The sequence below is a fragment of the Magnolia sinica genome, chromosome 17, assembly GCF_029962835.1.
Source record: "Magnolia sinica isolate HGM2019 chromosome 17, MsV1, whole genome shotgun sequence".
Taxonomy (NCBI): Eukaryota; Viridiplantae; Streptophyta; class Magnoliopsida; order Magnoliales; family Magnoliaceae; genus Magnolia; species Magnolia sinica.
The window spans coordinates 53029373-53101461 of NC_080589.1; the positions used below are offsets into that span (position 1 = coordinate 53029373).

The window sequence follows — 72089 nt, forward strand, 5'->3', positions numbered from 1 at the left end:
CATGGAGGTTTTGGTTGGGGTGTTGACCATGGGGTATACCATCCATGTGGGTATCCGCCTAATTGACTTGGATAAACTTTATAACATTTCTAAATACCACTGTTTACTCGTCCTTGTATCATTCATGCCGTCATTGTTTAAACGCTACGTTTGATGATTTCAACATTTCATACCCAGTCAGCATTGGTGGTGGCCCCCTTATGTTGAATTGATTGACCACATGTCAGCGGGCACTACACGCACCCTAAGACGGTAGCCTCATGGGCCGGGGATGGTGGTAGTGGGACACTATGCCCGAGCCGTCGGCCTACGCTGGGCCTTGCGCTCCCCGTAGTGACCGTGAGCTCATTTTAAAATGGCTGATTGAAAATGGACTAATAATGGGCTGGCAAGACATGCATGCACAGCATACTACGACGGCTTGGATCATTATGCCCATACGATTACGCTGCGTGTTGCGCTAATGACCAGCCGATCGATTTATGATGATGACCAGGATCCTCATGCCCATGCGATTACGCTGAGTGTTGCGCTGACGACCAGTCACATCCATGGGTGACGACCCCATTGCCTGTCTGGATATTTCTCCTGGGGCACCGACCGTCCGGATGATTTACCCGGGTCGATGATTACATTCATGCATTCATGCATTTAACAAGATTGCATATACTGTGTTTTGGATTATCTGTGTGCTCTTATGTTATTCCTCGTTTAGGGCGGCGGTGTGTAATCTTGAGGGGAGATCACACTGAGCTGGCCACTCATTCATCAATATTCAACCGTACAGAGGATGCAGGTACGGGAAACGTTGAGGACGAGGCAGGCCCGGAGGCGGAGGCCGTCGAGGAGGAGCCATATGATGAGATGTAGCAGGAGGCGGCAGCCTACTACGGGCTGAATCAGTAGTTTAGTCATCTATTCTATTTCAGTACATTCGGGTTTTAAGGAAACTTGAGGTTTTGTAAGTGGCCCCCAGCTGGGTGGGCCCAAATATTGTTCCTATTTTGAAGCCATATTTATGACATGATTCTCATTTCCGCTATATCGCACTTTGATTTATTGGTTGATCATCAGCTAACTCCCGGGTTCTTGGAATCCGAGTAGTATACTCGGGTTCTGAAAACCAGGGTGTAGCTGAGGGAATGAATTGCACCATTGTAAAGAGAATCCGATGCATGTTATCCCATGCGAAGTTGCCCAAAACGTTTTGGGGAGAAGCAATGCACACGGCAATGTATTTGATAAACAGGTCTCCATCAGCCCCGTTGAATGGAGAAGTGTCTGAGAAAGTGTAGACTGGACAGGATCCATCGTACAGTCATCTCAGGGTGTTTGGATGCAGGGCATCCGTTCACGTACCAAAGGATGAGAGGTCCAAGCTCGATATGAAGATCAGGCAGTGTGTGTTCTTGGGGTATGGTGATGAAAAGTTTGGTTACAGATTGTGGGATCCGACCGAGAAGAAGCTTGTCAGGAGCAGAGATGTGGTTTTCTTTGAAGATCAGTGTATAGAAGACATTGGTAAGCCAGAGAAGAACCAGCCTAGTTCAGGTGAGCTAGAGGACATGGATCCGATTATTCCTCCCGTGGTGCCTGATGACGGGGGAGTACAGCAAGGTGCAGAGGATGAGGGAGTTCCTACAGAAGATGGACCGGGGGAGCAGCCCCCACCTGATCCACCTGTTGAGCCACAGGTGAGGAGGTCATATAGGGACAGACAGCCGTCCAAGAGGTACTCGCCGCATGAGTACATTATGTTGACTGATGGGGAAGAGCCAGAAGATTATTTTGAGGCCCTAGCTGACGAGCATAAGGGGGAGTGGTTGAAAGCTATGCAAGAGGAGATGAAATCCTTGCATAAGAACCACACTTATGATATGGTGAAGTGGATACTGCGGTATCTAAGAGGCTCATCCAGGTTGAGCCTATGCTATGGTGACGGAAAATCTGTTTTAGAGGGCTACACAGATGCAGATATGGCAGGTGACATAGACTACAGAAAGTCTACATTGGGGTTCATGTTCACATTTGCAAGGGGAGCAGTCTCTTGGCAGAGCAAGCTACAGAAGGTCGTAGCATTGTCGACGACAGAGGCCGAGTACATCGAAGTCAAGGGCAAAGAACATAGTGTGTAAGCTGAGGAAGAGCTTGTATGGGCTGAAACAAGCTTCACAACAATGGTACAAGAAGTTCGACTCGTTTATGTTGAAGCATGGGTATGACAGCACGGAGTCGGACCACTGTGTGTTCATGCGCAAGTTCTTAGATGGTGAATTCCTCCTGAGTCGGAAAGGGGGAGATTTGATGGGGTTTTCCTCCTCAGGTCAGAGGAGATGTGGTGCGGTTCGGATGCCACAAACAGTGGAATCACCGCGCTGCTCGACCAGTCGAGGGTCACTTGACTCAAAGTCCAGCGAGTTCAGTGAATAGTGCTTGACCAGTTGAGGGCCGACTCGACCAGTCGAGTGAACAGTCTCGACCAGTCAAGGACTATACTCAACTAGTCGAGGTTATGCACATCCATTCCGGATTTTATGCGGACTAAGTAAATTTGAGGCGGTTTTCAAAGAAGTGCGAAAGCAAGTTGCCTAAACTATAAATAGAGGTCCCTAGGGCTTTTCTAGGGTATTGAGAAGGGTATTCTAAGGGTTTTTCACGACCAAGGAGAGAGAGAGAGAGAGAGAGAGAGAGAGAGAGAGAGAGAGGAAGCTTGTGGAAGGGAGAATTCGCAGTCGACGTCTCAGCGCTTCTACGTCTTCGTGATTGGTGAGATCTTTCCATTTTTCTTTTATTCTCTTATTATCCATCCGCTCTTGCGTGAGTCAAGAAGGTTTGATCCAAGCGGTGTGTGCTTGTGATCGGTTGTAACGTTCTACTTCATAGCGAATTATTGCTCTGGACAAAGTCCAGTGGTTTTTACTTCTTTGAGGGTTTTCCACGTAAAAATCTCGTGTCGTGTGGTTTGTGCATTGATTTATTTCATTGCTTTATTATCCCATAATTCTGGTGTTTTTGGGAGGTTAGACCCTAAGGTTTTGTGTAACGGCCCCCAACAAAGTGGTCCCAATATACGTATCAAAGAGTGTAGCAAAAATGCCAAAAAAAAAAAAAAAGTTCAAAAGACAAGCTATGTTGCCACAAAATGTATTTAAACGAAGCTAGCAAATATGGCATAAGTGAACTTAAAACAGTGATACATGGCTCAGTGGTGGATGCTCTGTGTTTCAAAACCGAAATACTATGTTCAAGTGCCCATGTGGGGTTTGTGCGTGGGTGGGTGGGTGTGAAAAAAAAAACCTCAGACAAGCTATATTTTCACGAAATGTATCTAAACAACAGTAGCAAGAATTGAATAATTAAACTTAAAATGGTAGAAGAACTCTAAGCAAGGTCTTAAGCACAACTCCTTCAAACAAGCTATGCAGCTATGAAATGTATCTAACAATGGCAGCATGAAAGGCAAAACTGAAGTCACTTTCCTATGTCATGGTCAAATCAATGCATTTGAAAGAACTATAATTGGAAAAAAAAATTCATAACCTTCTGAACACGAACTAGAAGCTGTAAAATCTCAATTGCAGAAAGAGATCCTGCATACCTGCGCCTTTTGCGTCTTTTCCGAAGGGTAGCAAACTGATGAGCAGCCACTGTCACCGCATCCGATCTATCAAAAAGATCACTTCTGCTAGGCAAATCAACATCCGTAGAAGGAATTATCTGGATTTCTGTATCACCGATCTCCACCTTCACTCGGTGATAATATGCTCCCTCCATAAATCACGACATTATCCTCAAATTCATCAAATGAAGAAAATGCTGCCGAATCCTACAATGAGACAATAAGCACAAAATCTGTTACTAACCTTTTAAGAAAATTGCCTTACAATCTCCCAAAGTCTTCAATTAGATCATTAGTGTATGGGCTAAACTAACTGTTTGTGGAAGCCGACTTATGTCTAAATTGCAAATGAGACACACACGTATATCACATGGACCATTCATCAGGTGGTCCCCCACCTTGCAGTATGCATATCTCAAAAATCCCAATGATCAGAATATTCAAACCATAAGAAAATGCATTATCACTTCCAGCTCAGATCCTTATTTTGCCTTCAAGAGTTCTTACAGTTCTTACACAAAAGAGTCACAACAGTTGCCTTCGCCTTTGTTCTCGATGCAGCAATCGTGATCCCAACAATCTTAACAAGCTTAGAGATAGCTGTTATAGAGAAATAAAGAACGATTTGGAACAAACCCAAATGGACATTTGGTCGAGTAGTTTCTGTGCGGACCCCAACAATCAACAACCGATGTGATGGCTCCTGCAAATCATGGTCCGGTAATAAGGCATACAGTGGATTCACTGTGCGGACCCCAACAGTCAACAACCGATGTGATGGCTCATGCAAATCATGGTCTGAATATAAAGCAAACAGTGAATTCATTAAAACAATGTACATGGCCCACAGGATCAGCAACAATGGGTTAGATGAAAAACAAATCTGATATAGTGTTAATGACCACCAGGAACAACAGCAGTGTGATTTGATCAACAACAGAAGATGTGGGCCACAGCTTCAACATGAGCAGTAGATGGCCCACAGATGTAGAGCAGCAGATCAATATGTTAAAAAAAAAAATCGCAATGGCCAATGGCGGAGAAATGGGATTTGGAAATAGGGTTTTTGCAATACAAAACCTTGACACTCAAGCTCGTCCATTTTCACTACGGCTTCTTCTTCGATTTCTTCAAAGATTGGACCTTCGATTTTATAGATTGCACTAGGTTCTCTAGCTGGTTCGCCATCTCTCTCTCAACGGATTTCTGGATTGAGAGTTTTCAAAAGACGCTGGAAATGATGAAGAAAAAAGCCAAAGAATCAAAGAAAAATGAATCCATAGCAAACATCACTTTCAAATTTCAAGCAGGATCTTCCTAAAAATCACACACACAAAACGAATCCATAGCAAAGATTACTTTCAGATTTCAAGTAAGAACAGGATCTTCCCAAAAATCACAGAAATGCAAAAAAAAATAAAATAATAATAATAAATAAATCAACAAAGCCCTAGATCTAATATCTTAAGAAAAAATCCAGAAAAAAAAAAGAAGAAGAACGAATTAAAGAATAAAAGAACATGAAAAACCAGCATTTACATACGCAAATCCTTTTTTAACACACACCATATGGGTAGTCGAACCCATGACGAGAGTGTTGAAATACACTCTGCCTACTGCTAAGACATGGGTTGCAACCCTTCCCTTGCATCTGCATATCCTACTTTAAGATCAAAATCATATCCCTAGACTACATCTTATAGCATCAGATAGCAAAGAAAAGTAGAAAACTCGCCCTGAGTGTTCCAGGAAAAGAAAATCCATGAAGAAAATCTGAAAATGAGAAAATGAAATATCGAAGAGCAGACCGCACCTTTATAGGAGGAAGGAGAAACGGGAAAGATAGCTTCTAGCACAGACACACGGAGAGAGAGAGGAATCGAGAGCGGAGGGGTCTGAGAGAGAGAGAGAGAGAGAGAGAGAGAGAGAGAGAGAGAGAAATGACAGAGGGTGGAGGGGAGATGGATGCATTTTTTTTAGGGCATGCGTTTACGTCCAGTATCTTTTTTCTTCTGAAACGGTTCAAAACCGTTTTAAATTTGACACAACCACCGCCCGCACCTGAACCAAAACATGTAGCCGTTCCAAAATTATGATTTCGGTGTAGTGATATGCAACTTATCACAAATCCAGATATGCTCAGCAAGGTTGTCTCACACAATCCTGCCAAAATGGGATTTCTTCCCAAAGACGATTGGTGCTCTCTTGCGATGATTACGAAGTTTCAAGAATCACGTTTCTCTCAGAGCGGATGAAAACCAAAGACTCCTTAAGGAATTCAAGTCCAGTAAAGTTGATCTTGTAAGATCCATAAATCTCTTTAATCATGCTGGCAAGGAGATTTGAAAACGTTTCTGACCTGCGGAGATTTCTTTGACCATGGGATGATCTAAGAATAATTGTGCACTGTTATTGTCAGGGATCCTAGACTAACAAAGAAATCCATCGAGGGTTTTATCGGCTCCCGAAGCTATATAAGGAGCACACAATGAGGAGCTCTAGGCCACGCCAAATACAATCAACCTACACAGCACAACATTACTTATATTAGTTTCTAGTTCCTCCACTTCTATCCAGCCATACTGCAGAATGTTTGGAGTTTAGGTTCACTTAGATCACTACTGTTCAGTATCATCACTGCATTATGCTTATGAATAGTATAAATATCCACGACCTACCATTGTCATTAGATCATCTATCAATCGAGTCCTTTGAAGACCACACCCTGGTCACATGTTGCTGACCAATCCACCTCAATTGTTCATCCACACTACATATTGCAAGTATTTATCTTCTCTCTTTTTGCTTTTTCTGTTTTTCGTTTTAAAATTCTTTACTTGGTTGTTTATTTGTTCATTATATTAAGCTTCAGACACATCAATTAAATTGACATTTTTGGCCTTTAATTTTAATCTTTTTATATCCATCATTTGTTCTATTGAAAAACATAAAGCCTAGTAAAAGAAAAATCATTTAGCATAGCGGGTTGGTTGGCTAAAGTAGCTTCTCCTACCCTAAAATCATATATGATATGTCGAAAAACTCATTCTACTTTGCGAGATACAGCTGTTTTGAGGTTCTGACGATCTTAATCACGTCCACCTCCGATCAGGCCTTCTCTGGTCCATCTTGACCATGAATGTGTCTACAACCTGCTCTACATCACTTTCCAACCTTAATCTGGCTCAAATCATGGATGGATTGGACATCACAGGCACATCACGGTGGGCCCCATAGCAGTTTTCATTGCATTTGCTCCCTACAAATCCTGATAAATGAGGCCCATTTAGATTTGTTATCTCATTTTCCCTCCTTCAGAAACCAATTTGATTTCTCAGATTGGAAGCTCGTAGCCGTCAGTCTTTAGACCTTCTTTTTGGACCACATCAACCGTCCATTTGTATGTCAGTAATCGAAAAGTCACAATTCTCGTACCAAGGAATTTTCTACAACCAGTCCATCCACAACTGGACAACAAATCATTGATCTGCATTATCGAATAATGGGCTCACTTCACAATTTCTCACATGATGCATGTACTTGGTTGACCAAGAGGATGTCATTGCAACTGGAGGGGGCTGACCTGATTCTGTTCTTTGTTATTGGACACATCTGGACAGATACTTGTGTTTACTAACTGGTTAGTCGGAAAATACTCTCATCCTTTCACTCTTTTCTATTTCTCTTCCAAGTCGGTAATTGTTGGAGTTGCAATTCTCCCATAATACATCGCAATCTATGTTTCCCTATCTTGTTTAATGGAAATAACTTATCTAATAACCTAAATTTATATACTGTTATTTAGTTTCTACAGCCCCACGTTCCCATCTTTGTGATATATAGCAATTATGAATTGTGGTAAGATTTAATCACATCCGTGTTTTATCTCAGACATTTTGATATTGATATACACACACAAAGCTACGCACCAGTTTGCACGTCATTACGTGCGAACCTTGCTATCAACCGTCGAATAAGGCAGACAGTGTGGATGAAGGCACTCTTAGCGCCAGCTTGAAAGAGCAAGGACTCTATTACACTTATGCCGAGTGACCGAATTCAATATGGCCAAGTTGAGTAGCGAGACTTGAAGTGACATCACCAAGTTCTATGGGCCCATCTTGATGTATTTGTTGCATCCACACTGTCCATCCATTTTTATAGATTATTTTAGGACATAAGAAAAAGAATGAGCATATCGAAAGTTGGAGTGGACCCCACCACAAAAAACAATAGGGAGAGAGACACACTGTTAAAACCTTCCTAAGGTCCACTGTGATGTTTATTTAAGATCCAACATGTTTATAAGTTAACATAGACATTAAAGAAGGGAAAATACTAATATCAGCATGATTGAAAGGTGACCGTTACTCTTGATCTCCACTGTTTTGTGTGGTGGGGTCTGCTCAAGCTTTGGATCTAATTCATTCTTTGGCTCATGCCATAAAATGATCTCTACGAATGGATGAGCTACTGTATTTAAAAAATAAAATAAAAAATGAACAGTTGGGAAAAGAAAACTTAACCATTGATTTACTCTGTACCTCATGGCCCATTTGAAAAGTTCAATTATCTGATTTTCCAGCTGTTGATTCCAACGCTATTGAAAGTTCAGATATTGCACAAGGTTTCATATTTTCACATATGTCTGCGTGTGAATGTGTACCTATCTACACGCGTGTGAAAATTAGCAAATCTCAACGCGATAAGTTACAAATAAGCGGGTTTTCTTTGGGGAAGCGAATTGCCCGTGAGCGGGCAAGGAGATATAAGTGTGGCCGGGGCTACGTGGGGCCCACAAAGATTTTCGTGAAATCCACTACATCGATTTGTTTTGAAAGACCACAATAAGATATGATTATAAAAATAAGTCAAATCCAAAATTCAAGTGGGCCACACCAACGTAGCAATGGAAATGGAAATGTTCACCGTTGAAACCTTTCCGGAGCTGACAATCATGTTTATATGCCATCGAAACCGTTCATAGGGTTATTACCAATAAGATAAACTCTAGGCACAAATATCATCTCGATCCAAAACTTCTGTCACACCAGGCGTCCAATCCCTACTGTTTCGCGCCCAGGGTCACATGCAATCCGCTTCCTTTTTTTCTCCTTAACATGCCCTTCTGGAATCCGCTTCCTTTCTTTCTCCTTAACATGCCCTTCTGGATGTACCCGTGAACGTGAGCGGACTACGTGGGACCCGGGATCTACCGAGGTGGGGTGAGACGCGCTACAGAAGTGACGTCACCTAATTATGTGGGCCTCACATGATGTATTGTTGTATCCACACTCTCTGTCCATTTGTAGAGATCATTTTATGGCATGAGCCAAATAATGAATTAGATCCAAAGCTTGAGTGGATCCCACCACAGAAAACAGTGGAGAGAGTAACACTCACCATTAAAAACTTTTAAGGGCCACAAAAGTTTTCGATCAAGCTGATATTATTCTTTTCCCTTCTTTAATTATTGAATTTATAAAATAAGAAAATTAAATAAAAATTAAAAGGAAGTAAATTAAACGTTAGAATTATTTTTTTTTGTTAGCTTGTTGGTACAAGCTACTGTCAGTGCACACTTCACTGTTAGCCACGCCTAGGATAGTAACCGAGACTACAGTGTTGAAATGAGGTATCTTTCACTCTATCTACTACTTCAGCCATGGGTCAAGGTAGGTTTCATATATATATATATATATATATATATATATATATATATATATATATATATATATATATATAATTTTAGGCTTTATTTTAGACTATTTTGGAGCGGGGGCCACCATTTTTATTTAAAAATTTTCAAAAAATAAAAAATAAAATCGTGATCTATCTAACCCATATTCAATCCGATCCGACTCGGTTTTCTCGGATTGGATTAGGCCAACAGTGGCCCGGATCAGATTGGGTTAAATGACCTGGACTCAGTCCCAGATTGAATCGAGTTCGAGTGAGGCCAATAAATTTTGGACCGAGTTGAGTTGGACCCAATCTAATCCTCCTCGACTCGATGGCCAGCTTTATATGTAGCTGGCGTATTGACGTCAACAAGTTCTGTGGATCCTATCATGAGGTATATATTATATCCAAACCATCCATCCATTTTGCGAGCTAGTCATGAGGCTTGAGATGAAAAATAAGCCATATCTAATGATCAAGTGGACCACACAGAAAAAAGCAATGGGGGATTGAATGTCTACCATTGAAACCCTTTTGGGGTTCACAGACATTTTGGATCAATATTAAATTTTTTGTCCCCCTTCATCCATGTATTTTTTTTACCTTATGAGAAGATTGCATGGAAAATAAACGTTGTGGTGGGCCCTATGAAATTTTTAACTGTGAAAATCATCATCTCCGTTGATATTTGTGGTGTGGTCCAGTTGATCTTTGAATATGATTCACTTTTTGGATAATACTCTACAATGATCGCGATGATTATATGAACGGTGTGGATATGATAAATACATCATTGTGGGGCCCATGTAACATTGATCTCCTTCGAACCTTTCTTACAGCTCGGAGCACGAGGAGCGTCAGCGCTCGTCTTCACACCACACGTACCTACACCAGCTGTATAGTTGTGTGTTCTACACCAGCTATATATCTGGTGTATTGATGTCAGCAATTTCTGTATATCCCATCATGAAGTATGTGTTATATCCAAACCGTCCACCTATTTGGCGAGCTAGTCTTAAGGCTTGAGGCTAAAAATAAGACAGATTTAATGATAAAGTGGTCCACACTACAAAAAGCAGTGGGGGATTGAATGTCTACCATTGAAACTCTTTTATGGGTCACGGAGATTTTGGATCAACATGAATTTTATTTTATTTTCCCTCTTCATACAGGTATTTTTGACCTTATGAAGATATTGGATGGAAAATAAATATTATAGTGGGCCATATAAAGTTTTAGCGTTGAAAATCATTATACCGCTGCTATTTCTGTGTGGTTTATTTGAGCTTTAGATATGATTTTTTGTTTTTGTTTTTAATCTAATGCCCTAAAACGATCTCGAAAAATAGATGAATATAATAAATACATCTTTGTGAGGGCTCATGTAACCTTGATCTCCTTTGCACCGTTCGTACAACCCGGATCTCGAAGAGCGTCTGCGCTCGTCTTCGGACGACACGTATCCACACCAGCTATATAGCTGGTGTGTGGTACACCAGCCAATCCGCTTCCGGCGACCAATTCTGACACAATTTAGATGGCATTTCTCTTTTAGTCGTTCTTTTTCGGTGTTTTCTTCTAATTTTTACACACAGCTCCACCTGGCAAAAAATCACCAGGCCCCGTTACCACTCCTTGGAGAGTTGTTCGGACTTGAATGTACGCATATACAATGGTTGCTTTACCTGATTACCATCAACCTTCTCTTATAAATACCCATCCATCGTAAGTTGGTAGCATACCATAGGCAACAGCAACCATGGCCATGCACAAATCTCTCCCCTTTGCTTTTCTACTCATTTTGTGAGCCTTTATTTCTTTCCAAGTAATATCATTTGCAACAGCAGCACCATCATCCACACTCTCAGAAGTAAAGGCTCTCATGAAATGGAAAGCCAGCCTCTCAGCATCACAAGCTCTCCATTCATGGTCTCTTCCTTCTGCTAATTCTACCACCAACATATATAATCTCTCCATGCAACTGGACTGGGATCTCATGCAACATCCTTGGAAGTGTAACAAGGATAAGCCTACCCGGTGTCGGTTTGCAAGGTAAGCTTGATAACTTGAGTTTCCCGTCATTTCCAAACCTCCTTCATCTTGATCTCAGCGATAACACACTCATAGGATCCATTCCAGCCCATCTTGAACCTCTTTACAAACTCACGTCCCTGAATCTGTCTGCAAATGAAATAATTGGATCAATACCTCTGGAAATAGGGAATCTTGTGAATTTGAATGAGCTTGACTTGTCCATTAACCATCTAGATGGTTCCATCCCTTCCACTATAGGAAATCTGACAAAGCTTTCCATCTTGTACTTGGACCGAAATCAAATCTCTGGCTCCATTCCTTCACAAATCGGGAATCTACAAGCTCTGGTTGAATTGTCGTCGTTCCAAAACAATCTGACTGGTCGGATTCCTCTTGCTTTAGGTAATTTGAGCAACCTTGCATTTTTTGTATCTCTACGATACCCAAGTTTCTGGTACAATTCCACCTTAAGTAGGGAATCTGATTAATCTCAGAGAGCTTGACATGCCCACTAACCTTCTAACAGGTTCTATCCCTTCCACTTTAGGAAACTTATCCATGCTCACTGTTCTTTATCTGTTCGAAAATCAATTCTCAGGTTTTATTCCTCTAGAACTTGGGAATTTAAAGAGTCTCATTGAGTTAGCATTGTACAGTAACAATCTGACTGGTCCCATGCCTCCTGCTTTCGGTAATTTGAGCAACCTTACAATTTTGTATCTCTACAAAACCCAAGTTTCTGGTTCAATTCCACCAGAAATAGGGAATCTAGTTAATCTCAAGGAGCTTGACTTGTCCATTAACCATCTAACAGGTTCTATCCCTCCTACTTTTGGAAAGTTGACCAAGCTTACGTTTTTGTCCCTTATTTACTGTGAATTATCTGGTTCCTTGCCTCAAGAAATGACAAACATGACAAATCTTTGGAAACTCTACGTGGGTGACAACAACTTTTCTGGCTACTTACCTCAGTTATGTCATGGTGGATCTCTTGAAAAATTCACTGCGCCAAACAACCATTTCAGTGGTGAGATCCCAAGAAGCTTCAGAAACTGCACTAGCTTAACAAGACTTCTACTCAACGGAAATCGACTCACTGCAAATGTATCAGAAGCCTTTGGTGTATACCCACATCTCACATACATGGACGTCAGCAACAACATGCTGTTTGGTGAACTCTCACCAAACTGAGGAGACTGCCAAAACTTGGCAAAGCTAAAATTCTCCGGGAACATGATCACCGGTAGAATTCCTCTAGAGATTGGAAGTTGACGCAGCTAGAAGTGCTTGGCCTTTCTTCGAACCAACTAATAGGAGAGATTCCAAAGGAATTTGGGAGGCTGACTTTATTATTCAACTTGACTTCCAATGATAATCAGCTTTCTGGTCAGGTACCTCAAGCGATTTGAAAACTATCCAATTTGGAGGTTCTTGACTTGTCAATGAATCACCTAAGTGGTCCAATACCACCTGAAATAGGGGATTGCTCCAAACTCCTGTATCTGAAGTTAAGCGAAAATGTTTTAAATTGGAGCATTCCTTTTTAGATCGGTAACTTCGAACACCTACAGATCTTACTAGATCTAAGTCATAACTCCTTCAATGGAGAGAGATCACCACAACTCGCAAAACTGATTAGGCTGGAAAAGTTAAACCACTCCCATAACATGCTGACAGGCTCCATTCCGCATTCTTTTGAAGAGATGTTCAGCTTGCAATCCATTGATTTTTCATACAATGCTTTGGAAGGTCCTCTTCCTAGTAGCAAAGCCTTTCAGAAGGCTCCGGCAGAGGCATTCATAAAAAACAAAGGCTTATGTGGTAAAGTGCAAGGTTTACAACCTTGCAACGCCTCTTCAATTAGTCATGGTGATGGAAGGAAAGGCCACAAAGTTGTGATCCTCATTGTTCTTCTCTTCTTAGTATTGTTTCTTTTATTTGCAATTGTCGGCATAATTTCTTCCATTTATTATCAAAGACGAAGAAGAAGAATAGAGAAAGGGGTTCTTGAAATGAGCAGAGGAAATACATTTTCAACATGGAATTATAATAGGATTACCACATTTGAAGACATTGTGGAGGCGACATAGGATTTTGATGACAAATACTGCATTGGAACTGGAGGGTATGGGAAAGTTTACAAAGCAAATCTACCAGCAGGCCAGGTAGTAGCTGTGAAGAAACTTCACCCACTCGAAGGCGAGAATCAATCTGATCAAAGAAATTTTAGGAATGAGATAAAAGCATTAACGGAAATCTGCCATCGCAACATTGTGAAACTTTATGGCTTTTATTCACATGCTCGATTCTTATTTCTAGTCTATAAGTACATGGAAAGGGGAAGCTTGGCAAACATCCTAAGCAACGATGAAGGAGCAGCATAGTTGGACTGGACTTTGAGGGTGAAGGTTATCAAAGGTGTGGCACATGCTTTATCTTACATGCACCATAATTGTACCCTGCCGATTGTCCATCGAGACCTATCAAGCAACAATGTTTTGTTAAATACAGAACTTGAGGCTAGTGTCTCTGACTTTGGAACTGCACGATTGCTGATACCCGATTCCTCAAATTGGACTACACTCGCAGGCACTTGTGGATACATCGCTCCAGGTTAGTTGCTAGTACGATCTCCAAGCTTTAAAAGTTTTATTAGTAATTGTGGTCTTTATTTTTCTTCAGCTTTTTTATCTTTTGTTGGCACTTATATTATAAAGTTTCTGAATATATTAGCATACTGTTGAAGAATGTGGCAATATAAGGCAACTGGAATATGAGAAAAATAGTATATGAAATTGCTCTCTTTTCTCTAATCCGACGATTGTAACAGGCCTTGCAAAGAAACATACTGGGGATATTATTCCAATCCTTCAATTTATTTAGTTAAAAATTAGAGGTTTTGACGTACGCCTGCATATCCTTTCAGCTATTGTCAAAGAGCTTGCTTTTAAACTCTTTCCAAAAACCAACATACTATTTCAAAATAAGGTCCTAAAGCCATCTAGTATGACTTCAACTAAAGGATGGCTTAATCAACCAGTCATTATCTCATAAAAAATAAAAATAAAAATCGTTTATCCCTGTTTTCAAACAAACTCAATGATTATAACCTATGTATTTCATACTAATATTGAACTATGCCGTGGACCCCACAATGATACTTGTCTCAAATCCAAAGCATGGGTAAGTTGCAAGGTACGAAAAAGTCCACTATTTTCGCCATCTTATTTTAGGCCATGGGCCCAAAATCAAGCAGTTCTAATGCACAATTAGGTCCCATCACAGGAAAAGGTATAGGTTGGTAGTTTATTACCATTGAAATTATTAATGGTTCATTTTTTAAAGCCATCCAAACTGTTGAAACGATATTTCCAACTGTTCAGAAAGTTATTCCCAGTGGGCTGAATGTAACCACTGAATTTTTATACCTGATCTAAAATTTCTTTAGCCCCATGACATATGTTCAATATATACCTTTATTTGTTATGCTGCCCACATCCCGGCAACCATCCATCATGCAAACACGTTCATAACTAATGTGTTGTGTTCTACGTTGCGACAATTCAAGTCCAATAAAATGTTACACGTAGGCAAGGCGTCAGTGGTTATCATGATCTGTTAAATCTTTGTGGGGCCCACTTTTATGATGTTTGTCGCAAATCCAAACCGTCCACCATTTCACCATCTTATTTTAGGGCATAAGTAAAAATATAGTAGATTGAATACACGAGTGGGTCCCACAACAGAAAAAATTGGTCACTAGCTTACAACAGTTGAAACTATCGATAGTCAATTATTATTATTATTTTTTAATAATACTTTTAGTCCATCCAAATTGTTAAAATGGCATTTCCAACTGTTCAGAAGGTAATTCACAATGGGTTGAATGTAACCACTTGATTTTGTCCATAATCTAATATTTCTATGGCCCGTGACAATTTGAAAGGTGTACGTTTAATATGCACTTTTACATGCCGTGTGGCCCACTTGAGCTTTTGAGTCGGATCATTTTATAGCCCAAGCTGTAAAATCATATGAGGGAAATGGTGGACGGCTTGGATTTTTCTCAAACAACATGTTGGGCTCCATGATCACCATGCCCAGAATTTCACCACCTATGGGTACTCGAATCCTTGGAGTTGAAACTCCTGAGAGTCTACCACCCGAGCAAGAGTAAGGACCCTGAGGTGGAGTCAGTTTTGTGACAAACCATCAGTTGTAATCAAATCTTGGCAGGACCCACTTTCGTGATGCTTGTGATAAATTCAACCTCCTACCTGTTTGCCATTTAATTTTAGGGTGTGGGCTCAAAATTGAGGTTCATCCAATGCCCAGGAGGGTCTCACAACAGCAAAATGTTGGACAGTGGCAGTGACTCACTTGAGCACTTGATCTCCCTCATCTTTAGGCGGATAAGTAAAAATAACATGGCCAAACTTCTAAACAGGATAAATTTCTCTTAAATATCATAGTGGCCCTATGATTATAGAAACCACTTGTAGTGAGACTCAGGAGGAGTCGTGAGATGTGACACAAGGCAACAATGGTTGTCACTTTCCATTGAATTTCGGTGGAGCACACTTTCGTGATGCTTGTTGCGAATCTAAACCGTCCACCACTTTGCCGTCTTATATTAGGGTGTAAGCCCAAAATCCAAGTGGATCAAATGTACAGGTGAGTCCCATTATAAGAAAAAGTATTTGGTAGCTTACCATCATTGAAACTATCAATGGTCCATTTTGTATTTTTAGGCCATTCAAACCATTGAAATGGCATTTCCTAATATTTAGAAGGTTATTCCTAGTGGGTTGACCCTAACTGTTGGATTTTGCCCCTGATCCAAAATTTTTGTTGCCCCGTGACTGTTTGAAGAATCTTCAATTGAATATGCACTTTTACCTAACCTGTGGTCCACTGGAGCTTCGTATCGCCTTGCCTTAAATTCATGAGGGAAATGGTGGATAGCTAGGATATATATCAAAGAACATATATAGTGGACCTTATTATCACAACAATCATCTCCCAATGAATCTAACGTGGAGTGAGAGATGTGATAGGGCATTAATTGTTATCAAATCTAGGTGAGGCCCACTTTTATGATGTTTGTGACAAATCCAACTCATTCACTAGTTTGGCCATCTAATATTAAGGTGCGGGCTCAAAAATCGAGTGTGATCGAACCCACATGTGGGTCTCACAACATGTCAAACTTGTGAACGGGGTGGATTCTCTCAAACATCACAGTGAGCCTCACGATCATGAAAACCATCTGCAGCAAGACTCACGAGGAGTCAGTGTGATAGTGACACGGGGCATCAGTTGATAAACAGTTTTCCCCAAAAAACAACAAACATTTTAAAAGGAGTATCTAATATGTAATTGTATCAAACGATCAATGGTAAAATGACTATGGTGCAAAAGATAGGCGTTTTTTGGAAGGGTTTCACAGCTTTACAATTCAAGCCATCCATGTGATGTCTTACACACTAAATGCCCCACACAACAAAAGAAGTTCTAAGATTGGAAAATCCTAGCCATTGAATTTACCGGCTTTCTTTGTTGAATATGCACAATTGGTTCGCTTCCTTTTTACCCTTGATCGTCTATCTGCTAGCCACCAAAAAGGTTTGTATTTCTAATTAGGAGAATTATTAATGCATGAGCCATCCAAAATTGGGGCTTATCAGTAGTTTCGATCTTAGAACTATGGGTCCCACCATTACAAACTAAAAACCTTATCAGAATATCATAGAAACTCTTTGGTGGAACATGTTTGTTGGTTATTTCCTTTACTTCCCATATCTTTTTAGAGAGAGAGAGAGAGAGAGAGAGATTTGGTTTGTCGGTTCAGAATATTGATACAAGTAATTATGCTAAATCCATTTTAATTTTGTGAAACAATGCCATTACCACCCAATCCTTGCCGATGAAATGTGTAGCTTCAATGATGCCTATACGCGCACCATTACACTCTAGTTCATACATGCCAACTTCTCATGCATTTGGGACATTTGAGGCATACATAAAGGTTGGCTCAACCATGCAGATGACCCGACACTATGATTATACTAGTCCGCTTATCGGGCATGCCACTACCACATGAAAACAATAGATAGTTCAGAGAGAAAAAAAACAAAAAAAAAAACAAAAAACCAACAGTACGCACTTAATGTATATATGTGGCATGCCTGGTGAGTTGACCATCCCGACTTTCCTAGCAAGATCATCCGAAAGCCTGGCCCATCTTATTCACCTCCCAAATGTATCAAACACATCTTTGTTGAGATGCCTTAGGGTTAGCAAGCACAAAAACTTACAAGATATGAAACCTAACTTAAGAAACTCAGGATATATGATTAGGAGTTTATCTATTGACAATTAACAAAGAGAAAAGAGCATGACTGATTATATTCCTTCTTGTAGAGCTTGCATATACAATGAAGGTGACTGAAAAATGCAATGTATATACCTTTGGTGTTGTGGCACTTGAAGTGATGATGGGAAGTCATCCTGGGGAGCTCATCTCCTCTTTGTCATCGTCAAGTAGTAGACAAGATACACTGCTAAAAGATATGCTGGACCAACGTCTCTCAGATCCGATGGCTGATGTCGCACATGAAGTCTTATTTGTGGTATCCATGGCTCTTGCATGCATTCGACCAGATCCAGACTCTCGGCCAACCATGAGATATGTGGCTCAGGAGCTATCTATTGGAGGGCCTTCTTTCTCTCTACAGTCATTCCATGCAGTTACATTACGTCAACTGATGGATCTGAAGGTATAGTTGGGTGGATGAAAATCACCAAGTTTGTGGGCATGTGGTGGCATGAACATTATTACTATGTGTGTTTATTGTATGAAAATCATCGAGCATAAAGAAGGTGTTTTTCTTGTTATGATATGTACATAATTCAGTGTGTAGAATCAATGTTTATAAAAAAACGTAGCATTTTAGTGTTGGTGATCGAAATCTATATGTAATAAAGTATTTGAAAGAATAAAGATGTTTTCTTGGGTGATGATTATCTTCTAACTAGAGGGTTTCAAGCCAAATAAAAAAATCAACCTTCTAGGAATTAAAATCATTTTCCTTATATATACTAATGTATTATGAAAAGTAAAAGAATGAGTTCATTTATCTGAGAGAGATGGTCTAAATTTCTTTTTTTAGAAGGCAGGGAAGAAAAGACTCTTTTATTACCAAGGGCTAAGACCTAATTGAACAAAAAAAAAAAGAAAAAGAAAGGGCAAAGCCCTAAAAGCAAAGGAAACAAAAAAGCCCACATATTGGGCTTGAAACAAGCACTCACACCCTAGGCCAGAAAAAAAAAAAAGAAGAAAGAAAAAGAAAAGCTAAAGAGCCTAAGCCCTAGGCTAGGGATGGAGAACCCACACCCAGGGCCTTGGAAGAAATTAAAGAAAGGAAAATCAAATGAAAAGTTAACTTGCTAGCAAGAAAAAATCGAAAAGTAGCACCAAATGGAGTCCTAGACAATCTTAAAATAAGTGCTTTCTAGCATTTTCTAATAATCCAAGAGGAGAGATATAAGAGTACACTAGCTAATAGACTTGTTGATGCAGAAATCCGATCGTCCCTTCTAGACCGCCGTATACTTGAAAACCACACCACAATGGGGGTCGTGGCTACTGTAGGGGACCCTCCGATGCCAAAGTTAGAATAGGCACACTAGGTCTAATAGAGCTGAGGAATTTTTGTACGTACCTTTCACCATAGATAAGGCCCTTATTTATAGCATGTTGGTGCCAATTACGTAGATGGTAACTTCCCTACTTAGTAGGTGTGTATTATAGAATGAATCTCCTCCCGAACATGTCATCTTTATCCTCCCGAGATCTTTGGTGAGGATCCCGAGGAAACCTTACCTCAACGACAATATCTCCAAGTGGTCAGCCTCCAATGGGCTAGGGGTTGATGATCGAGTCCGACCTCACAGGCAAGGTGCATGAAGTCCATGGTCGGTCTTCGATGACCGAGGCTGACATTGAGGTCGGGTTGATCGGGGTCCTGCCGTTCGAGTATAGAATCGTTGATTGCGGTCGTGATCTTCGGTAGAGGTCAAGTCGGTATTCAAAGGTTGACCACTAGTTACAATGGCGAGACAACTGAGGTTGAGGTCCCTTCCAGCGGTCGGGACTCGAGCTGTTCGTGGAGGTCGTGTTCAAAAGCATGGACCAAGCTCATCTCCATGCTTCGTGTTCTTTCTCATGGAAGGAGTGGGCTGACTTTCTCTTCCACGCTTTGTGTTCTTCTTCATACAGGTCGTCTAGGCGGCGAGGACCGAGCTCTCTGCCTCTTCTATACTTTGTATTCTCGCTCATACAGGTTGTCTTACTTGGTTCATTTTCACCCATAACAAGACTCATTGTACATGAGAGTTTGAAGTAGAAATCTCACACCTCCTTATTATAAACTTCAATAAGAACATTAAAATATAGATAATATTTAATTATGGATGCCAACAAAAAGGGTTTCTAGACTTCTATCTCCTAGCCTATGCATGTCAACCTCTAAGATAACTCCCTAGATGGCTCTTGAGGAGAGAGGATAGAACATGAGCCCAATTCTTATATCATTTATTTTGACACAAGATATTATCTACCAAGGGTCGGGATATCTTTGATCATGGTTTTGAAGCACAGGAAGACTCGCTCTATTATGCAATGTGGGGATATCCCAGGCAGCAAAAAGCGAGCTTGTAGAATTGGCACCAATAAGTGCTTGAAAACAAAAATGACTCAAGATTTCAAAACAATGATATGGTCTAAGAACGGCTTTCTTTTAGAGAGATTTAGAATTGAAAGTACGGTTATATTCTCCCTCCCAAATATGTCAAACAAGTGCCAGGAAAGAAAACTTGCTTTGCATGTTAGGAACATGACACATGTAACCATCGATAAGATTTCTAATAGATTTTTATTTTTATTTTCAAAATTGACAGATTTCATTGATAAAACAGAGATGCTTTACAGGTGACATACAAAAATTCAGGCTGCGCCTCCAATTCAAAAAGATGGCGGGGGCAGCCTATCACATGAAAGAAAACTAGAGTATCCTCATTAAGGTTCTCTAACTGTACCTAGGCCTGCTCTGTCTAGAAAAACTTCCCCTCTGATCTTCAGTGGGAGGTCCGGGAGCTGGTCGAAGTCCTTATCCAACTGGATTTCACTGCCCAAGTGAGCCAGCCCATCAGCCACTCTGTTAGCCTCCCTCATGACATGCTGAAAAGAGATGGTGGCTTTCCCCTGGAAAGAATCAATCGTCCTCTTCCAGTAGATGGTGTTCCACGGGCTAGGATTATTGTTAGAAGAGATACAGAAAGCTACCTCAGAGTCACTTTCAACCTCAATTGCGCTTAGCCCTTTTTTCAAACAGAGTTCGAGACCGTCCAGCATTGCTTTTACTTCTGCCTGGAAATTCGTTTTGATGTCATAACCTCTGACGAATGCAAAAACCAACTCACCTCTACATTTAATTTCACCCAACCTGCTTTTGGTCTCTTCCACTTGATAATGCACATGGGTTTGGCTATGCGCTGGATTGGTTGAATGCCCAAACCATGCAACACGTCGATGTTGCTGACAGTGTTGCTCGACGGGAACGTGAACGATGACATGATAACAGAGAACCATCTCCGAATTTTGGTTGTGAATTGGATCACGTTCATGTGGAGATTGTCGAACCGTTTCATGTTTCTAGCATTCTAGATTTCCCAGAAAATTAGCTCGGGGGCTATTCCTCGGAGAATTCCAATGGTTGAGTTCCCTTTAGCTAAGCTCCAAGGAAAGAGACTAAGAGCAAAATGGAGAATCGCCGCCAAATACAAGAAGCAAACCGACCGTTTGAGAATAGATTATCGAGCGATTCCTCTTGGTGGTTATCTATGTCTTCGCAGCAAGAACAGCAGGAAGCGAGAATTGCTCCCCTTCTTTTGACGCTGATGTCCACCGGGATTGCTGCATTAATAATTTTACAAGAGAAAACAGAGATTTTCGGAGGTAGCCTGCTATGCCAAACCCATTTCGCCCACTGTCTAGACATAGATACCACGCGTATCATCTTCCAAGCTGATCTAATCGTGAAATTACCTGATGGTTAAGCTGTCCAAATGACGTTGTCCTCTCCTGTTGTGGTTCTAATTCCCTCATCCTGTATGTGCCTTTGGACGTGTGGCAGGATCAGATTGGCAAGAGGCGAACTCGAGAGGAATCCATCCCTTCCCAAGACGTCATTAATTTTCCTATGGAGCAGGTTTTGGGTCATCTGGCCTAAGAGGCAGTCTTTGAGGGGACCAAGACCTGTCCAATTTGTGGTCCAGAGTTTGCTATTACCATCACCCACCATTAGCCGTGACTTGCCTTCCACCAGATTGGTCCAGTTTAGGATTTCTTTCCAGCACTTAGAGGCATTCATTCTGTTAGGCTGGCCTGTGGAGTGAGCTTCTACCCTGTATTTTGCTCTCATAAAAGTGGCCCATATGTTGTTTCTGTAGTCGTTGATGGCCGTCCATGCCATTTTAATTCTGAAAGCTTTCATCATGTCCTTGAGGGATTTGATTCCCAGACCACCTTCTTCTTTCGGGGTTGTTATTGTTTTCCATCTAATCCAGTGCTAATTTTTCTTAACTTCGGTCAAACCCCAGAAAAAATTCGCCATCCCTTTCTCAACTTCCTTTAGAGTCCGTTTAGGCACTTCCGTCACTGCTATCGTGTGAACCGGAACGCTACTCAGCACATGTTTGATAAGAACTGCTCTGCCAGCTTGGTTTAGGAAGCGACCTTTCCACCCAGCGATTCTATGTAGGATTTTGTCAAGCATGGGTTGAAAATGGGCTTTCTTTGGTCTACCTCTTATCAGGGGAACCCCTAAATAAGTTAGGTTTGCAGAGGCCCTAGTTTTCCCTATCAGTGTTTCTATATTTCTGCAGCAACTTTCAGCCATGTTAGATGGGGTGAGTAGGTTACTTTCGCCTTTGTTTATGACACTGCACCAAAATTGTTGAGGATTTTAACACTTTAGAAATTTAATGCTTCTGTTAGTGAATACGATGGTATCATCTGCAAACAGGAGGTGGGTAATGATCTGGTCTGTAGTGGAAGTCTTATAAGGTATACAGAAGGCCCTTTCTACACGTGCATATTGTTGCTTCTGCTGAGGGCATCCATCATCAGGATGAATAGACTGGGGGATATCGAATCTCCCTGACACAAGCCCCTTTCTGATTTGAAGAAACTGCAGGCCTCACCATTTATTAGAACCAAAAACCAAGCTCCCGTCCAGCAATTTTCCGCCATCGCAACCCACTGTTGGCTGAACCCAAATCAGAGGAGCACTAATTGGAGAAAGTTCCAGTCTACCCTATCATAAACTTTTTCGAGGTTTAGCTTCAGAATGATGTTTCCACCTCTCACTTTCTTGTTTATGTCTCGTAGCATTTCTTGCGCTAGAGCGATGGTATTGGAGATTGATCTGCCTTGGACGAATGCTGCTTGTTGTTTCGAGATGAGCTTTGGTAGTATAGCGTTCAACCTAGCTGCAATGATCTTAGAAAAAACCGCATACACACAGTTACATAAACTAATTGGACGAAATTCAGAGAATTTTTTTGGAGACTGGGTTTTGGGGATGAGGCAGATGAGGGTGGATAAGAAAGCTCTTGGAATTTTACCTCCCTTGAATAGATATATAGTAGCGTTTAACAGATCATGCCCCACAATATCCCAACAGGTAGCAAAGAAGGCACCCGGTAGACCGTTTGGACCCGGAGCCCCATCAACAGGCATGCCTAAGACTGCGCTCTTCACCTCTTCCAAGGTTGGTTTTGAGAGGAGGGCCACATTATCGTCCGCTGAAACTAGCTGAGGAATGTGGTGAAGAATGTCAGCAGGATCTGATGTTTCTTCCTTCTTGATCAAGTTGGTGAAGAAGGAAATCGCCTCAGCTTTTATCTCCATCTGATTTTGGCAGCGGGAGCCATTCGGAAGTTCTATGGTAGAGATGAAGGACCTCTTTGTTATCTCATTTGCTGCTGTGTGAAAGAACTTTGTATTTTTATCGCCTTCCTTGAGCCACTTATTACGGGATTTTTGTTTGCAGAAAACTTCTTCCATGCTTTCTAGGCGAATTAGTTCTCTTTTGGCTTCAGTTAAATTGTCGATATTCTTGATGTTTGGGGTTGCTGAGCATTGGTCTTCTAGAGTGCCGACTTTTGCTTCCGCTTGCTTGATGAGATTGAAGATGTTGCCAAAACTGTGCTTGTTCCAGGCTTTCAGAGCTAACTTGGTGTTCTTCATTTTGCTGAGCAGGGATATCATTGGGTTACTGTTGGTTTCTGACTTCCAGGCGGCTGAAACAGTTTCTTTAAATCCCTCATGCAATGTTCACATCCGTTGGAACCTAAAGGGGCGTAGGATCGAGGGTGGGGGCTGGGGGAAGGTTAGTTGAAGCAGAGAATGGTCTGAGTTGATTATCGGAAGGTGGTGGACTTGGAAGGTTGGGAACATGTGAATCCACTCCACCGAGCAGAGGGCCCTGTCCAGTCTGGCCCACTTTCGGTTTCTTCTTATCTGATTATTACACCACGTGAAGTTGCAACCACAATAGCCTGCATCGATCAGCCCTGCTTTGTTGATTGCTTCGACGAAGTCATTCGTAGTTGTGGTTGTTAGGTTGTTCCCGCCTATATATGGTTCGTGATAGCATTGAAATCCCCACAGACAATCCAAGGGCCTGGTGTACCATTGGCTATGTCTACTAGATCTGCCCAAAGTTCCCTTCGACAGATTAATGAGTATTTAGCATAGACTATCGTGATTAGGAGTTTGTTCGCACAGCCCTGCATAAGGATCTTGAAAGTGATCATCTGGTTTAACTCCTTGATGATTTCAACAGAGTTTGAAGATGAGTGAAATACCCAAATCTTTCCTTCTGAACCTGCATTGGAGAAAGAAGAAGTAAACCCCATTTTGAGGCCCGTCTGAATCCTCTTAGAGTCATTGATCATTGGCTCTAGAATAGCTACTAACGACGTCCTGTGATTTTTTATGTCCCTCTTGATTGACCTGATGGTGGGTGCATTCCCCACCCCACAAGCGTTCCAAACTAAGATGCTATCCATCAGACAAACATCTCGTGTTCATAGCCCTGTAGTGGAATCTTCTGCTTTTACTTCTCTGGCATTCTGTAACTGCTTCCTTTAATCTTGCTGATCTCCTGGTATTGTTTCCTTGCTTAGATTCTTGGTTTGTTCCTGCTTGGGTAGGTGATTCCTGTCCTTGGTTCAGTTGCTGGCATCCTTTCTTTGCCTTCAGTCTTTTAGTTGGCACCTGGTTCGACTGATGGATCATCTGCCCGTCATTTATGAATTCTATACCTGTTTCTATGAAGTAAGGTGACAGGTCTACAAGAAACTGAGAAGGGTCGATCTGCTCTTCCTCCCTTTCTACAGCTTGAACGTAGACCGTCTCCACCTGCACATCCTCCCTGTTGCCTGATTCTGAACTGTGTCTGTGAGCCTGATTCTGAAGTGGGCTGATCTGCACCTCTTCTCCTTCTGCTGCTAGATAAAGGATTAGGTGGATCTGCAGCATGTGACTCTTCTTTGCATGGTTCTGGATTGGCTCGATCTACAGCTCCTCACTCTCCTCTGCATAGTTCCGGACTGGCGCGAGCCGCAACTCCTCATTCTCCTCTGTATGGTTCTGGAATGGGTCCAGCTGCATATCCTCCTCCTCCTCTGCTTGAGGGGACTTGCTGCAGATAGTCGTTCCTCCTGGATCGGGCATTCTTAATGTTGGGTCTGGATTAGTACTGTCACATTCCTTTCTTGGCCTCGCTCCTTCCGAAAGAGAGTGAAGTCTGTCCATGCCTCTTTTAGATGCAATGTTGACAATCGCTGATTGAGTGGCTCGTAGGAGGTGGGAGAGGAGTGTGTAGAAGAGGTTCTATATGAGTTGGAACTAACTCTTGTGGGAGCTCTTGAACAGACAATGTGGTTGTGGCATTATTGCAAGCAGAACATCCGTTTACAGCCCTATCCTCTGCTTCACCTCCTAGATTGTTGTTTCCTTGATGGGAATTTCATCGAACATGTGTTGGGCCATTCACATTTGGATTTTTTGCCTGGTAAAAGGAGGATTCTACCCATTGTTTTGTTGAAATTTCTTCACCTGTAACTTTGGGGTATCGTTCTGTCGACCAGCCATGCCTGTCAACCATCATCACTGGATTCTCCATGACCGCATAGAATGGGTATGAAGATTCACCAACTTGGAGATTGATGACTTTAAACAGATCTCTTCCAGGCTTCAATTTAATTTTTATTCTAGCGAACATTTGGAATAGGCCAAATTTAGTACTTGTATCAATTTGTACCACTTTCCCGAAGTGTTGGCCAAGATCGATGATCACCGATTCGAACCAAGCATGCATTGGTATGCCATATAGTCTAATCCAGTCTCCTTCACTTCCCAGTCCTCTGTTCAGGTGCCACTCTTCAACTTCACCAGATCCAAAGCTGTATGGAGAGCTTTATTGGATAGGAAATCAATGAATTCTTTCCTGGATTTAAGCAGAATCAGGAAGCTCTGCAAATCTAGAATCCCTGATTTTCCGAATCAGCATTAGGATAGATATGTGGTTGTTCTGTAGAGCTTTCCTCTTTTCTTCCACCGCCGCTTCGTCCGCAACAGACGAGAACAAATCATCGGGTTGATTTAAGGATGTAACAGGACGTGAAGAACCCTGTATCGCTTGCAGATAAGGTTTCTTTGGCCCAGGTAGTTGCGTAATAGAGGGCCGATGTTGGATTTCCTTTGATTTATGAAGCACTAGTTTCAGGGGAGTTCGAAACTTTTGCTTTGCATCCCTAACCACCAGTCGCCTCCCGACTATTTTCTTTCCGTCCAGAACTCCTTTAGCTGCCCTGACATCGTCTTGGTAATGGTATCTAACAAAGGCATATCCACGGGATCTGTTTGTACCTGGGAATGAGGGGATGAAGATATCCAGCACCCTCCCATATCTACCAAAAATCTGGGACATGTCATTGATAGAACAGTCGAAAGGGAGATTGCCCACAAAAATGGTGAAATCGTTCCTCACAGTTGGCCTTACTTCTCCTGCTGATTTCGTTGGATCCACCTTCTTTCTCCTCACCTCCGTCCATTGCCGATCGGATTCCCTGACCGCTGTTCATCCCCTTTCCATGTCTGGTGGATGCGAAGCTCCATGCGAGTAGGATCTCCTCCTATGAGATTCAATCCTCCCCATCCTACTTAAGAGTTTCTTGAGATTGGTGTGAGATGCGTATCCAAATGATGATTGTGATTAGGGTTGCTTTGAACACCCTTCCACATCTCCATGATAGTACTCACGATTTTCTCTCTTTCCAAGAAACGGCCAGATTTCTAATAGATTGAAGAAGAAGGATAAATGGCTAAATGCGATTTAAGTGAAGCCTTTCCCAAATCCAAAGAATAAAGAGATGTAAAGAGATGGTAAGTTTTGGCTTCTTTAGTTAAAAGAGAAAAGAAGAAAAAAGAAAGAAGAAGAAGAAGAAGAAAAAAAAAAGAAAAAAAGAATGACGAATCCACTCTAGAAATGTGACTAAGATGGTGGTATTCTAGCTCAATGCAAAGTTTCTATGAATATACGCCAGTCTATAGGGGCATAATGAGCAACCCATGCCTTTCTTTACATCTAACCCTGATGTTAATAGCCCTGTGACTATCATTAAGAGAGCCTGGGATTCATCTGGTCCCGTGCCAATTCCACTCCATGTTTGGGAGGAATGGAAAAGCTTGGAATTACATTAAATGGAATTGCATTGGGTCTCGTGCCAATTTCACTCAATGTTTGGAAAGTTGTGTGGGTCCCACCATGATGTGTGGGTTATATCCACACCGTCCACCCGTTTATTGAGACTATTTTAGAGCATGGGCCAAAAAATTAGGTAAATATAAAGCTCAAGTGGACCCCACCATAGAAAGCAATGGGAATTGAATATTTACCGTTGAAAACTTCTTTGGGGCCACATAAGTTTTGGTTCTATCTCAATTTTAGGCCCATGTCATAAAATGAGGTTACAAAATAAATGAACGATTTAGATATAACACATGTATGTTATTCTAAGTAATTTCAAATGATGGTGGGTATATCCATTCAATGCACCATCGTATTATCAACAAAGCATGACATTAATTTTATCCCATGGCAATAGGGGACAATCCCTGCCATGGGTAATAATTATGTCTTCTCAATCCCATCCCACCTAATCCCTTCAACCCATGCCTTTCTTTACATCTAACCCTGATGTTAATAGCCCTGTGACTATCATTAAGAGAGCCTTATGTTGCTTGGATATTTCCAAAAATTACATAAATTGGAAAAGCTTCCTCACCTTTGAAAAAGAGGAATTTTTTTCCATTAGAAAAGGAGGCATTCCAAAGAACTTCAATTGGGCTTATTGCAACCATCTTCTCCTTCTTTAGAAGTCCTTTAATAAAATTATTAGTTATGAAGTTGGTATATTTTTATGGCTTGTTTGGGGCTTAGAAGAAAAAAAACAATGAAAAGTTTGGGAACTTTTTTAAAAACTTCTTCTTTGAATTATTCTTTTAAAAAGGGCCTGTTTAAGTGCTCAGAAAGTATTTGGGTGGAAAACATTTTTCAAGAAAATGACATTTTCTTTAATTGTGAGTTCACCTTATGGTGGAAAATATTTTCCAAGAAAGCTTTTTTATAGAAAAAAAAACTCCTATAAAATATTTCCAACTGTCCCCCTAAAATTTTTCAAGAAAGCTTTCAAATTAAAATAGGCGCGAAGGGGATAATACGAGTAGTTTAAATCAATCATTGTTGATTTGAGATTTCCAAAATGTGAGACAGATAATTGTGCCTATGTTCGTCGATATAGTGCAAGTAACTTCATTCTCTTATGATTGAGTATTAATCAAATTATGGTTGTACATCTTAGTAAAAATATTGTTGTGTAAAAGCTTGTTTGGTTCATAAATTCAATATGAAAAATTTAGGAGTCATTAATCATATTCTTCGAATGACTATATTTGGAGCAAAAAAGCAGGAAAGTGTACATAACTCAAAAGAGTTATGTTGAAAGAGCTTTTCACCACTTCGATGTGCAGAATTTCAATCCTGCTAGTACTTTATTTACTTCGGTTTGTATTTATTTGCTTCGGTTTTAGATCAGAAATCTCTTTATCACCATTTTTATGTATGGTCATTCTGGCGCCCTGGGGAGGTTGAGCGTCAGAAGGCAATTGGGAGATTATTGTTTCAATCACCACCCAGCTGCTGTCCGTCACTTGTATCTTCCACACCTTCAGCTGGCTGCGGATTAGAAATCTCTTGATTTACTATTTTCATCATCTTGTGTCCCCATCATCCTCTCGCTGCCGCTCTCTAAATGCCTTTCTTTGTTCAACTCTTCAGCATCCTCAATCCACTGAATTCCAGGATTCCTGGAGATCAATTCCATCACCTCAGCTTCTCATCGGTCTGTTCACCCGCTGGAAAAAAATGGAAAGGACTCAATTCTGCAACATCCTCAACCGATCGAAGATCGGAGAGGTCTTCGTCATTTCCATCACCATTGGTTCTGATCACTGGACCCTCATTCCCACAAATAGGGTTGATGTTGTTTGGCAATTCGGCATTTTTGAGAGGTTGTGGACTAAAGAACTTTTGGAGATCATTTCCATTGCCTTGTCGTGTTAATACATTCTCTCCACGACCCTCTGGATTCCGCGCATCATTCTCCTGTCCTACTTCCTCGTGCAGTTCAAAATCCAAACTCTCCTCAAAGTCATTTTTGCTTTGGTGGTTGGTTTCTGCAAGATGGGAGAATCGTCATTTGAAGCAAGCACAACTTCCGTTCTGACTAATTCTAGATGAGCAGCAGTACATGCGTTATCAGCAGGAAAAGACTGAAATGCATCCCAATCATCATCATCTTCTTTTCCTCCTCCTTTTTCCATGCTACCAGTGTTGGGATGAGTTATCACTGGTTCTAAAACATTATCTTGAGGCTCTTTGTCCATCTGCAATGGTATCTTGATGATTGGAAACGGAGATGAACATGTGGATTTCACCTGAGTTGCATTCTCGCCCTGAGTAGCATTAATCTCAGATGATATCCTGAAAAGTACCATCCAAGAATGTTAAAATATTTTTTCTCCCTAATCAGAATTAGATACAGTAGATATGTGCGGGATGAATCATGAAAAAGGAGTTTCTTGATACACTCATAGATTATGAGAGCCATGGTAGGATACCGATATTTGTACCTTAGTTCAAAACTCAAACCATCCAAACAGCGTTCCCCACTGTAAATGGAAATTCCCTAAAATTGGATTAATCAAAATGATCCTGACCTCTGCTTAATGGACTTCAATTTGTTTAATTCGAACAATTGAATATTTTCTGTTCTCTCAACGAGATGTCCACCAATCAGGCAGTTAGTATCATCCACTCAGTGTAATTTTTTTGTTACAACAATCTAAAATGGGATCCATGATTTGGACAATTAATTTAAGGAACATGGGTGCCCATGTATAGAGTGGATTATCACATGCTCCCAAACCACTGAAGCTTTTCTCATCCCGAAAATGAACAAATTGAGAAGCTGGTCACATGCAAGCAAGGTGCCACAACTTGTCGAACCATGCGATCTTTCCCACCAACATACCACTTGTGTAGGCATCAATACTATGAAAATAGTAGGACCCACCATGAAGATCACTACGAACAAAAATCAGGTTGTCTGCATCAGCTAGGCCATACCACAAATCAATGGACAACTGACAATCTGACTCGAAATTAAGGTGTGGTATCATTGACAATCCTCATGGCAGGGCCTACCATTTTCAAGTTGTACACAAGTGGCATGCTGGCAGAAAATATCGTACGGTACCACAAGTTGTGGTATCATTGACTGTGCATGATCAGTTCTCAAAGTGTAATTAACAACACCACTGAATTCAACAAGACATCAGTGGAATATGGGTCATTGTCTCTAAATTATACACAAACAAGCCAGTGGATGAAAACATTTACAAAATGGATAATGCATGAGTAAAACCAAGATAATATTATGTTTAGATCCGCGAATTCATAATATATAAGATTTAATATCGTATTCACTTCAACAGCCAGGAGTACAAGATTTGCGCAAACAACAATGGCCCAAAAAGGTCGCATACTCATGAAAATTCATTGCAAGCGACTGAATCAGACTAGATTGATAATTTGAAGAATAGTTTCCTTTAGTAACTTGAAAATAATTCTGCAGAGGCACTTTATTGATGAGAATGTATGTGGGAATTTGGTGATCTATGTATGCTGTGGTAAAAGACTGTTAAGTCTTTCACAGAGGAGACCGAGATCCTATTGATTCTAAAGAGGGAACAATCATGTTTAGAGCCTAGTTTGGAGACGTGGTGCCCATGGTTAGTCTACCCAAGCCATCGATCTGATGGCCCCCATCATGGATGGACCATATCCCCAAAATCTCCTAAATTGGAAGATTAGCCATCAAATTTTTGGTCTTTCCTCCATTAAATGTGGGTTTATTCATGAATTCCTTTATAACCATGTATTTGCATGTCAACAACAGGAAGATTTTTGAGTTGACCAATTGTGAGGATATTCTGTAAGACCAAATGGCTTGGATAAATCAAATATGGGACTTGAATTGAATCTACAAAGTTCTAAACGGGGATGTTTCCTATTTGGAAAGAATAGGGAACTCGACCTCAACATTTACAATTTCATCTCCTTGTGGATTTAGCTTCGAGAAAAGCTGGACTGGCAGTGTGATGAATGACACACAGGCACTTAGAAATTAGTCTAAAATCGAATATGTAGAATAAAAGTAATTTAAATTAAGCGGTACAAATTATAGGTCCCTGTTTAGATGTACCATGAACATGATTATTTATTATCTGTGACTATCAGATTCGGCAGTAAAAAATGAAAAATGTTCAATGGTCCTGTTTCAACAAACTTGCATCCACAAACCAAAAGTTGGGATTGTTCAAGAAATCTTATTTGTGGACTGACTTGGCAACAGTTTTGGCAGATTAATCGATTTAATTTGAGTAAAATGTATGTTGCGCATGGGTGACTGCCTATCAAAGTGTCCTACACTGCCGGAGCATCAAATAACTCCCCTTTGTTTTTATTTTTTAAGTGGTCAAATACACACTCTCATACCCACACACACCACATGGGTTCTCAAACCCATAACCTCAGAGTTGAAACACACTGTCTACCACCAAGCCATGAGTGGAGACCCATAGGGGGCGTTTGGCGCAGGGTATTAGATGGGATTAGGTGGGATAGAATTGCATTTGGTCCCATGCTATTCCATCTAGCATTTGGAAAGGATGGGAAAGATTGGGATTAGGTGGGATGGAATTGCATTTAGTCCCATGGAATTGTATTTGGTCCCATGCAGGATTTCCGTGGATTTTGAAATCCACTACACATGTGGGCCCTACATTGATGCATGCGTTTATCCATGCCGTCCATCCATATATATCGTTTACACGTGACATTCTGGTTATATATGTGTACAATTGAACGACATCCCTTGTGAATTTGGTCCGTTGATTACAAATCAATGGTCCACCAAACATGATTTTGCTTAATCCGATGTTTTCCCATAGCAAATTTTTTATCCCAAATATGGGATTGGATGGCTACAATACCGTGATATTTCCTGACATGCAATTATTGTGCAATAATAATGTTAATCCCATCTAATACAATTCAATACCATTCAATTCCACTGACCAAGCACGCCCATAACATCTTCCTGACATTCACTTGCGTGTGACATTGTGTTCAGGAAAACCAGAAGTCTCAAGAATTCACCAGCAATAACAACTGATACCCTGGTCTGAAATCAATACGATAAGACAACTCTTTTAGAAGCACATGATGAAAACCAACTTGCTTATATGCCATAAATTCAGATGGGAAGTACCTCTAAGATCTTGTGAATTAGGGAGAAAATATCTCTGAGGAGACCTGCAGCAGAAAACAAAATGAAAGAATTATTTCCCACGTTTGCACTTTCACCACAACATGTGGCACCGTACCATCTTTGGCACAAACATACCACTTATGTGGCATCAACATTGTGAATGCAATAGGACCCACAAAAATCTGTCCTTTTCATGCATCAGGTGGACATACCACTGTAATCAATCGAAAACAGACAATCTGACTCGACATTAAGGTGTGGCCAATCTAGTGAGTGAATCAGCCCGGGTTTTCTATAAGCATAATCCTCATGGTGGGGCCTATCATTTTGATGTCCTACACATGTGACATTTTGGAAGGAAAGATCATACAGTACCTTCAGTTGTGGTATATTTGTCTGCATGCGATCAGTTCTTAAAACAAATTATGCAAGTGCATCATTCCTGAGCTGGTCTACACCAATCCGACATAGAAGTGTAATGAACATGACCACTGAATTCAACAAGACATCAGTATAATATGGGGCACAGATTCTTTATTGTCATAATGCAGATAAACAAACAAGTCGATGGAAACATTTACAATATGGATAATGCAAGACTAAACCAAGTTCATAGTATGCTTAGATCAGTAAATTCATAACATATAATATTTAGTACGATATTTTCTTTAACAAACAAGAATAGCAGATTTGCACAAAATAAAAATGGCCAAAAAGGTGCCATACTCATCTGAAAACTCATTGCATGCAACTGAATCAGCCTGGATGATAGATAATTTGAAGAATAGTTTCGTTTAGAAATTATAACTTTGAAATCATTTTGCAGACGCACTTTATTGTTAAGAATGTAAGTGGGAATTTGGAGAACTACGTATGATGTAGAAACAGTATACTTTTTCATACCAAATAAACTTTTCGTTGACACATTGGTAATTTATAGAAATATAATATAGAGGAGGCCGAGTTAGTTCCCTATTCATTCCGAACAGGGAACTTTCCTGTGCGGAGCTTAGTTTGCAGATGTGGACTGGCACCCACGGTTGCTCTACTCTAGCTAATGTCTAGGATATACCAATCATGCCCCAACTATACCAACTAAGTTCCAAATGGGGAAGTACCCTATTTTGAAATAATCAGGAATTCAAACCTCAATATTTACAATTTTCATATAATCGTGGACTTAGCTTCAAGAAAAAATTGACACTCTGGCAAAGTAGTGGAAGATGCACAGACAGAAATTAATTAAAAATTGCTTACATGTAATTCAAATTAAGCTGGCCAAATTATGGGTTCCTGTTTAGATGCTTCCAATGGTAAATTCATAACATCTTTCTGACATTCACTTGCTTGTGACAGTGTGTGCATGAGAACTACAAGTCTCAAGCATTCACCAGCAATAACAACTGATTCCTTGGTCATGGTTTTCCAAAAGCAAGAGGATAAGATGAAATGTAGTCTCCTTGTTACGTGGTTTGCATCCCTTCTTACTTGCTACTGTATAGAAAATGGTCACATATTAGAAGCATTAATATGCAATTACCTGTATATTGGAGTCCGTAAAAGTGATTTGCACGCATTTGATGCCTTGTCTGCATAAAGTGAAAAGGAACTTGTTATTGTCCTTGCTCTGTCCAAGCTATTGAGTTTCATGAGCTAGTCTGGCAAGGATCTTGCTTCCTCAAGGCAGAAGAAAGTTTTGTATGCAGAAAGAAAGTTTACAATAGCATCATCACAAAGTTCAGCCTTTTCTGCAATACAGAGTTCACATCATTTTTTATCTGAGTTTCTTAACTGAAACTGTAAGGGGTCATTTAGATGGTGGTAAATGGTTTAAGTTGTAAATCAGTAAATCATTTACAGGCTATAAATGATTTACAGCATGTCTGCTTGGCTTTAAATTGTAAATGATTTACCTGTAAATCATTTACAATGTTTGGATAGCATGTAAATGGTTTATATCCTGCAATTGTGTATTCACACCTGAGATAGTTTAGAGAAGAAATTCATTAGAATCATTAAAATGGTATATAAAAGTGGAAATCTTGGGGTTGATCCTCACATAAAACCAAGCAGTGGGTGAGCCATAGAAGTGGGCCCACAAATTCAGGTGCTACCAAGATATGTTGCTGTTGGTGGAGAGAGAGGGAGATGCATAATGGAGAGCCATGGAGTTCTCAAGCATAATGGAGAGGGAGATGCGTAAATACCAGCCTTTAGAAAAAACAGCCATTTTTGGTATATCATTGGTATGGACCATTGTTCACTCCCCAAGTATAGGGTTGTGATGTAGTAATAAACTTGGTAAGACCGAGGTCGAATCCACAGGGACTGATACCTGTACGTTATCTGAAACCAAGTAGAACTAGAACTAGACTAAGATGTGATCTAACCAAATAGAATTTTAAGAAATAATTGTGGAACAATTATCTAAAACTTTAAGGAATTTAGAGGAAGGAAACTAGGGATTCAGAGGATCCACTTGTAGAGATCAGGGAGAAATTATGCCTGCATCAAGGATTATGGAATTCAAATTGAACTTTACTTGATCTGGTTTTCAAGAGATGAAAGGTATATGAATTAGAATGGATTCCAATATCTAACCATGCCCAGGAGACAAAGCAAACGACAGGATTAAACTAATTACCAACCAATCAATAATGTATGAAGATCAGGAAGGGTACTGTCATCCTACCATGCCTATGGAACAATGATGAACAACAGGGCTTCCTGACTTCATAAACATAAAAAAGGGGAAAGAAATATTCACAGCCATTGCAAACCCATTGTAATTTTAGTCACAACAGACCATTAAAGACTAAGAAAAATATTCCTTGAATAATCAACTAGAATTACATTCAGTTTATGAATTTGAAATTACAGGAATAAAATATAATCTCCCATCTCGCTACAGGCTTCACCTCTTAGCCTCAGCTAAGAGGTTTAGCCAACCATGATTAGGCTAAGGACCTTAAGATTCATAGAAGAAAGAAAGAAAGAAAATAACAAAGAAGATCCGAAAACAAACCCAGCTCTCCCTGTCTTCTCTGTTTCTCTTTCTCTCTCTCTGACGTCCAGCCAGAAAAACCCAACTGTTGCTCTTTTTCCTTCCAATGCTCCCCTACGTGCAGCAGCAGCCAACCTCCACACGATCTCCTCTTTCTTCCCCACCAAAGACGAGCTCCCTCTCCTGAATTTCTTTCTCTCTCCCTGACGTGCAGCAGCAACCCTGCTCCAGCGCTGATCTCCTCTCTCTTTCCCTCTCAACCAAGCCGTAGCTGCTCCTCTACACGCTCCAGCCGTGGATAGCAGAAAACCAAGGCTCCCTGTCTTCTCATTTCTTCCCTCCTCTCTCACGTCTCGGCCCTTCCTTCTTTCTTTCTTTCCTTTTCTTATAGGTAGATAGGCCCTGGAGAGGTGTGCTGCCGTCCGTCCTGGAGTCGGAGTTGGTTTCTCTTCCGTTTACGCAGCTGAGTTCGTATGCGCAAAAAAAGCGCAAAACGACTTGTGTTTGGAGCGTATTTCCGGCATGATATCGACCTACCTATCAATTCTGAAAGCTTGGCTAGGGTATTAGCCTCCCTGTGTCTCTTCTGGACGGTCCGGATCACATATTCGACCACGAGCGTGATCGCACAACGGCCCAACAGCGGCCGATTTTCTCGGACGCAGGCCTGCGAATTTCTTGCGCTGTGAAGTGCAGTGGGCCCATGATCGGTGTCGGAGGAGAAATCTACGCCGTCCATTAATCTCCCCTCCAAAAATCGGTTGGGAATGGTCAGTTTTGGGCTGATTTCAGTGTGGCCCACCGAATTTTCTCCCTACCATCCGTCCTGCATTTGGACTATTAAAATCTGATCCACGTTTTTTTCAGGAAAAATCCCACCTAGGTCTTGGTGATATGGGCCGTAGAATTCTTATGGATGGTCCAGATTGGACCGCCGAATCAAGATGGTGGCCCACTGCACCCAACCGCAAGCTCTGTTTGTGCGCTAGAAAGCATTCGAATTAGAGAGGGAGAGGGAGAGCTCGGTCAGCAGCCGTTTTTGATCGTGGTATGGTCTGGTGTGCCGTAGGTGAGACTGCTATGTGTGCACGCCCACTGCATAAAGTACATCCCTTGATGTTTCTACAAAATCCACACCGACCATCTGCTTACCCATCTCATTTTAAGCGTTGACCCCAAACTTGAAGCAGATCCAAACATCAGGTGGGCCTTAAATTGTTGATGTGTGGGCTGATATATCCGTTGGGCCACTTCTACAATGATCTGAAGGCTAAAATTTGATATGTATGGTTAATTTATGGCCCTTAGGCCATGCATGCAGTTTTGAGCCAATCAGATGGCGGAAACTATGTGATCTTACATTCTTCACCAATTTCGGGCCTCTTCAACGTGAATGACTTGATTTTCTCGGATCCCTGGCATGTAAATTCTTCAGTCTTGGTTCTCTGGAGTGTGTCCCTTGCCTTTAGTGTCATCAGAGCGTTAAATCCATGCTTTGAGCTCCCTTTTCAGTCCATGCTCGTGAATACGCCCTGCATCACAAACACGATTAAATTGGGCCGTCAAACAGTACTGTGTTTGTAAATCCTGGCAACAACTGGGGTCTGATTGGAGGCTTGTTGTTGGTTAATCATTTGCTAGCAAATGAAAAGGGAGAAAAGGTGGTAAATCATTTACAAGTAGTAAACGATTTACAAGCATTTCAGGGCATCCAAATGCAAGTTGTAAATTATTTACAAAATTACCTTATTTAGCACCATTCAAACGACCAAAAGGACGCATAGTTTGTTATATTTACCAATGTCCTGAAATGCAATTATACTACTTTAAAGCTTAAAATGAACGAAGCACCACTGCATACAAAGAGTTGCTTCAATTATGAATAGTGAGGAAGATGCTTACATTTTGGTCATTTCCAAGTAGAGTTGTACACAAACCGAGTTAGCGCGGTTAACTCGCTCGACTCAACTCGAAAAAGCTTGATTCAACTTGGTTCGAAACTGAGTTCGAGCCGAGTCGAGCTGATTTTTGGAGCTCGAAAAAAATTCGAGCCAAGTTCGAGCTTGGCCGAGCTCAAATCGACTCGGATCGAACCTCAACTCGAATCAAACTCTGATCGAACTAGTTCGGTGACTCGGTTATTTTGATATTGATGTTGCTCACCAAGTGTTTGATGAAATGACTCAACGAAGTATTGTCTTGGGTGGATACATTCTCCGTGGGATCGGCCGGTGGCAAGGAAGGTATGGATATGAAAAAAATAATAATAATAACTAACCAAAAAACAAACATTACATGATAAAACTACCCTTAGATCTTGATTTTGATGCTGCCTACTGAGTGTTTGATGAAATACCTGTAAACTGCTGCTGCTGTATTGCAAACTGTGAGAAATTGAAGGTGAACTTCATGTGTTTGAGAAAATGCTGCACAGGCTTGAACTCGGCTCGAACTAGCCCGAGCTGCTGACCGAACCGAGCCGAGCTGGCCAGTTAGGCTGGAGGACCGAGCCGAGCCAAGTCGAGCTAGGGTCAGCTAGTGGCCGAGCCGAGTTGAGCAGTGCCAAGCTCGACTCGGTTCAACTCGTGTATTCCAAGGTTGGCAATGGGCTGGACTCAAGCTAGACCTGACCCTAGCCCAAGCCCAGCACGAGTCTAACCCAACATATGCATGGACTGACTGATTTACATAAAGAATTACAAGTTAAAAATGCAAAGACATGAATCATAAAACATAAAAGAGGAATACATATGGACCCCGAAAATGTGACTGAATTGGTCCTAGTTACTCTTGGGGAAGGAGTGGAATAAGGTAGGAGATTCTCGAACGAGGATTCAGTAGTAGATACTGAGATGGAGGCCTGATTCGGCAACGACACTGTGATGACGGATTAAACTGTTCATCACCATCTCCACCATCTGAGGGCCATCGATTAGGCAGGCATTGTCTAATAGGAGGCTGTGAAAAAATGCACTATGTAGGCCCATTAAAAAGGGGGCTTATGTTCTTCAACCAGTGGTAGCAGTAGGCATGGTTGGTGATGGAAAACCTTCAAGGGTTTTAATGGTAGAAAAATATCACCGATGCATAGGCAGAGACCTTGCTCTGATACCAAATGTTTACAATGCTATTGAGCGTCAAATCAACGGGCTGACAGAGGTTTTGATCCTTACCTACTTGATCACCGAACGCTTGAGAAGACGCTCACTGGAGAAGTGTCGAATGCCCGCAATCTTCCTTCTTTACCTCCCTCTCTGCAATGGTAAAACAGGATCTGAACTTGGGAGGAGAATTGGGAAGAGTCAGGACTAGAGCCAAACACAAATTTTCATTTTTTAATCTAATACACAGTGGGGTATGGGGAGGCTGTACGTGATCCTACCTTAAGCTCGTTAACGTGATCCAAACCGTTCACTCTTCTGTCCTTCTAGTCATTGTCACTTGTAGCCCATTATTTCCAACAATAGAAAATTTCAAAATGTATCCAACATGTGTATCCTACACATTTAGTAAGTAAAAAGGAACATCTTATTGTCTTTGTTTGTTCGATCCATGCCTGTTTGAAGGCTAATTCAATTCAATTATAAACAATAAGGAAGATTTTTTGGACAGGCAATGGGTGGGGCCTAAGGCCTAGCCTTAGCCCAAGCCCAAAACGAACCTAAAGCAGAAGGCCCAAGATTGAGCTTGACCTAAAAATTGGTAAAATCCCTATTTCCTATTTGAATTTTCCTAATATATCTATTGATCATATGCATGGCACAAATGCACAAAGAAGTAGACATTGTAGAGGAATTAAACAAGCCGTCTACATTCTGGAATTAAACACAAACTTATTTCTGTGAGCAACAACATATATTAGAGAAATTGTGTTTAGAATGAAACTCAATTTTTACTTCCCATTCGCACGAATAGAGATTCTGCCTTCAACAAGCCTCATATTTTCTATATGACAGAGAGAAATTTCCTTAGATGCATCGCAGTAAATTACACCAAGGCTGAACAAAGAAATATACTTCCACAAGGAGGATAGGCAAACAGTAATAATTCCAGAGACGTATACCTCCAACACGGTTTGGCCAGCAATGCTGCCTGTATCCACCTCAATGGTCTGTGAGCCCACCATGATGTATGTACCTCAATGCTATGTGGACTCCACCATTATATATGTATTTTATCCTCGTTGTTCGTCCATTTTTTTTCAGATCATTTTATGGCTTGACTCAAAAAATGAGGTAGATCTAAATTTCAGGTGGACCACACCACAAGAAAACAATAGTAATTGAATGTCCACCATTAAAAACCTTTTAGGGCCCACTATAATGATTACTTAAAATCCAACCAGTTTCTTAGGTCATAGAGACCCGGATAAAGGGAAAAAAACAAAACTTTTGTGGCTCCTACGAAGTTTTTAATGATAGGCATTCAATTAATATTGTTTCTTATGATGTGGTCCACTTGAAATTTGGATCTACCTCATATTTGGGCTGGTACCATAAATTAATCTAGAAAAATTGGATGGTCGGTGTGGATGAAACACATACATCATGGTAGGGTCCACAAAGCTAATGGCATCATCTGTAGCTAAACCTCATCCGTCCCTTACAAACCGGAAGGAACAGTGGAGGAAGCCGATTGTCTACTGAGGCTGTCAGTAGCCAGTAGTTATTGGATGGTGCTCTCTTGGCCTCATCATGATTTGGGGTGTCAATGGGCCGGGCTAGGGCTGGGGCAAACTGTCCAAGTCTGGCCTGCATTTTTTAGCTTCAGCCCAAACCTGGGCTGGGCCCATAATATGCCAAAACAATCTAGTCCGAGCCTAGCCCGATTTGTTATTATAGGGCTCGGCCCAAATCTGGCCTAAGCCTGAGCCCGAAGTGACAAAAACTCTTTAACAATCAAAAAGAGATGATGAAAATTTTGTGATATTTACATACTTAACAACCAGTAGATGAAACACTATTTCCTATATTCATCAAATCTTCTTCTTATTCTTCTTCATCTCCCCTCTTGAAATTAATCTAAACCCTAAAATATAAACCAAACAAAAATTATTGAATATGAAGAAAACTCAATGAATCGGCACAGATATGAATGGAGGTTGGTGCACATGAGCTGACACACATACGAATGGAGGGTGGTGCATCTGCAAAGAGGGGCAATTAAAAGAGGAAACAGATTAGGTGTTCGCCGGTAACAACATAGTTGCAGGGCACATCTTGATGATGTGTTGTATATCAACATCATTCATCCGTTTTTTCACACCATTTTATATGTATTCCCAAAAATTAAGCAAATCCCAAAGCTTACGTGGACCACACCAAAGGAAATAGTGGTTATTGGACACCCACCATTAAAAACTTCCTGGGTAACAATAACGCTCACCATAAATTTTCATTTCCATCCAACCCGTCTGTCTATTTGGTAATATCATTTTAGTGCTTTATCCCAAAAAATTGAGACAAATCTAAAGCTGAAGTGTACCACACCAAAGAAAGCAATAGGCATTGAACGTCTCTCATTGAAAATTCATGGAGGGTCACGAAAGTTTTGAATCAATCTGGTATTTGTATTTTCCCTTCATCCAGGTCCATGTAACCTTATGAGTAGGTTAGATAGCAAATAAACATCATGGCGGGCCCTAAGAAAGTTTCAACAGTGGGAATCATTGTCCCACTATTGTCTCTAGTGCGGTCCACTTGAGTCTTGGATCTAATCATTGTTGTCTCTAGTGCGGTCCACTTGCATCTTGGATCTAATCATTTTTGGGTTAATGCGCTGAAACGATCTCTCAAAATGGATGGACGATATGGATATAACACATACATGGGGCCCACAGAACTTGCTGATGTCAACATACCATGGAGCACACCACGGATTCTGCTTTCGGTTTAAAGAGGGAAGCATTAACAACGACCTTGGAGAAGGGGAAGGTATGAAAAATAGTTTTAAAGAATGGAAAGTTTGAGGGAGAAAAGTTTAAATTTTGAACTTTAAAAGATTGTTACATGCCAGGCAGGCTAACGGGCCTTAGATAACTATATCCAAGCTCAGCCTGATTGAAAAACTAGCTCCATCTTTGAGCCCGAACCTGGCCTAACAACCTAACCCAAGCCCAGCCTAAGGTAGGCTAGCCTCGAAAGTCCACGGACCATGCTGACCCATTGATAGCCCTAATCATTTATTTATTTTATCGATGTCGTCCATCCATTTTTCTAGGTCATTTGAAGGTATGAGTCCAAAAATAGGCACATCCAACTCTCATGTAGACCACACCACAGGAAACAGTGGTGATTGAATGCCCACCATTAAAAACTTTTAAGGGCTACAAAAGTTTTAGATGGAGTTGATATTTGTAATTTCTGAACATCCAGGATGCAACCTAATCAATAGGTTGGATGGCAAATAACCATTACATTAGGCATTAGAAACTTTTTAATGATGGGCTTTCAATCACCATTATTTTCTTTTGGCGCGGTCTACCTGAGATTTGGTTCTGTCTCATTTTTGAGCTTGTGACCTAAAATAATCTAGAAAATAGAATGGATAAAATAAATACATCATTGTGGATCCCACATAGCACTGTCCCATGGCCACCTTGCGAGTGACAACATGCAGAATATCATCAGAAATCTCTCGAAATCCATTTCCATCATATTTCCCTTGTCATCGTGGATCACATGTGAACATTTTGCTAATGTAGACAACATCCAATCCACTCATCAATTTGCTTCCATGATGTCTAATTGATATTTGAAAGTTGTAATTGAGCCCATAGTTTAAATACCCCAAAACCCGAAACTACATCTAGCTCAACATGTAGGTGTGGCCCATGTAGTGGGTCAAAGATGTTCATGGTGGGAGTATTGTTTTCATGCGATGGACGTCGTGCATACTTGTCATTCTAGTGGCAAGGAAGGTATGTCACCAAAAGTTGCAGTGACTTTGTTCTGGCGTGAAAGATGAATTGGGTGATAAGTTCAATGGTGCATTTTGATACTTTATGGAATTAAAAGTTTATGGAATCAAAAGTGCACCCACCTAATTAATGGATTGGCTTATTCCACGCTTCTTGCTCTGTTTAATGATTGGATCTTACACAAGTGTGTTGTGATTTGAGGTGGCAGTGGGTCAAGTTTGGACTGTACTAAAAACATGAGCCCGTAACAAGCCTAGCACAACAAGCCTGAGCCTGAAAAGATTAGTTGGGACCTGGTCTAACCCCAACCTAAAATACCTATTTGGTCTCAACAAATGAACTGTCTGGATTACCTAAAGATTAGCTTTGGCTGTATGTGATGCTACTCTTTAAGTGATCATTGACAAAGTATTTTGTTCCAGAGATTGAAGAGGTGATTAACAGGACACGCATCTATAGGCCATGCATTCCATAACTGTGTTGTTCATGAGTTGTTTCCACTATCAGCATGTTCGCTCTCAAGAGTTTTGGACTGCTCCACTCATAAATTGTGTTACATCAAATTTAGGTCACTCGTCATGTTATCTCGTATCATTGACCCACCTCATTAGTTAAGGGATCTATATTTTGGACAATGGAATTTCATATTGGGCCTTCCTAATCATGTATATTACACAGGTGTCAAGAACCTTCTCCGCAACCTCTTGTGCAAACCAGCTGGCATTCTCTTATATATTTCGTTGAATATTCAGGCATTATTTAAACCATAAGCTCAATGTTGAAAGTTTGGATCCATCACTACTGTAAAGAAAAAAAAAAACCCAATTTAGGCAGAGTGGTAGAGGGTGCAACTAATCTGGGTCAATGGCCTACTATAAGATAGAAAGACCATTTAAATCCCAAACCGAGTCACAGCCCATGGACCTATGACCCAATCATTACGTCAAAATTGACCTTTACCGGCGATTTTAATTGTGGTAGAAAATTGCCGGCAAAACTTTTATTGGCGGTTGTGCTGGACGCCGGTTCATGTAACATTACCAGAGAGTCAAAAGCACGGTTAAAAGCCGTAGGGAAAGATCAGTACGGTTAAAGTCTGCAGCTATTGGTAATTTAGCCATTGTAAAGATCTACTGCTGCTTCCTATTTTGCAAAAAGGTAAAAGCAGAAAAGGCTAAAGATCTTAAACTTGGCTGAAGTGTCTTTACCCATCCAACTGCTTCTAAGATTATGGCCCACCTGCTGAATGGACCAGATTTACTTTCATGACATGGTCAAAACCACCTAATGAATAGCTTGGACATTGCACCTGGACGCTGCAATGGGACAAGTGCTGGTGTGTGCATGAACTGCCTTGCATACATGTGTGAACTTAGCAAAGCATGATTACCTGTAAACAGTTGCAGGTTAGCTTAATGCACCAATGATCTTATGGGACAACATGTCATGTGTGTACTACATCCGAGCTGTGGAAAAGGAAGCCCACTATGAAGATCTCCTGGAACAAAAATAGTCCAGTCCACTCATCTGGCAGGCCACAAGTATGTTGATCAGATCATCAGCATGTCAAATTTAAAGCGTCCAGTACTTTCATCGTGTACTACATCCCATCAATCCAAGATGCTTCCATCATGCGTCTCAACATTATAGCATCATCTATACACATTTTGGGCAAAATTTATGTTGATGAACCTGCAAAGAAATGTCACGAGAAAACAAAAATTGAACATAAGGAGCAATAATAGTTCTTAAAGAAAAATAAATTTGAAGCAAGACTAGTCAAATGAATGGCCACTAGGAACTGTATGATTTACATAATACCCAAGAAGAAGTAATCAAATAGACTTCTAGGCCCCATAATTTAATTGATTCATGTATTTAACTATGGAGTTATGTGCTCCACAGTCCACTCAGACCATTATTAATGGAAGATAACCTGCAAACAAAGAGAATATGAATTCAAAGTTCTAGTCTTTGGATCATTGATATGTTGTGCTTTGGCCCATTCCTTGATCTGTATGCAAAAATCAAATGTAAATCACAAACATCTATGCACATCAGATTTTGGACTTGATTTGACCAAGAAGATTACTGATTGAGATATCCACAACAGATCATAGTATTAGAACCGCTATGCCAATTAGTATTAGAACCACCACACTAGTTAATATTAAAGTGAATCCTTTCATCAAGTCCATGACTTCAAATAGTGGATTGGGAGGTGATAATTGTATACACAGTTCCTTACAATCAACTAATGATTAGGGAAGAGCCTGTGCCCTTGCAGCAAACAATGCAGTTGGTGCAAGTCAGGATTGTTCAATTAACTAAGGTCATGAATCACAAACATAATTATGGTAATGAATGGCCAAGACGGCTAAAAGGACTCATGGTCAGCTACTTCGAGGTCCAATAAGTATATACTCATATCAGACCATAGGCAACAACCGTATATAGGCAAGATTAATTAAGAGAGCCAGATTTTTTTTAGCCAATTAAATGTTGAAGAAGAAGAGCATATCTATCCAGATGGAGTGTCTCTTGATGAGTTTGTTGTCAAATTGCTTGATAGATTTATGAATTTATCAACTGATGGATTGGTGGATGATCTAAAAAAGGTTATAATTAAAAAGATATTAAAGTTTTAGAAATGCAGGGAAAATTAAAAGAATTCGGGCACCTTTGCAGTTCCGTAACATCTGAAATTCCCACAAGATATTGCAAAAAGAAGCTTACAACAAAGATGTCTATAGAGGGAAGAAGTATTATCTGATTCATACTGTCTTTATGCAGTTGTCTGCAGACTCTGCAATTACAAGCACTGCTATCACAACCAGCTTGAAAAGCACCTGAAAGTCATAGAGATGCAAATCCAAATAACTATTAGGAAACTAGCAACCACAGTAATCGTAAAGAAACAGGTAATTTTACTGGAATGAACATCTCAATGCATGCTTCAAAATCTCCCAAAAGTTCCTTCGATAGTAAACTTAGCAGATGGCAAGCCTAGAAAAAAAAAAAACCATTTAGACATATCGATACTATCAAATATCTTTAAAATTCACTACTCTAAACCCACAAACATTAGAGACTTCATAACTTAGCCAATGTACAGAACCATAGGCTCTTCTTGATAATAACAAGCCTGTAAGGTCTCCATTTCCAGCAGTTACATCGTTTCAGCCTATCATGATTTTTAGATTACTTTGCCAAACTTATACCATACATATATATGAGAGTTTTGCCATAGTTTTCACATGATCCAAACATTTTTTGACCCATATATTAACACATTTTTGGTCATTAGATTTAATATTAAACAGGCTGATTTTCAGTTCCAAAAAAAAAACAGCCCTTCCACCATCTCTTCTTGGGCCTAAAAGGAGCTCACTTCACTTGGGAAAAGCTACAACTCCCAACCAAGCCTTCTCTGTTGCACCAAAAACCCGAAAGCAGGAAAAGCCAGGCTTCCTCGAGAGCATTGGATTCTCCAGCCACACCTCTACTAGCCAAACACTAGAAACCAAGCCACCAGCAGTTGGCACCACCAGCCCTGAAGCAATCAACCCCACAATAGCATATATTGGCAGAACAGGCATCTTCAAATACTAATACCAGAAGCAATCAGAGGATGCAGCAAAACAGGGGAGAATGCTACCAAACCGGGATGACACTCCAGCTAGCTGGCCCATGAGCTTACATTCCTTTTTTCATGAAACCATAAAGGATAATCCCACAAACTTCCTAGTCACCACCATAACAGTCATGGACAGATTTCATCACTACCTGCACACGCATCACAGTTCAAAACGGGCTTCCAAAATATGCAGATTTCTCCAAGATTAATCTTAACATACATAGTATCATGATCCAACTTCCATCCACCCTTCCTATACCCTAGTTGATCAACCACTTGTAGGCTATCATTAACTCAATGTCTAATAGTACACATGTTTCTGTTTTTGAACAACACTCTAGAGCATACTCGTTGTAAACTGAAGCCATAGACAGTACAGTTACCTGAAACCAAGGTTCAAACAATAGCATTATGACCTTAGAACAGCCAATAGCCAAAGCCATCCTATAACAGCAGCAAAATGTGACAGATTTTTATTTTTTTCCAAATCATAACTCTGTGTTTTACCATTCCACTCTTCTTCTACAACAGTGAAAATTTTACAGAAATTGAATGGATCAGCATCTTTGAATAGAACCATCCCTTGCTAACAGTCTTGTCCATCTATTTGTATTCCATTGCGTAATGTATTGTACCCTTAGGATATGGAAACATATTGGTTATTGCACAGGATATATCAACTAATTCCCCTGTTTTTAACTCATTTCCAAGAGGCACTTCATATCGTCATTATTCCTTGTTGAGCCATTTCATCAAACAGTTAGCATGCATGAAATATAGGAGGAATATTTTTCTTTTGTCCTTAAAGAAGACAGAGAAAAAGAAAGAGGAATAATCCACCACAACCCAATCTACCCATACCCTACTCATCTTCAAGCCTGCTAAGATTCAACAACAAATCACCATCACCGGCAGCAGAACATCAAAATGCCCCTCCGACCCTGGTTTCTGGAAGACGAAGACAGTGAAGAACATGGAATCAAAAAGCTAATGATGCGCCAATTTGGTCCCTTGCAAAGGCATTGCACCTGAAATGATCCCCATCTCAACTATTCAGTGGGGTAGCCCGCCTGATTATTCTATCTGCCTGATTTTCGGAACCCAAGAAATACCTGAGGGAGTGCACAGGATATAAAGGATGCGTTTACGTATCACTGTGGGCCAAAAATTGTGTTGTAGGTTAAGCTCAACCTACAATGCAATGTATCTGGCCTCTGAAATGTGCTGAACTGGAAACTATAAATTCCAAATCCTTGAACTGCGGTTCTGACAATGATGGTTTTAATTATAAAAATTAAATTCTAATATTAGTGGCATATTAAGATATTCAACGGATATGAGGTGCTCATCTATGGGCCACGTGCAAATTTGGTACCTTGGTGTGAAAATCCAAGTTATCCATCACTAGGGCCCCTCCGTGTAATTGATTTTTCTGAGAAATCTAGCAAGTACATCATGTGGAAGAGGTACTGAAAAAACAAGTAGATGTCTTAGTATAACTTCACCATATTTTCCAGTAACTGATTTATTCCATCGACAGTGGCCCAACTGATAATTAGACTAGCCTTATTTTTTGGTCTATTCATCCAAACCATGGGAAGCCAACCAACATCGGCTCCAAACTCACACACATGGGCTACATTGGCATATGTGGTGGCTTGTAGGTGGGATGCCTTATAAACACTTGTGAAATCAGAAAAAGGAAGAAATTTACACGAAAAATATCAGAGTTACAAGAAAAGGAAAAACATAGGAAATAAGGCGTTTTTGGCTAAGCAAAGAAGATAGAAATTAAAGTAGACAAATGAAAAAGAAGGGTCTGCAAAGATGAAATACAACCTTCTCTTGTGCTTAGATGGCCGAGGGAAGCAAGCTATTTATAGAGGTAATGCCACTAAAGCATGGTACCTCAGTCGTGAGCTCCAGCCTGTTGATATGGTGGGTCTCATGATCATTAGGAGTTTGGCTATTACCCATGGTTCGTACTCTGTCATTGACTTGATGAGTTGACATGCCTAACTATTGGGTCAGGGCATCTATAGGGTGGAGCCCACATGATAAGAGGCTTGGAATGTACACCACATTGAGTCTTGTAGTGTATAGATCGGTTAGCTCCATTAACATTAACAATGTTCCGTTATCTTAATATCCCTAACACATACTCAATTGACAACATTTCAGAGAAAACATGAAGAGCTATCTGAAGATGAAATGAAAAAAAGGAAAAAGAAAATGGTCTTGATCGTCCATATTAAAGGCCATTGATCAAATGGTCAATATTTGTTAGATTTGTGTGATGTTTGCATGTTAGCCTGTGATTTGAGCTGTCCTAATTTAACTAGGAGCACTAAAACTTATAGTGGTCTGAGAGCACTGAAGCATTTCTCTAAAGGAGTTCATTAGATCTCTCATGCAGCAAAGAAGCATATATGGATACAAATGCTAGAAAGAGAAACCCACATCTAGGGAAAGAACTATTTAACTTTAAAAACATTTATATGCAAAAATATTCTCATTGCAATCTTCAAACAGTCCATGAAGAGATCCTAACAGGTCTTTTTAGCCACAGAAGGAGGGAAAGGGAAAAAAAAAAACAAGAAAAGAGAGGGGAGGGTATGGTCCCATCCTAAGCTGCCATGTGTCACATGCCCCGCAAATGTAGGATCCACAAGATCAGTGTCCAGGTGTTGACATGTATCTTCCAAGCTTTGATCCTTCAATGGGTGTCCCAACCAATACATGTTTGGGAAAGAGAATATAACAACAGAGTACATTCAACCAAAAAAGGCCAGGTATTATATCTATCCAGGCATTTTGTTATCTTTTTCTTTACATGGTTTTCTTAACATCTGTCATTGGATTATCATAATTCATGTCTGTGCTTCTTAATCTGTGAGAGATTTTTGGAGTATTTCTTTGGTTTTCTGGTTGCATTTTATCTCCATTCTCCACTTGTTATTTAATATGACATGTTTTTTTATGTGCAGGATTTGGCTGGTTAGTCTTGACATCAGGTGTATCACATTGTTTGTTGTGTATAATGCGACCCACCAGAGGGAACAACCTGATTTTTAGGCCAAAAGATCTTAAACAGTGTGGCCCATCTGCTGGAAAGCTCTCAAATCTCGCACACATTTCATAATGGCATGTATGTGCGTGGATGGGCAGGGTTTTGCACGGGTGTAGGCTGAGCAGACTTCATTTTAAATCTGCCAGTGGAATTCAAAATTTTGAATTCTTTTTAATGTGGTTCTGTGATATACTGTTCTTATATCTGCCAGTGGAAAAGTTACCATTCCTCATTATTACAAAAAAAAAAATAAAAAAAAAAAAAAAGGAAAAAAAATGTCCTATTCATGAATTCCCAAAACACACTCACTCAAGCTGACATGTAGTGAAGACCGTTTCATTATTATGAAAAACACTATTCTATTTATGATTTGATCTCAACATTCAAGGAAAAATTGAATGTCATGGTTTGTGCAGAATTTGGGTGGCTTTAAAAATTTTGACATTGGCCAGTCCTTTAGCTTCTTTTCAATCAACAAGGCATTATAACAATACTCATGTTGGATGTTTTAATAGTATCCTTCAAGGTTTTGGTTTGTACAAGTGAAATCAATAGTTTAGTTATCCCACCCATTGATATAATGGGTCCCACTTTGGTGGACCATGGGCCAAAAAATACCAAAAACAGAAAAATCCAAACACTTCAATAGGTTGCCCAACAAATACGCAATTAAGAAAATAAAGACACCAAAGTTCACATTCTAGTAAAAGATCAAATATTCAATAGCTACGACCTTCCAATCTGGGGATTTCCATATCATTAGCCATCCAGGTTGAGGGCCAGCATATTAACAGTTTTGATCATCGAAGTGAATAAATAGAGGAGGAATGCCCTATCCGCACACACACATGGTCTAAAGTGGTATATGTGTGGGATCACTGCCTCTAATGAGGTGGATCAATGTTGATTGTTCCCCTCCCATATATCAGGCTAGTCCACTCATGGATGGGCCAAAAAAGTATGAAAGAAACAGAGATTAAATGTACAACAGTGGTACACGTTATTGGTTGAAGCATTTCTTCAAACAACTAACATGCAGATGTCGGTGGCCATGGACAGTGGCGGATATGGCTGCCGCTGCGATGGCTGCTGCCCAAATTTTGATAATTGAAAGGGGAAGTGAGAGAGACAGAGATGAAGGGAGAGAGATCGAGAGAGAGTACCTTCGATTTTCTCTTCTTTCTTCTACTTTCTTCGATTGTTGGAGGGAGATCGAAGAAGGAACAACACGTCGAAGAAAACGAGGGAAAGAGAGATTGAGAGAGAGGGAGGAGAGGGAGATCGAGAGGGGGAGGGAGAGGAAGGGAAAGAGATCGAGAGAGTATGAGGGAGAGAGATCGAGGACGGGAGAGGGAGAGACGAGATGGCGGAGATGGAGAGAGAGAGAGAGAGAGAGAGAGAGAGAGAGAGAGGTTTTCTTTTTAAGTCGACTGAGCAGCCGGTAGTTGGTGATGGCCGCCGGTAAAAGTGCACCGGATATTCTCCACTTTCTTGTAGTGAATCCTCACTCATTTACTAATTCAGTTTATAATTTTAACCCATTTACTTTTAGTTCTAGCCTCCATGTCACTACACCAAAATAGCGAGACAAAAATGCTTGGTTCTACGAAGGACCTATTTAGTCGAAAAGAAAAACTTGGTTTAAATAATGCCCAACGTCGCTCACATCGTAACTCAAGAAGAAATTCAAAAAGTTATCACTGAAATTATTTGTCTAGAAAGGGAAATGGGGCAGAATGGAAGATTTCAATTTCAAATGTTGTATCCTCGCGAAATTGATGGGATATCATTTTTGGCTAATTTTTAATATTCAGACTTTTAGAAGTTTAATGGAGATGGCTCACCAGAAGAGCATTTAATGCAATTCATAACAACCATGGAAAATTTCTCTACAATGCAGCAATGCATTATTGTTTAGGATTGCTCGGGTCATCCTTGATAGGAAAGGCCTTTAAATAGTACTCAGTCTTAGCCTCAAAATCTATACATACATGGGATCAAATGTAAGATACATTTATGGCAAACTTTTTCTCGTCTGATAGAGGTGTTAGCCTGATCAAATTGGCTTTTATTTAACAAAGAGAAGGAAAACCAATGGAGAAGTTTGTCGACCGATGGAAGACTCTAACAATGTCATGCCGATAACTTCTGGGAGAATTAGAACAAGTTAAAACGTGCTTGGGCTCTATGGAGTTAGAAGTAACGTTAGGTCTAACAAGAACTGATATACAAACTTTTTGTAATCTCACTACCAAAGCCCATGCCCTTAAATTCATGGCCAAGAAAATGCCAGCCTTTCAAATGGAGTCAACACGTTGAAGTTCCAATAGAACATTAACAAACATCACCGATAAATGGAAAAAGAGAGAAGACCCTTAAAATAAACACAGAGATGGTAGAAGTGTAATGCCCTGGAAATTGGGGGTCGTGCATAGGCTCGACTTCCGAGTTCTAAGACATCACTTATATTTAATTTTTATTAGTTTGCGTTTAATCGAGTTTAATTGCGCAGCTCGAAATTTCCTAGAACATAAAGCACAACCACACAAGTCTACTGAAATGAAAGAGATCTAGTATATATACAAGTCCAAAAATATAAATGGGTCACATAAGCTGTTGCTCAACAAAAACTCCAAAAAAATAGAACTGAGCCCACTGCTCAGCGATCTAAGTCCTGCCTATCAAGCCGATGGAAAGTCGCCCATCAGCTGGAAATAAGACAGCTCATTCTCCTCGTCGAGGCTCGCCCCGTTTGGCTCCTCGTACTCTGCGTCACCTGCATATACGGGAGAGTCTGGTTGGTGTTTTAAAACACCGTCCCAGAGTGGGAGTGAGTGATTAACTTAGTGGGTGCCATTAGTCTTAAGTTGTAACAAGCATTAGTTATATTATGAATTTAATGAAAAATAATTATTCATAAATACCTAACTAATCTTATTAATACGCATGCAAGACAGATGATATGATGCATGCCCTCGTCATAACACTCCCTCGAGCGACTCCATCTAACGATCGCATATGACCAACACTCCCTCAGAGCGACCTCGACTGCCGAGTCGCCACCCTAACTAGTGTGATGCAATGATCGTGTTAGTCAAGTTCTTAGTTAAGTCCATTCATCCAGCAAGTTGGGGAATCTGATACACCCCATATATCAATGCTTCGACTAGTTGTGATGTCAAGGCCCCTCAATGGGCGAGGTCAGGGCACCGTGATTCTAGATCCCGTTGGGTTCCCCATCCCCGACTTCAAGCACATGGGGAGTACTGAGAACTGGGATTGCTCGCGGTCACTACGGGGAGGTTCGTCACCCCAGCGTAGGCCGACAGCTCGAACACAGTGTCCCATTCCACCATGCTCGGCCCACGAGATGGTGGATCAACTTCAGGTGGTTATCGATGGGCTACAACAGTTGTAGGGTGTGTCAGGTTCCATACATAAGTGAGCAGACAGGGTTAACAAACAAGGTGGGTCAGTAAGTAGGCTAGACCACACGAGTTCAGGCAAGCACGTGACAGACGACATCGAGTACGAGCGACCCATGTAGTCTAACTACTGTCGCATACACGTACCCGCCCAAATTCATGGGTTTAGCCTCAGAATAGCAGTACGGTCTAGGACACGAGTCTTACACTCTTCATTTTCCTGACCAACCCAAGGGTTGAGGGTAATTTCATAGCATGCCACAATTGGGGTTATCATCCGATGCAAGTAGAAGCATACGCTCATATATCTTCCAACATAGAATCTCGAATTTCTCTACCAAGCAAAGCAAATCATGATGTGAATTAAGGGTGCAAGTGTGTGGTGTGGGTTAGTGAGGAAGCTAAGCACTTCCCACACTTCATGAAATCAAATAGCACAAGAATTAAGGAATTGTACATGTTATAAAGCAATACCTTATGAGAAAATCAACAAGACATGAGCATGTAATCAACCATTGTAGCAAGTCATGTGAGAGGTAAGAACAACATCATGTGAGTACTAAACAAAACATACCATTCCGTGCAATTCCAAGCAAAACATACAATTCCTAGGTTTTTTCTAAAATTTTCAAATACATCATTCAAGCAATCAAAATCATTAGGCTCAAAGTATAGTTGGTGCTAGGCCACCTAAGGATAATAGTCTGCACCTATGGATCGTTGAGAGCTCTAGGAAACGATCTAGGGTTGCCAAGCTCGCGGTGGATTCGTAGAGATCCTGAGTCCAATGAACTTGCATGTTAGGATTACATGCAAATCCTAGCTCAACACAAAGGATTTCAAAAAGATCGGTGCTTACCTCCCAAATCGGTTGGAGATTGAGCTTGGAGTTGTGGATGTGGGAGAAGGAATGGGATTTGCTAAGGTTCCAAAATTCCTTGGGCTCCTCCACCAACAACACCCTCCTTCACTCTCTTCTTTCTCCTTTCTCCCTCCTCTTTCTCTTCTCCCTAGCTCTCTTTCTTCTCTCTTTACTCCTTCCCTCTTTCTCTCTCTCTCCTTTGAAAATGAAAAATCGTATGGGAAGATGGGTGCCCCAAAGAAGCTCCTTTTATAATGCCAAATTTGGTGCAAATTTCCCCAAGTGTTGGGTTTTTACTATACTAACCCTATGGGAGGGTTTTTCTAGCTTCTAGGGCCCACTATGGGGTGCACATATTGATATACACTGTATGATAATTAGCCCTAATGATGATCTACGCATGGATATGATCGGCCCGCCATTTGGATGCGCTGATCGCCAGATATGATTTGAAGTTTGTTCACTTACATGCATCAATTCATGCACATATTGATATACACCGTAGGGTTTTATCGGCTCCCAAAGCTATATAAGGAGCATGCGATGAGGAGCTCTAAGCTACGCCAAATACAATAAACCTACACAACACAATGTTGCTTATCTTAGTTTCTAATTCCTCCACTTCTATCCAGCCACGCTGCAGAATGTCTGGAGTTTAAGTTAGCTTACATCACTACTATTCAGTGCTATTGTTGCATTACGCTTAGGAGTAGTATAAATATCCACGACCTACCGTTGTAATTAGATCATCTATCAATCGAGTCCTTACTTTGAAGACCACACCCTGGTCACATCTTGCTGACCAATCCACCTCAATTGTTTGTTCGTACTATAGATCGCAAGTATGTATCTTTCTTTTTATTTTTATTTATTTTTATTTTTTAAAAAAAAATTCTTTACTTAGTTGTTTATCTGTTTATTATATTAAGCTTCAGATACATATCAATTAAATTGACATTTTTGGCCTTTAATTATAATCTTTTATATCCATCATTATTCTATTGAAAAATATAAAGCCTAGTGAAAGAAAAGTCATTAATGCATGTAACCTAGCATATCAAGGTTGGTTGGATAAAGTAGCTTCTCCTACCCCAAAATCATATATGATATGTCGAAAAACTCATTCGAACCGAGATACAATTGTTTCAAGGTTCTGACGGTCCTCATTACTTCCACCTCTGATCGGGCCTTCTCTGGTCCATCTTGGCCATGAACATGTCTGCGACCCACTCTACATCAATTTCCAACCTTAAGCTAGATCAAATCATGGATGGATTGGATATCACAAGAACATCACCGTGGGCCCCACAGTAGTTTTCATTGCACTTGCTCCCCACAAATCCTGATAAATGGGGCCCATTCAAATTGGAAGATCTTAGCCGTCAGTCTTTAGACCTTTTTGGACCACTTCCTAACCGTCCATTTGTATGTCAGGAATCGAAAAGTTGCAATTCTCGTACCAAGGAATTTTCTACAACCAGTCCATCCACAACAAGACAACATATCAGTGATTTGCATTATAGAATCATGGGCTCACTTCACAATTTCTCACATGATGCATGTACTTGACCAATAGGTTGTCATTGCAACTGGAGGGGGCTGACCTGATGCTGTTCTTTGTTACAGGGCACATCCGGACAGATACTTGTGTTCACTAACTGGTTAGTCAGAAAAGGCTTTCCTCCTTTTACTCTTTTCTATTTCTCTTCCAAGTCTGGTAATTGTTGGAGTTGCAATTCTCCCATCTTTGTAATACATAGCAATTTATGTTTCCCTATCTTATTTGATTGAAATGACTTACCTAATTACCTAAATTTATACTGTTATTTAGTTTCTATAGCCCCACATTCTCCATCTTTGTGATATATCGCAATTATGAATTAAGGTAAGATTTAATTACACACGAGTTATATATATATATATATATATATATATATATATATATATATATATATATATATATAGAGAGAGAAATGCTCACACACAACTAGTTGGACGACCGTGCACACGTGTCATGCGTATTGAATCCGAACGGTCCATAAGATGCGGAATCCCATGAAACCTTAGGAAATGAATTTTCACCCTGATATAAGATTTTGGTGGGCCATAGCAAAGAGAAATTCAAATCAAGGGAAGAAACTATTTGCATTTTTATCGCCCACTGAAGTTTTGGCTCAAAGTAAAAATTGGTACTAGGGGGTTTTATGAGGTTATGATTCATGTGGACCGTTCAGATTTTCGAGACGCATCATATATGGTGAATTCTCAAAAAAGTTGGTAGGTAGTATGGTTCGCAGGTGAGCGTTCCGCTATATATATATATATATATATATATATCCATGCAGTAATCCTTGAGGGTTTAAAGCTGACCTGGAATTGGTTGATTGAAATTCAGAAAAGTCAACTCATCACATCAATCTAGAAGGAAACTTTGGTGGTCGATTCACTTACATGCATCAATTCATCACATCTATTTTGTGTTGGATCTTTTGAAAGAGGTGAGGGGGAAAAAAATACCCTTTTTTAATTTAAGAGCTATGTTATTTATAGCTTGGTTGGTGTTTGTTGGTGTCATTCGAACCTTCTTATATATAGTTTAGACATATTACACATATTTAATAGTACTGTAGCCCCACCTTCTTCATAAGAAAAACGGCATACTTATTATCAATTTGCATTATCAAATTTAATGTTAATGGCAGGTGCCGACCTGACATTTAAGAATTCAGCTGCTACCAGCCAAACATAACATGCCACAGTGTTGGACGAGCCCCACCCAAATGTATTTCCCAAATCCTTTGTCCACCGGGTGAGTGACCTAATTTCAAGCCTGCTCCATCTACAAAGGGACGGACGGTGATCTCACTTCTCTGCCTTAAATTATTAAGATAAAGATTTAGAGACTGAGTCGGGTCGAACTGGGACATGTTTGAACTCGGCCTAAACTCAGTTTCGAGCTAAAAAAAATGGCCCATCTTGGCCCGAACTCAGTTCCAAGTCGGGCCGAGTCGAGTGAGTTAACCGAGCTAGCCCGGTCGTGTACCGCCCTAATAGCGGTGCCAACCAGACATTTAAGAATTTAACTGCTACCATCCAAACATAACATGCCACAGTTTAGAGAAACGGTCTCACATGGGGAGCGGATTAGGTATTGCTGAGGTAATACCTTTGTGGGTGTTACCCTAAGGATAGAAAAGATAATATACGGATCAGTTTTATCCAAAACCGTTGCAGCATAGAAAATGTTTTTAATGTTTATTCACCATTTTTCCATGGTGTGGTCAACCGGAGATTTGGATGTAATTAAGTTTTGGGATAACGTACTGAAATGAGCTGAGGAAATGGATGGGTATGGCGGATATACAACACATTCATCAAGGTGGGCCCCACATGGTAAGGTAATGCCTAATCTGCTCCCCACCATAACCGGCTTCTCATGACAGCAGGAGGCTGGCCGTATTGGACGAGCCCCACCCAAATGTATTTCCCAAATCCGCTGTCCACCAGGTGAGTGACCTAATTTTAGGACTATGGCAATAGAAAAAGATCCATCCCTGGTTTAGGGCTGCGTCTAAGGGTCTGAGTGGATTTTATATAATCATCATGATAGGCCCCTACAAGAAATCATCATTGGATATCTCTGTCCCAACTGCTTTCTTTGGGTGGCACATTTGAATCAAAGAATAATATGATATTTTGGGCCTAGGCCTAAAGTGGGATAAGAAATATAATGGTCCAAGTGGATTTCATGCATATATCACCGTTTTCCTAGTAAAAAATCAAGGGTGGCGTCCCCTTTCACTCGTTTCAATTGGTATGGCTCAAAGAAATCATGAATGGTGCTCGTTTTTATGCCTGGGTCTAAAACTGGGTCAGGGACCAGGCCGTGGGAGTAGACTTCAGAAACATGTTTGGTGGGACCCACCTGAGCTGGCCAACTCCATTGCTCGGACCATGGACCGGATTAGGTGTTACCTGGGTAACTTCTTAGTGAGTGTTACTCTTACCATGTGGGGCCCATCTTGATGAATGTGTTTTACATCCACATTACTCATCCGTTTTTCTGGCACATTCCAGGACATCAACCCAAAACTTAAGCAGACACAAGCCTCTGACCGACCACACTTGAATGACCATTGAAAACTTTTTGTAAGTAGCAAAAGTTCTAGATCCAGCTGAAACATCTTCATGAGAGAACTTAATTAGGAGCCATGAAACCTCGGATGAACTTGATATTTGTATTTTTCCTTTCATCTACATATATGTGACCTTATAAACAGGTTGGATGGCAAATAAACATTTTCGTGGGCCCTAGTATGGTTTCAATGGTGAGTGTCATTGTTTCCATTCTATTATGTGGTGCGGTCCGCTTGAGTCTTGGATCTTCTTCATTTTTGGGCCCATGCCCTCAAATGATTTCGAAAAATGGATGGATGGTGTGGATATAACACATGTATCATAGTGGGGACCATAAAACTTGGTGACATTGACACACCACCAAGATCGGTGGTGGAGGGTAGACCAGGCAACCCACACCCATTCGGGTCTACTCTAAGGAGACCAATTATGGGTTATATACTTTTAGAATATGAAATGGATGGATGGGGTGCATTTAGAATTTGAAACTATGTTTTCTCTATTTCAATTTTACAATGTGGAACTGTTTACAAAATCCTGGTTGTTCATCAGGTGGGTCCCATTGTGCCTTTGCCATGGCCCAAAAGTCATCAGGTGGGTACACCTTGTACGGAAGGAAACATGGAAGGTTAGTGAAATGAATCTGATGAAAAGTTCAAATCGGGTCCAATATGTAGGAACTAAAAATTGGAAGGTTAGAGAAAATGACAGTGGTCCACATCCAATGCACATATGTCATCCACCTGATGGTTGGACTGGCCTGGTTTTTGGGCAATGGAGCATAAATGATGGGGCCCACCTGATGAACAGAGTGGATTTCGGACACATTAGCAAGAATAGGATTCAACATCCTACGCTGATGAGTTTCTAGATCTCTCAATGTTGGCTTGCATTTTGCAATTTTAATTTCAAAGCTTCATATCCGCACTTATTGAATTTGATTTCTTCATTGTGCTTGTAACATTCATTTGATTGCTGCAGCAGAACCCCCAGAGTCTGGTTTATAAACAAACACAGCTTCTTTGAATATATAATCCACTGACTGGTTTCCTGTCCCGCCTCAGTGATCGGAAATGGAAGAGTTGATTTAACGGCTCAGATTAGTTCACCACTCTGGCTTGTATGAGATATTTGAACATATAATGGACAGGTCTCACTGAGCTGGTTGTACCTTAAATCTTGTATAAATGCATGTCAGCTGTTTTAGAATTTCCGCTCTTCATGCATTTACCTCACCTTTTCACTAGCTCTGATTGTTAAGCTCTCTTTGGTCCTCATTTTAACCTAGTCGCAGCTTTTTATTTTTTCGTCTCTGGGTAAGTATAGTTTGGCAGTCCAGATCATGTCTCATGGTTTTAGTTGTTGTTGTGTGCAGATATTGGAGGGTCTTGTGAGGTTGCCAGAAAATAGGGTGTGTGCTGATTGTAGAAACAAGTATGTAAATCAGTCGACATTCCTGTTTGGATGGTTAAAGCAAATTTCAATATTAGTTGTTATTTCATGTTTTGTAACATTTTTAATTTTCTGATTCCAAAAGATGTGCATATATTAGTTTTCTTGTTAAAATCTAGAGCATGCCTTCTTACTAGATGCCAATTTTGACTTGCAACGTATCTCTTGGTTGTGATGGACATCCATTATTTGTTTTGTAGCGGCAGGAGATTTTTTTGGCTTCTGGATGTTTGCATCCTTGTGTGTTTCAACACCTGTTTTTCAACATGAGCTGGATAGAGAGGAGAGGCCTAGCCAATTAGAGCTAACCGTGTCAGCTGTTACAAGCTCAATTATGCCAAACCTTGGTTTTTTGAGTGTGTTTTCTTAGGTGCATTTGTAATTTGTTTTGAAAACTTTAAATAAACAGATAATTTTTTTTATTTTTTTTTAATTTATTGGTATTGTGCTTTTATGAATGAATTAAATTAAAAGATAATATTTTATTGATTGATTGAATGATTATACACAAGTTTATGAATAGATTAAAATGGATGATTTAGCCTCAGTTATTTTGAATTGAGGTCAAAAATTCAATTTAGCCTTACTTGATGCCAACATAGGTTAAATTCATTTTTAGCCTCAGTTATCCCAATTGAGACTACAGCTTCCGTGGCTAAAGACTTTAGCCTCTGTTCTTGGAAACAACGGAGGCTAAAATTTTGATTTAGCCTCATTTCAAGGCAATGGAAGCTAAAATGTTCTTTTAGCTTCATTACAAGACCCGAGGCTATAGAAGTCTTTTTTGTCTCGCTTGCTAAAATTGAGGCTAAAGCCTTTAGCTACAGCGTTTCCAACCTCGGTTAAGATAATTGAGGCAAAACTGAAGCTAAAGCTCATTTTTTTAACCATTTTAACCACGGTTTTGAACTGAGGCAAAAGCACCTTTTTCTTGTAGTTTTACCTACAAGCCGTTTTTATAAGAATTTTGCTGGAAACAAGCTCAAACAAACCAATAGCTTAGACAAGAGAATCGTGGTTCTCACCTTTACAAACTGAAGAGGTGAGTATAACACGCATATCTCCAGTTAAATATCAATAATATAATATAATATTCCAGTTCAACATTTCAAAATGGGGAAATTTTGCCCCCCGTTCATGGACAATTGGAACCCAAAAGATCCAAAAGATCTAGTCAATAAAGAAATAGAATGAATAGCTCAACTAAGGGCCAAAGAACATATTAGAACAGACAAACTAAACTAACAAGAACTATAGGGTCCGCTACATGAATCCCATTCCACCATTCAACTCAATCAACGGTCATCCATAGTCTCAAACAAACATGATTTTGAATTGATAAACATGTCATCCATAGGAATAATACAATGAAATGATTTTACATGAAGAGCCTTGAAATAACTTTATATAGTGTTTTCAACAGCAATATGGCAGTTATCTTGTAACTATTAGTGACATGTCTGTTGTAGGGAACAATTTAACTAAGCTTTGGTTTCACCACTATCTGCATCTACCACACATGGCATGCACATACAAACATCCAAATCATACTAATTGGGGTTCCAATGATGTATAATACCTTAATGCTTAATACTGATGGGGCTCCTAACCTTACAAATGGTGGCCCATCAAATGAATGGCTAAGATAATCAGCAAGTGTCCCAATGGAAGAGTCGGCACCATTTTGAAAAATGGTATCAACTCTCCTCCATGCGGTATTCATGTATGGCTATTCAGACCATACAAATTGTAGTGCACATTTTGGATAAAGTGCATAACTTGAAATGGTAAGTGGCTCTGTTCACTCCCCAAGTATAGGGTTGTGATGTAGTAATAAACTCGGTAAGACCGAGGTCGAATCCACAGGGACTGAAACTTGTACGTTTCCTGAAACTAACTAGAAATAGAACTAGCCTAAGATGCAATCTAAATCAAATATAAATTGATGAATAATGGTGAGAGATTAATGTAAAACTTAAGGAATTTAGAGGAGTGGAAACTAGGGATTCAGAGGATCCACTTGTAGGGATCAAGGAGATCTTATGCCTGCATCAAGGATTATGGAATTCAAACTGAACTTACTTGATCTGGTTTTCAAGAGATGAAAGGTATATGAATTAGAATGGATTCCATTACCAAACCATGCCCAGGAGACAGAGTAAATAATAGAATTAAACTAATTACCAACCAATTAACAATGTATGAAGATCAGGAAGGTACTGTCATCCTACCATGCCCATGGGACAATGATGAACAACAGGGTTTCCTGACGTCATAAACATCAAAAAGGGAAAAAGAAATATTCAAAGCCATTGCAGACCCATTGTAATTTTAGTCACAACAGATCATTAAAGACTAAGAAAAACATTCCTTTAATAATCAACACAAATCAAATTCAGTTTATGAATTTAAGTTAAAAGCTTGAAATAGTATCTCCCATCTCGCTACAGGCTTCACCTCTTAGCCCTAGCTAAGGGGTTTAGCCACACATAAATGGGCTAAAATAAACAAATAAACAAATAAACAAAAGAAAAAGAATAGGAAAGAAAAACCACAGCAAGGAAAGTAAAAAAAACTTCTCTCTCTCCTCCCTGTCTTCACGTTCCCATCTCCCTTTCAATCGTCCTCCTTGTTCCAGCCAAGCCAAACTCCACGTGCCAGCTTTTTTCTCAATTCTGCCCCTGACGTCCAGCCCAAGCCACGCTCACGTGCCACCTCTCCCCCTCTCTCTTGGCCTCCACGGCTGCCCATGCCAAACTTCCCTCCACACGCTCCAGCCGTCCGTCTGAAAATTCCCCCTTCTCTCCTGCACGTCTCCTCCTTTTTAAAGATGAAAGGACTCCTCTGGAGCTGCTGTGGAGTCCCAAAAGAAATAGGCTGCGGAAGAGGTCTTTACGCACAGCAGTCCACCAAACTGGAAAGTCGATGGCGTGAATGACCCTTACGCAGTCAAATTCGGAGCCTCCAAACTCCCATTTTCCTTGCAATCTGTCCGTGGGACAGGCTGATTGGTCTCGAGTTTGATGCGGCCCATGGTACCAGATCTTCTAGTCGTCTGTCCTCCGTTTGAATGGTTGAAATCCGCTTCATGCTATCTTCTATAATTCCTCCACCTAGGAGAGGGTCAAGCCACCCCTCTAGGACACATTGGACGGTCTAGATCATGAAAAAGGATGATGGATGGAGCTCACTGTCAAAACCCAATCACAGGCACGTACGTCACTGGACGTTTTTTCACTATTTGCATGTTTTGTACAAAAAATTGGTGGGGCCCACTTATGATGACATTCTTGGAGATCCACTCCCTCCATCAGCTCCTATACATAGTGTTAGCCCATGGCTTCCAGTTTAAAGTAGATCTGACTTCAGGGTGGGCCACACGCTTAACCAATGTATGGACAACATTCACCGTTAAAAAAACAATGGGCTTCACGTAAGCCATGCATGGCACATCTATTTACAGATTTGCCATTCTGTTTTGTTATATCTTCTGCCGTCAGTATCTCCTGATTGCACCATCCAAAAGAAGTGAAATTTGACAAATATCCACCGTTTTTCGTGCTCTTTCCATCAGTTCAGTTTGGGTCCAGATCTCCCAAGGATGTCCAAGATGCTTTCTTAATGGTTAGTATCCTCTGATCTCTCTGTTGGGCTACTTCCACAAGGATCTAATAGCTGAAATTTGACGTGTACGGTTAATTTATGGTCCTCAGGCCATGTATGAAGTTTCGAGCCGAGTGGATGGTGGAAACCCTGTGATCTTGCATTCTGACTAACTTTCAGGCCACTTAAGCTTCAGTTTCTCAATTTTCTCGAATCTCTGGCGTGTATATCCATCGATCTCGGTCCCTTGGAGTTCATTCCTTGCTCTGGTGACTTCGGAGCGTTAAATCCATACTTTTAATACTCTTTTTCAATCAAAGCTCCTTATTACATCCTACAACAAAAACACGATTAAATTATAATATTAGGCATTATCGTGTACGTAAAATCAGGCAGTAATCGGGGTCTGATATACAATATTCGACCCTCAACACAACCCCCAACCAGCATTTTGCTAGTCCCGAGCAAAGCATGCGAAAAATAAGTCGAGAATTATAGGACAATCTCTATGAACTCAAGTGATTTTTGAAAAGCAATCTAGATACGAAAATTCTAAGATGCATGACTGTTGGGCATTACTTCCTCCTGGAATAAAGCGCACAATAAAGTTCATAATTAAGTTTAAAGTATTTATGCATTAATTAAAACAATTCTAAACAATGAGTACCATGAGTGTATAATGAAATCTCGGCTTATCATCATTAAGTTCACTTCTCTATTTCAGGATATCATTAGTAACCAATAAGAAGATTCATGATAACCAAAACTTGCCTCACAGATCATCTTTTCATTCCTTCAGCTTTTGATTTTTCTATTAAAAGTAACGCCAAGAAGGGGAATCAAATCCTCACCTACAGGGAGCAAACCTATGATGAAAACTGTACACCCAAATTTTTCACATATCATTCATAGGGAATTAAATCTACACCTATAGGGAGCAAACCTATGGCGTCGACCATTTGCCCAATCCTTTCAATTTCTCAGGTTGGTTCCCTTCAAGCTTAGTGAGTACCAAGTAAATCCTTCAATATCAAACTGAAACCTTAATGTGAAAGCGAGATGTGACATGTGAGATCATAACTCAATCAATGTTTACAACTTCTAATCAGAGATTAACACTTCAAACTTAACTGTGAAATCTAATATAATAAATAACTGAATCTAAGAGTCATAAATTACCAACATCACTCATCTTGTAATTCTAAATCCAAGATGGTTGTCAAAATCACTTCGGATTCATAAAAATGTCAGAAAATTTTTTTTGAAAAATTTCACAATTTTTGTTCAAAACCAAGAAAACACTGATTAGGAAACCTAATCTCCCACCCCCAACCTAAAATCTACATTGTCCTCAATGTAAAAGAAATAAGCATGCAATGCACATGGGACAACGAAAATATAAGAGGAGTGATGGAAAGATAGTACCTGGACGAAAGAATCAAGAGGCTTTCCAAAGATATCTACGTAAGAGCGGGTCAGCACAAGAGAGAAACCAACAGAAGTAAAATAATAAAATCCTACCTACACCACTTTCGCAGGTGCTCTCGATTGCATTTAGCGTATGCAACAAGCCTTTAAACCCCTAGGTTGCCCCTAGTGGACGAGTTGTAGTCTCGTGAGGGTTTGCAGCAATGTTACCCACAAACATTGAACTAACTAACTAGGAAAATGAAATGGAATGAAAAGCTGGGTTGGCTCCCAGGAGTGCTAAGTTTACCATCTTCAGCCAGACAAATAAAGCAAACTACCTTAGTCCTATGAAAGCGATAAACCTACCTATCCCGCCGCAAGGTTCCTCTTTCAGCCAATATCTTGATAAGTTTCTCAGTAAGTTCCTCAACAGGATCATCCAAAAACCCTTTTTGCAATAGGCTTGGACGCCTTGGAGCATGACCTTCCATAAAAACTTATGTACCTCATAAGAAATTTTCCATTGAATAGCTTGAGGTATCCAACGTATATACGATTCACCTGTGACAGAAGAAGTTTCAACGTTAGTACTCCATAGTGAATCAGAAACTACAGGTAGATAAAGTTTAGAAAACTTCGCAAGAAGTAATGTAGTCTCAACACATTCCGAAGTGTCAGTCTTCGGTTCAATTTTCAGTTCCTCCTCCCTTAATGGTAAACATTCAGGATCTGTGGAAGAAGGGGCTTCAGAGTAAGGGTTCACTCGGTCAGTGATGACTACCGAGATGTCGTCTTGCAAGGCATTCACTATGTCTCTTATCATGGGATCATTTGAATCTACAAAGTGTGCCAAACAATCATCAAAAGAGTCGGGACATTCAGCTGAGGGTGACTCATTTTCCACATTAAAGCTTGTGATGATCTGCCCAAGGAATCCATTGTCTTTAAAGGTAAACGGAGGTGTGCTCTCTTGCTCCAGCCCTACACAGATAGATTGAAAATCAATAGGGGAAGCATCGATGTGATTACTTTGTTCATTGAAACTACTCAATCGAGGTGTTGAGTTGTCAAATTTGTACAGCTCAGATGGTAGCCTCAACTTAGTGGTTTCAATTTCCAAGGTCGTAGCGAGCAACTCGTCCTTCTCCCGAATCATATCATCATTTAATTCAGAGGAGTGGTCCAAACATGTTTCACAAGAGTTAGAAGGGTCGATTGTAAGGGGCTCATCCTCTACTTTAAAATCAGACATGTCAGGTGAGGGGAGTGGCTCATTATGATCGACCACTTCATGTACATCTTGATCATTGACCTGGACCAAACTTGAGATTGATTCTAGGGGACCTTGGGCTGTATATTCATGATCATCATCCCAATAAGCATCATTGTCTAATTCAGTGCAGTGCACATTTGGGGTGAGTTCACTTTCCTCGCATTCTATTCCCAGATTGGGTTGAGTTTCACATAAACCAACATCTCCCTCATCATTGAAATCTAGTGTATCCTGTGAGTGAAGTATATCATCATCATTATATTCGAAAGACACCCATGTATCTCCACCATTCTTTTGAGCAGTCATTGAGATCAACTCATCGGAAAATTGAACCGTATGCTCATTAATGGAATCCAATTCCTCATTTGTAATTTCAGAGTTCTTCAAAAGCGAGTTAGGATCACTTTTCTCGCATTGTATTTCTGGAATGAATTGTGGCTGAGATAACCGAACCTCCTCTATCTTATCAAGGCGCGAATTAAGCACTTCCAATGAATTTCTCATTTTCGTGAGATAGGCCAGGCTACACTGAGCTGAATCCTCTTGGATTGTTTCTGGTTGGATATCAATGGTAGGGTATCTAAGAGGATAATCATTATAACATATAGTTGGTTCATCTCCCAAATTTTGATGTTTCCCCTGGTAATAGTCATACTGATCATACATGGGAGAATATGATGGTTGATAATAATCCTCGTTTCCATAATTACGATCATATACGGCCCTATTAACAGATGGAACATAACGTTTTAGTCGGTTCTCAATGTCTGTTCTTGATGGAGAAAAATCTTGAGGTATACGTTGAATTCCACAACCCTCAGGCATTCCCCAATATCTCTTATCCATCTCGGCATATGCACGTACCCACGTTTCCATGGTAGAACCCTAACTCTGAGTCTAATTCTAAAAAAAATAGAAGAAAAGATCCTACAGAAGTATGGAAAGTAAGAGGAGGAGAAGTTAGAAAGAAGGTACCAAATGAGAAGCTCCTATGTTAAATCCTGTAAAAGAAAACAATAGAAAGTTAGTTTCTAAAAAGGAAAGTTCCCTAAACCTAGAATTAGAAAGTTTCTAAAATAGAAAATCGAAGCCTAAAAATAAAATAAATGAAAGATGAGTTAGTTTCTAAAATTAGAAAGAATTTCTAAAAAGGGCAATAATTAACCTAGTTTCTAAAAACAAAAGATGAAAGTTTAAAAATAAACTAGTTCCTAAAAATAGAAAAATACTAGAAAATAGAAAATTTTCAAAACTCAAATCCTAATTCTAAAAATAGAAAAAGTAGAGGAATTAGAAAGGGATTACCAGTTTAGAAGTTATTTCAGGATCCTACAAAACAGGAAAACAAGTTAGTTTCTAAAAATAAAATAATAGTTTCTAAAAATAAAATAAAATAAAAACCTTTAACCTAAAGTTAGTAAAATCCTAATCCTAACCTAATTCTAAAACTAATTAATTTCAGAAAAACGTAACCGTCAGTCCCCGGCAACGGCGCCAAAAACTTGTTCACTCCCCAAGTATAGGGTTGTGATGTAGTAATAAACTCGGTAAGACCGAGGTCGAATCCACAAGGACTGAAACTTGTACGTTTCCTGAAACTAACTAGAAATAGAACTAGCCTAAGATGCAATCTAAATCAAATATAAATTGATGAATAATGGTGAGAGATTAATGTAAAACTTAAGGAATTTAGAGGAGTGGAAACTAGGGATTCAGAGGATCCACTTGTAGGGATCAGGGAGATCTTATGCCTGCATCAAGGATTATGGAATTCAAACTGAACTTACTTGATCTGGTTTTCAAGAGATGAAAGGTATATGAATTAGAATGGATTCCATCACCAAACCATGCCCAGGAGACAGAGTAAACAATAGAATTAAACTAATTACCAACCAATTAACAATGTATGAAGATCAGGAAGGTACTGTCATCCTACCATGCCCATGGGACAATGATGAACAACAGGGTTTCCTGACGTCATAAACATCAAAAAGGGAAAAAGAAATATTCAAAGCCATTGCAGACCCATTGTAATTTTAGTCACAACAGATCATTAAAGACTAAGAAAACATTCCTTTAATAATCAACACAAATCAAATTCAGTTTATGAATTTAAGTTAAAAGCTTGAAATAGTATCTCCCATCTCGCTACAGGCTTCACCTCTTAGCCCTAGCTAAGGGGTTTAGCCACACATAAATAGGCTAAAATAAACAAATAAACAAATAAACAAAAGAAAAAGAATAGGGAAGAAAAACCACAGCAAGGAAAGTAAAAAAAAAAACTTCTCTCTCTCCTCCCTGTCTTCACGTTCCCATCTCCCTTTCAATCGTCCTCCTTGTTCCAGCCAAGCCAAACTCCACGTGCCGGCTTTTTTCTCAATTCTGCCCCTGACGTCCAGCCCAAGCCACGCTCACGTGCCACCTCTCCCCCTCTCTCTTGGCCTCCACGGCTGCCCATGCCAAACTTCCCTCCACGCTCACGTGCCACCTCTCCCCCTCTCTCTTGCACGTCTCCTCCTTTTTAAAGATGAAAGGCCTCCTTTGGAGCTGTTGTGGAGTCCCAAAAGAAATAGGCTGCGGAAGAGGTCTTTACGCACAGCAGTCCACCAAATTGGAAAGTCGATGGCGTGAATGACCCTTACGCAGTCAAATTCGGAGCCTCCAAACTCCCATTTTCCTTGCAATCTGTCCGTAAAATCAACATCCCTTGGGACGTTTTTGAATGAGCTACATGATTTTCTATTCTACCGTCCGTCCTCCGTTTGAATGGTTGAAATCCGCTTCATGCTATCTTCTATAATTCCTCCACCTAGGAGAGGGTCAAGCCACCCCTCTAGGACACATTGGACAGTCCAGATCATGAAAAAGGATGATGGATGGGGCTCACTGTCAAAACCCAATCACAAGCACGTACATCACTGGACGTTTTTTCACTATTTGCATGTTTTGTACAAAAAATTGGTGGGGCCCACTTATGATGACATTCTTGGAGATCCACTCCCTCCATCAGCTCCTATACATAGTGTTAGCCCATGGCTTCCAGTTTAAAGTAGATCTGACTTCAGGGTGAGCCACACGCTTAACCAATGTATGGACAACATTCACCGTTAAAAAAATAATGGGCTTCACGTAAGCCATGCATGGCACATCTATTTACAGATTTGCCATTCTGTTTTGTTATATCTTCTGCCGTTTGTTTCTCCCTACTGCACCATTCAAAAGAAGTGAAATTTGACAAATATCCACCGTTTTTCGTGCTCTTTCCATCGATTCAGTTTAGGTCCAGATCTCCCAAGGATGTCCAAGATGCTTTCTTAATGGTTATTATCCTCGATCTCTCTATTGGGCCACTTCCACAAGAATCTAATAGCTGAAATTTGACGTGTACGGTTAATTTATGGTCCTCGTGCCATATATGAAGTTTCGAACCGAGTGGATGGTGGAAACCCCGTGATCTTGCATTCGACTAACTTTCGGGCCACTTAAGCTTCAATTTCTCAATTTTCTCGAATCTCGGCGTGTATATCCATCGATCTCGGTCCCTTGGAGTTCATTCCTTGCTCGGTGACTTCGGAGCGTTAAATCCATACTTTTAATACTCTTTTTCAATCAAAGCTCCTTATTACATCCTACAACAAAAACACGATTAAATTATAATATTAGGCATTATCATGTACGTAAAATCAGGCAGTAATTGGGGTCTGATATGCATAACTTGAAATGGTAAGTGGCTCAAATCATAGAGAAAATTTAGGGTAATTGCTTGGTGTATGCTCCATCCACAAATGAGCCAGCAATTTGGAAGATCTATATTAACATAAATTAAGCATGCGTTTGGTGGGACACCACCATTTTCAAAATGGTAGTGAAAGCTTGCTAGAAAGATGGGTGAAATTTTACTAGATCACACACACCCTCTCCCTGCAATTTATACATAGCACACATGAAAAAGTATGCTCAACCATGAAGGTGACTAGACCATCAGGGAGTCCACTCATCAGGGAGACCACCCTTCAATGAAAACAAATAAACCATTCAGTATAGAAAATTGATTAAAAAATCAGGCCAGTCCACTTGTCAGACATGCCATCCCCTGTAGCAAGAGATTTATATGCATGGATGGTCTCTTCCCCAGATCCACTTTCCTCGTAGCCAGGCACGTGCAGGACAAAATGCATTTTGTGCAGGACATCCAAACAGTGCTATAAGAAAAAATAAGAAATATATACTGTCATGTAAACAACATTTTAGATGAAATGAGTCTTCGAAAACTGCATGGCCACAAATGAAATTTTCATAAAGCTGTCAACTAGACAAGGCCTTATTTATCCCTTTATAGTTACCTCCCTGAAAATTAAATTTTATTACTCATGAAGCCAAAACAGAAATGCATACACTAGTAGATTTCACAAGCCATGGCTTTTTGTTCTTTCTTTTTCTTTCTTCTTTTTTATTTTACACTAAATTGTTAGCTTCAAGAAGAATGAAAAGTAATAAATAAGTGCTTGAAAATATCGCGGCAAGTAATTAATCAGATAATATATAAATAGACTCGACCTCTACTATTGACATTGCGACATTCAAGCCTATTAGCTTCTGCAATCACAAACTCATAAGTAAATCAGAGCCATTAAAAAATACCCAAGACAATGTAGAACCACAAAGCAACTGGACAACCAACCATCTGCCAATCAACACTGAAGTTGAGAGGGCCCATGAGTATCTTGTCAGTCTCGGAAGCCTCTCTGTGTGAGGGGTAAGAGATGTTGTTCGGATTCTTCAGGTTATCGAGGGAGGAGACCATCCTGTCATCCATTCCTCTCAAATCACCACCGGACTTTGAACGGAACCTGCCAACAGAGAATTTCGGAAGTAAACCATCAAATCTGATGAAATCAACATCAAATCGAATTAAAAAAAGAAAAAAAATCTGCATCTATAAAAATGCTATAAAATGCATAAAATCAACAGATTTCCAACAGAAAAAAGAGGGGGGGGGGGGGGGGGATCTTGATTAATTATCTCAGTTACCTCATCATGAAACCCTTTTGAAAGATCTTTCTATTGAACTTCACTAAACCAGGTAAAGAAACTTTCATCATGAAAGGGCTGCTTGCTCCCTTTTTTTCGCATGATCAACACCATTAGCAATATCCATACCCTCCTTCCACTTGATTGCAGTACTAGTTATCTTTGTAGTTCCATCATCAGAGAAGGAAAACGTCTTTGTAAGCTTTGCATCTTCAAAATAAGGGTTAGGAGAGAAGTACAACATAATGGAATATCCCAATTTAACATCTTTGAAATCCTCAACATCTAGAGAAATTTAAGTACTTGAAAACCTTCAAGTCATCCTCGTTCAGAAGATCACAGGGTGCAGGGTGGCTCAAAAATGCAGTTAACCAAAAATCAGGAATGGAATGAATGATATCATTCCGTCTGCTATAGATGGGTTAGCGTATCTCATTGTACTTCTACTCCACTTCCAGCAATTTATCGCTTGCTTCCTCATTTATCTTTTCAAGCTTGTCTTGGATTTCTTGAAGCTTCTCGATGGAGAGAATGAGCTCTCCATCGATGTGATCTGAATCATCTTCATCTCCTCTTTCTGCAACCTTGGATTTCTTGCCCTTGTCTGCTGCCATTTTCCCAAACCCTAATTTCTGCTGAGAGAGAGAGAGAGAGAGAGAGAGAGAGAGAGAGAGAGAGAGAGAGAGTTGGGAATGGGGAGCGGGAGAGAGGGAGAGATGATGAGGGAGCGGGATGGAGATTGGGGCTAGAAAAGAGGGATTTATGTTTGGTTCTGTCACGACTTAAAACCGTGACAAATTTGGCACAGTTTTAAGCCATTTCAAAACCACAGACGTACCCGTTCCTAAATGGCCTTTTTGGTGTAGTGCTAGTATACCTGCAGGGCTTACTAAATCTAAGTCATAACTCCCTCAATGGAAAGATACCTCTATAACTCGCGAAATTGGTTAGTCCGAAAAATTTTAACCTCTCTCACAACATGTTGTTAGGTTCCATTCCGCCTTCTTTTGGAAGGGATGATCAACTTACAATCCATTGATTTTTCATACAATGCTTTGGAAGGTCTTCTTCCTAGTAGCAAAGCCTTTCAGAAGGCTTCAGCAGAGGCATTCATACAAAACAAAGGCTTATGTGGTGAAGTGCAAGGTTTGCAACCTTGCAATGTCTCTTTAATAAGTCATGGTGATGCAAAGAAAGGCGACAAAAGTTGTGATCCTCATTGTTCTTCTCTTCTTAGTATTGTTTCTTTTATTTCCAAACGTTGGCATAATTTCTTCCATTTATTATCAAAGAAGAAGAAGAAGAATATAGAAAGGGGTTCTTGAAATGAACAAAGGAAATACCTTTTCAACATGGAATTATGATGGGATTGCCACGTTTGAAGACATTGTAGAGGCAACAGATGGTTTTGATGACAAATACCGCATTGGAACTGGAGCGTATATGAAAGTTTACAAAGCAAATCTACCAGGAGGCCAGATAGTAGCTGTGAAAAAACTTCACCCACTTGAAGGTGGGTACTAATCTGATCAAAGAAGTTTTAGGAATGAGATAAAAGCATTAACGGAAATCTGTCATCGCAATATTATGAAACTTTATGGCTTCTGTTCCGATGCTCGATCTTTATTTCTAGTCTACGAGTATATGGAAAGGGGAAGCTTGGCAAGCATCCAAAGCAATGGTGAAGGAGCTGCACAGTTGGACTCTACTTTGAGGGTGAATGTTATCAAAGGCGTGACCCATGCTTTATCTTACAAGCACCATGATTGTAACCTGCCGTTTGTCCATCGAGACCTATCAAGCAACAATGTTCTGTTGAATTCAGAACTAGGCTAGTGTCTCGGACTTTGGAACTACACGCACTACAAGAAAACTGGCCTTTACCAGTGGTCAAAACCGTCGGC

General features: G+C 40.3%; 2 protein-coding genes, 2 long non-coding RNA genes and 2 pseudogenes across 8 annotated transcripts; 3 read left to right on the plus strand and 3 right to left on the minus strand.

The window, feature by feature from the left end:
* The first annotated feature begins 7038 nt into the window (after positions 1-7038).
* LOC131230250 (uncharacterized) lies at positions 7039-59179 on the plus strand. Its single transcript, XR_009163947.1, has 2 exons — positions 7039-7259; positions 58792-59179. It is a non-coding gene; the product is annotated as an uncharacterized LOC131230250 (long non-coding RNA).
* LOC131230244 (MDIS1-interacting receptor like kinase 2-like) lies at positions 11391-18581 on the plus strand (annotated as a pseudogene).
* LOC131230245 (uncharacterized) lies at positions 28268-34433 on the minus strand. Of its 5 annotated transcripts, XR_009163942.1 has the most exons (4): positions 33903-34433; positions 32738-32853; positions 32363-32406; positions 32092-32275 (listed from the first exon to the last, which is right to left on the minus strand). XR_009163942.1 is itself a non-coding variant. In XM_058226078.1 (2 exons), exons 1-2 carry the CDS (start codon positions 34010-34012, stop codon positions 29139-29141), a joined length of 483 nt encoding a protein of 160 aa, XP_058082061.1. In that variant the 5' UTR covers positions 34013-34389; the 3' UTR covers positions 28268-29138. The 5 variants fall into 5 exon arrangements, 1 of the variants encoding a protein (XP_058082061.1); XR_009163943.1 differs by lacking the exon at positions 32738-32853 and adding an exon at positions 28268-29511 and having other exon boundaries at positions 32251-32406; XR_009163941.1 differs by lacking the exon at positions 32738-32853 and adding an exon at positions 28268-29511 and having other exon boundaries at positions 32153-32406.
* Positions 48388-50764, minus strand: LOC131230249 (uncharacterized). The gene is made up of 2 exons (XR_009163946.1): positions 50156-50764; positions 48388-50081 (listed from the first exon to the last, which is right to left on the minus strand). It is a non-coding gene; the product is annotated as an uncharacterized LOC131230249 (long non-coding RNA).
* An 11009-nt stretch (positions 59180-70188) lies between the features above and the next one.
* Positions 70189-70864, minus strand: LOC131231152 (NAP1-related protein 1-like; annotated as a pseudogene).
* Positions 70865-71511: 647 nt separating this feature from the next.
* Positions 71512-72021, plus strand: LOC131230520 (MDIS1-interacting receptor like kinase 2-like). The gene is made up of 2 exons (XM_058226431.1): positions 71512-71698; positions 71819-72021. The coding sequence occupies exons 1-2, from the start codon at positions 71512-71514 to the stop codon at positions 72019-72021; spliced, it is 390 nt and encodes a 129-aa protein (XP_058082414.1).
* The last annotated feature ends 68 nt before the right edge of the window (positions 72022-72089 follow it).

Excerpts from the sequence above, each read along its gene's own strand:
- LOC131230245 (XM_058226078.1), bottom strand. The coding sequence starts at position 34,012 with ATGAAACTCAATAGCTTGGACAGAGCAAGGACAATAACAAGTTCCTTT. Across the intron at positions 29,512-33,902 it reads TTACGGACTCCAATATACAG|GATATCATCTGAGATTAATG; the intron begins GTAATTGCATAT and ends GGTACTTTTCAG.
- LOC131230520 (XM_058226431.1), top strand. The coding sequence starts at position 71,512 with ATGAACAAAGGAAATACCTTTTCAACATGGAATTATGATGGGATTGCC. Across the intron at positions 71,699-71,818 it reads AAAACTTCACCCACTTGAAG|TCTACGAGTATATGGAAAGG; the intron begins GTGGGTACTAAT and ends CTTTATTTCTAG.